The sequence below is a fragment of the Lactuca serriola genome, chromosome 6, assembly GCF_051521515.1.
Source record: "Lactuca serriola cultivar US96UC23 chromosome 6, Lser_US96UC23_V15, whole genome shotgun sequence".
Taxonomy (NCBI): domain Eukaryota; kingdom Viridiplantae; phylum Streptophyta; class Magnoliopsida; order Asterales; family Asteraceae; genus Lactuca; species Lactuca serriola.
The window spans coordinates 132,179,137-132,251,225 of record NC_136413.1 but is presented as its reverse complement, the minus strand read 5'-3'; the positions used below and the strand labels follow the sequence as shown (position 1 = coordinate 132,251,225).

At 39.0% G+C, this 72,089-nt stretch overlaps 1 protein-coding gene, 1 non-coding gene and 1 pseudogene across 2 annotated transcripts; 1 reads left to right on the top strand and 2 right to left on the bottom strand.

Moving 5' to 3' along the window:
• Positions 1–49,965: 49,965 nt before the first annotated feature.
• On the bottom strand, positions 49,966–50,072 carry LOC145060871 (small nucleolar RNA R71). Its single transcript, XR_013687053.1, has one exon. It is a non-coding gene; the product is annotated as a small nucleolar RNA R71 (small nucleolar RNA).
• Positions 50,073–51,054: 982 nt separating this feature from the next.
• On the top strand, positions 51,055–56,628 carry LOC145060168 (uncharacterized). Its single transcript, XM_079007881.1, has 2 exons — positions 51,055–51,738; positions 56,590–56,628. The coding sequence occupies exons 1-2, from the start codon at positions 51,055–51,057 to the stop codon at positions 56,626–56,628; spliced, it is 723 nt and encodes a 240-aa protein (XP_078864007.1).
• Positions 56,629–60,407: 3,779 nt separating this feature from the next.
• Positions 60,408–61,129, bottom strand: LOC145056849 (early light-induced protein 2, chloroplastic pseudogene; annotated as a pseudogene).
• Between the last annotated feature and the right edge of the window lie 10,960 nt (positions 61,130–72,089).

The following is a 72,089-nucleotide window of genomic DNA, read 5'->3' as shown; positions in this document are numbered from 1 at the left end:
ACCTGAAACCCTACAACTGGTGGCCGACGATGAAGCTTAATGTTGCAAAGTATGTTTCCGAGTGTGTGACTTGTGCGAGAGTCAAGACACAACATTAGAAACCATACGGGAGTTTAGAACCTTTGCCTGTGCCTATGGGTATTTGGGAAGACATTGCTATGGATTTTATCACTAAACTGCCCAAAACGAAAAGTGGTCACGACATGATTTGGGTGTCGTTGATCGATTCACTAAGAGTGCGTATTTCATAGCATCCAATGAGAAATGGTCTATGGAAAAGCGTGCGAATTCTTATGTGAAGGAAGTTGTGAGGCTTCACGGTGTTCCGTTAACGATTTTGTCAAATCGTGACAGCCGCTTCACCTCGCGATTTTGGAGAAGTCTACAAGAGGAATTGGGTACGAAGTTGTGTTTGAGTACAACTTACCATCCACAGACTGATGCTCAGAGCGAACGAACAATACAAACACTTGAAGATATGCTGAGAGCATGTACCCTGGAATTCTAAGGTAATTGGAATGAACATTTACCTTTTGTAGAATTTTCCTACAATAATAGTTTCCACTCGAGCATAAAGATGACACCTTATCAAGCTTTGTATGGAAAGAAGTGTCGTACGCCGTCATGTTGGCTTGAGGCTGGAGAAAAGCAGTTTATGGGACTAGAGATAGTCCATCAAACTGCTGAAAAGTTGAAAATAATTAGGGAGAGAATGTTAGCAGCTCAAGATCGTCAAAAGAGCTATGCTGACAACAAGCGAAGACCGATGACTTTTGAAGTTGGAGATTCGGTTTTGCTTAAAGTCTCACCGTCGAAGGGACTTATAAGATTTGGTAAAAGGGGAAGGTTGAGTCCAAGGTTTATTGGACCGTTTAAAGTTCTTTAGAGGATTGGGAACCAAGCTTACAAGCTCGAACTACCAGAAGAACTGAATGGAATTCATAAAAATTTCCATGTGTGTTATTTGATGAAGTTCACGAGAGAAGTTCCCGACATGATTCCACTTTTGGAGTTGAGAATCGATGAGAACAAAAGATTGATTGAAGAACCAGAGGCAATCTTTGACCGAAAGACTAAGAAGTTGCGACGCAATATGGTCGAGTTTGTGCTTGTCCGATGGAAACACACGAATGAGCCAAATCTCACTTGGGAGACGGAGAGTGACATGATGAGTCGCTACCCGCATTTGTTTGTTGATGTGTGATTCCGGGGACGGAATCATTCTAAGGTGGAGAGAATTGTAATGACGGTGTTTCTGGGGTTGTCATTAATGTTGATATAATAGTCTAGGTTAACCTTTGTAACCCGTTTTGAAATAATAGAAGTGTATTATTTGAGTATTATGTGTTTTTGTGCTTAATTGTATGTCTTAATTTAATTAAGAATAAAAATAAACGTCAAAATGAAATGTTAGATCAACCCAATATCTATGGATAATGTTGTAGTAGTTGAAACGAGGTTTCTGAATATATAAAGAATGCCGAAATCCGAGTTATAACGAAGAAGTTATGACCTGTCGAAGTTTCGCGACAGAACCGGTACGACACAGCGAGACGTAAATAGTGAGTTTACATTAGAAAAATATTTGGACTTAGCGATCTAAAGTAATGTTGTAGAGTTCGTTAAACCGAGAGCGTGCATAAAAAGAAGGCCCAAATCTGACTTCGTATGAGGAAGTTATGATTTTTCGAAGTTTTTGTTTAGCAGTGTACAGCCTGAAGTTCGAATACAAGATCGAGCGATATTTAGACGAAACAATCTAAACGAGAATCAAAGATCTCATCGATTGTACTCCAACGGTGAAAAGACAGTCGAAAATGGACGTCAGATGAAGGAGTTATGAATTTCTAACGGGGTTTTCCTGTCCCGGCCTACTAAAAATAGTATATTATTAATATATTAAAAATAAAGTCAAAATTAGCCTACAAAGTCTAAATGAAAGTTGTAGATCTTGTTTTTACCTACACGTCGATATAAAGAACGTCGAAAACGGAGTACGTATGCGAAAGTTATGGATTTCTGAAGTTCGGGGTGCGAAACACCAAAACCGTCAGAGACCACGACGTGGCATGGCTTCTGACGCCTTCTGGAGCCTGACAGAGCAAGTGGACGATGACGCATGCAATGACGACCAAGCTCACGACGTGGAAGAAGTGCCCACGACGTGGAAAATGAGAAAATAGCCCTATAAATAGATTTGAAGGGGCAGCCGTTTGTGGTTGCCAAATCTCTTCTCTCTCACTCATATTACCTCGATTTACGTGAAAAAAGTACCCCTGAAGCCCCGGTATCATCCCGACAACCGAAGCAAGTCCTGAAGCTCGAAGATCCCTCGAAGAAAAGAGTTTCCGAGCTGAAGCTCTGCCCGCAAGAAGCCTGGTGAGTGAAGTGAACCCAGTTTCACCGAAGAATACTACTCTTAGAGCTGTAGTGCTGTCCGATTATCTTCTGATCAAGTGAGTGTGTAGTTACTTTCTTCTAATGCATAATTATGAAGTATTTTATACAAAATACGTGTTATGTGTATATTTTTTGTTATATATGTGAATGTATATTCACTTTCTTCTATCTCAGAGATATAATTTATTCTCTAGGAAATACGTTCTATGTGTATGTGTCTCATCTGTTGATTGGAATATGTATTGAATGAGAATGCTATACATGTTTTAAACTATGTATAAAGATATATATTTTTATCTACTAATATGTTGGGTAGAACATGGGTAGATAGTTGATGTGTGATAAACAAATGAGAGGCCTCGATGTTGTTGTTGTTGATCTAGTTATTCAGCGGAGTATGGATAACAACCACAGACTCTTTCTAGACAGTCCTGTGGAACGCTAGCTAGGTGTTGTGAACGATGTGTTCACCGGTGTACTCTATCCCCCTCATGGTTGCCTTTAGGACATCTACTGTTGAGGTAACCCCTGTGCAGTGTCCGTCCCGATGAAAATCCTATATTAGATCCCTTGAGATAGATGTTGTTTTAGGGACGTAAAGTGAGGATAACGGGAATGGGTAATTGGGTTATTGTTGGTTGGTGAAATTAAATATAATTATTTATTTCGGGTTGAAAACCCTATATGCTCACCAGGCTCCCAAGCCTGACCCACTCAGTTTATTTGTATTATAGGTAGTGGCGCGAGAGCATAAGTTGGATGACTTATCAAGATCTTTTGATACTAGACCAATTGTTATATGTAACTGTTGTATGATCTATCTTTTGTTGTTTATATTTTTGGTCTGTTTATGGGAACATGACATCCCGAATATTGTTATATAATGAAGATGCATCTCTTGATGAAATGCTTTGAAAAACTTTATTTTATCATATTTTGTTTTGGGAACAAATTCTGCAACTCTTTTAAATCAAAGGATTTACTCTCAAATTATTTTAAAAGCATAAATTAAAACGGTCTTTTTTGGCCGTGATTTTGAGGATGTCACAGCGTTCCACATGACTGTCTCGAAAGATTCTGTGGTCATTATCCATAGTCCGCTGAATAACTAGATCAACAGCAACATCGAGGCCTCTCATCTGTTTATCACACATCAACCATCTACCCATGTTCTACCCAACATATTAGTAGATAAAAATATATATTTTTATACTTAGTTTAAAACCTGTATAACATTCTCATTCAATACATATTCCAAACAACAGATGAGACAGATACACATAACACATATTTCATAGAGAATTAGTCATATCTACGAGATAGAAGAAAGTGAATATACATTCACACATATAACAACAAATATACACATAACACGTATTTCGTATAAAATACTTCGTAATTATGCTTTAGATGAAAGTAACTACATACTCACTTGATCAGAAGATGATCGGACAACACTACGACTTGTAGAAGTAGTATTCTTCGGTAGATCTGGAAGATCTTCACAAAAATTGGCTTCTTGCAGGCAGAGCTTCGGCTCGGGAACACTACTCCTCGGGATCTTCGGGGCTTCAGGACATGCTTCGGGGCTCGGGAATGATATCGGGGTTTCGGGGTATAATTTGTATGCAAAACGATGCAAAACGGGAGAGAGAGAAAATAAATTGAGCAAAAGCATTGGCTGCCCTCGCAAGCCCTTTTATAGAGGCTGAAGCCTCACATTACGCTGGGCGTAATGCTCAGTACGCGGGGTGTACAGTTCGGATTCGTCACTGCATGCGTTATAGGAGCTCTCGAGTGTAAGGCGGGTCACACTTCGGTGTACGCTGGTCGTACTCAACTACGCTGGGCGTAGTGCGGACTAGATCGGTGTCTCCTTCGGATATACATCCGAATTAAAGATTAATTAATAAATGTTAATCATTTAAAAACTTCGGAAATTCATATCTTCTTCATATGAACTCCGTTTTCGACTTTCTTTATATCCACGCGTAGGTGAGACTACGCTCTACAACTTTCGTTTAGACTCCGTCGGCTGATTTTGATATTATTTTTTTATTATTTATTTTTAGTAGGCCGGGACAGAAAAACTTTGTTATAAATTCATAACTTCTTCATCCGACGTCCGTTTTCATCTGTCTTTTTACCATTGCACTACCATTAACGAGATCTTCAATTCTCGTTTAGATTGTTTCGGCTAAAAACCGCTTGATCTCAAATCGAGTATTCGGGCTGCACACTGATAAGTTGAAACTTCGGAAAATCATAACTTCCTCATACGAAGTCAGATTTGGGCGATTTTTTTATGCACGCTCTCAATTTAACGAAATCTACAACATTCGTTTAGATCACTAGGGCTAAGTATCACTCTAACGTAAATTCACTTTTTACGTCATTCAGCGTCGTGCCGGTTTCTGTCGCGAAACTTCGACATATCATAACTTCTTCGTTATAGCTCGGATTTCGGCATTCTATGTATATTCGGAAACCTCGTTTCAACTACTAGAGCATTATACATAAATATCGGCTTTATCTAACATTTAATTTTGACGCTTATTTTCATACTTAACTCAATTGAGACACACAATTAAGCACAAAACACATAATACTCAAATAATACACTTCTATTATTTCGAAACGGGTTACAATGGTTAACCTGGACTATTACATCAATATTAATGACAAGCCCAGAAACACAGGTGTTACATTTCTCTCCACCTTAGAATGATTCCGTCCTCGGAATCACACATCAACAAACAAATGCGGGTAGTGACTCATCATGTCACTCTCCGTCTCCCAGGTGAGATTTGGCCTATTCGTGTGTTTCCATCGGACAAGCACAAACTCGACCATCTTGCGTCCCAACTTCTTAGTCTTTCAGTGAACGATTGCCTCTGGTTCTTCAATCAACCTTTTGTTCTCATTGATTCTCAACTCCGAAAGTGGAATCATGTTGGGAAGTTCTCCAGTAAACTTCCTCAAATAACACACATGGAAAGTGTTATGAATACCATGCAGTTCTTCTGGCAATTCATGCTTGTAAGCTTGGTTCTCAATCCTCTCAAGAACTTTAAAAGGTCCAATAAACCTTGCACTAAACTTTGCCCATTTACAAAATCTTATAAGTCCCTTCCATGGCGAGACTTTAAGCAAAACCGAATTTCCAACTTCAAAAGTCATCGGTCTTCGCTATTTGTCAGCATAGCACTTTTGACGATCCTGAGCTACTAACACTCTTTCCTAAATTATTTTCAGGTTTTCAGCAGTTTGATGAACCATCTCGGGTCCCATAAACTTCTTTTCTCCAGCCTCAAGCCAATAAGACGGCGTACGAAACTTCTGTCCATACAAAGCTTGACAAGGTGCCATCTTTAGGCTCTAGTGGAAACTATTATTGTAGGAAAATTTCACCAAAGGTAAATGTTCATCCCAAGTACCTTGGAATTCTAGGGTAGATGCTCTCAGCATATCTTCAAGTGTTTGTATCGTCCGTTCGCTCTGACCATCAGTCTGTGGATGGTAAGCTGTACTCAAACACAACTTGCTACCCAATTCCTCTTGTAGACTTCTCCAAAATCGCGAGGTAAAACGGCTATCACGATCTGACACAATCGTTAACGGAACACCGTGAAGCCTCACAACTTCCTTCACAAAAGAATTCGCACGCTTTTCCATAGACCATTTCTCATTGGATGCTATGAAATGCGCACTCTTAGTGAATCGATCAACGATCACCCAAATCATGTTGTGACCACTTTTCGTTCTGGGCAGTTTAGTGATAAAATCCATAGCAATGTCTTCCCACTTACCCATAGGCATAGGCAAAGGTTCTAAACTCCCATACGGTTTCTGATGTTGTGTCTTGACTCTCACACAAGTCACACACACGGCTACATACTTTTCAACATCAAGCTTCATCGTCGGCCGCCAGTAGTAGGGTTTTAGGTCCCTATACATTTTAGTACTACCGGGATGAATTGAGTACATGGACTTATGAGCTTCTTCCATCATAAGATCTCTGACTCCTCTTGTCTTAGGTATCCAAATCCGATCTTGGAACACCTTCAGTCCATGACTGTTTATACCGAACACCAACATTTTTCCCTAAAGTTCTTCTTTTCGATCATTCTACACAAAAGCTTCCTCTTTAGCTTTCTTTATACTCTCCACAATTGTTGAGACAACTTCTATTCTCAACGCTCTTGGCCTTTTTCTTTCAAGATTGACTTTCCGACTGAGAACATCAGCAACAACATTAGCCTTACCAGGGTGGTAAAGTATCTCGCATTCGTACATCCTTAAGTAATTCAAGCCAACGTCATTGCCTCATATTTAATTATTTCTGACTAAAGAGATATTGGAGACTCTTATGATCAGTGAAAAGTTGCACTTCGTGCCATAGAGGTAATGCCTCCATATTTTCAGAGCGAAAACTACCGTTTCCAACTCCAAATCATGAGTCGGGTAGTTATTTTCATGCTCCTTCAACTGTCGAGATGCATATGCGATCACCTTTTCCCTTTGGGTTAAAACACAACCCAAGCCAACACCAGACGCATTGCTATAAACAGCGAAGTCTTCAACTCCATCGGGTAGAGAAAGAATCGCTGCCTCATATAGCTTCTTCTTTAGCCTCTCGAATTCTTCTTTATGCTTATCATTCCAAGCATAAGTAACTCCTTTGTGGGTGAACGCTGTTAATGGAGTAGCGATCGTAGAAAAGCCTTGGATAAACCTTCGGTAATATCTGGCTAATCCTAAAAAGCTTCGGATCTCCGTGGGACTTTTCGGTTGTTCCCACTTCATTACAGCTTCAATCTTTGCTGGATCAACCATTATCCCTTTTTAGTTGATCACGTGACCCAAGAATTGGACTTCTCGAATCCAGAAATCACATTTGGAGAAATTTGTATACAACTTCTCCTTCTTCAAGACTTCTAACACTTCTCGCAAGTGTATGCCATGCTCCTCTTCGCTTTTCAAATAAATCAGAATGTCATCTATGAACACTATCACAGATTTATCTAGGAACGGATTACAAACCATGATCATTAAATCCATGAATGATGCTGGAGCATTGGTTAGTCCAAATGATATAACCAAAAACTCGTAGTGTCCATATCGTGTTCTGAATGCAGTCTTCTCTATATCTGCTCTTTCACCTTCAGCCGATGATATCTTGACCTTTGGTCGATCTTTGAAAAATAACTTGAACCTTGTAGTTGATCGAACAAGTCATCAATCCTCAGCAACGGATATCTATTCTTTATTGTTGCCTTGTTCAGCTCTCTATAATCGATGCACATTCTCATACTTCCATCTTTCTTCTTCACGAATAACATCGGAGCTCCCCAGGGTGATAAACTAGGTCTAATTAAACCTTTGCCCAATAACTCCTGAAGTTGCATCATTAGCTCCTTCATCTCTGTTGGTGCTAATCGATAAGGTGCTTTTGCTATAGGCGTCGTCCCTGGTAACAAGTCTATTATGAACTCCAAATGTCTATCAGGCGGTAATCCGGGAAGATCTTTGGGAAATACTTCCCGATAATCACATACGACAGGAATGCTCTGCATCACCTTTTTCTCCTTCTTAGAATCTATCACAAATGCCAAATATGATGTACATCCTTTGGCCAAACACTTTCTGGCTTTCATTAGAGAAATGATTCTAGAATTTACTCTGCGTTTGTCCCCATACACCATAAATGACTCTTTCCCTGGCGGATTTACCTTTACAATCTTCTTCTTGCACAATATTTCGGCGTCATTGGCGCTAAGCCAATCCATTCCCAGCACGATGTCGAAATTGTTTAGTTCGATAGGCAATAATTCCTCATGGAACTTATTCCCATTCAAGTGAATTAAGATGTTTTTCATACGATGGCTAATAGGTAGAAATTTGCTACTAGCAACTTCGACTAATAAAGCATTATCTAGTCTATCGACAGGAGAAGCTAGTTTCTACCAAATTCATGCGAAATAAAGGAGTAGTTGGCTCCAGAATCAAATAAAATTTGGGCATGCAATTTGTTTACGAGAAAGGTACCTGAAGCGACATCAGCTTCATCTTTTGCAGCTTCCAGTGTCATCTAGAATGCTCTCGCCTTCGGCTTTGGGGGAATATTGGGTTTTGATGCCTCCTTCTTCTTTGAACAATCTCTCGAGATGTGCCCCTCCTCACCATAGCCATAACAAACTTTCTTGGTGAGAGTGCATTCATTGGCATAGTGCCCTGGCTTTCCACATTTAAAACATGTGGCCACTACTTCACATTTTCCATGATGCTTCTTCTTACATTTGTCGTACCATTTGGCTTCTCTTCCTCCTCCTCCTCTCGAACTAGACTTCAAGAACTTGATTTTCTTGTTGGACCCTAAAGGTCCATCCAACTTCCTTTTCTCACCAACCTCTATTCTTTCCAGACCCTTTTCCTTCTGCTGGGTCTCCACATTCTTAGCCGCACAAACAACTGTTTTTAGAGTAGTTGCCATCTTGACTATCGGGCAAAAGTCGGAAGGTAGTCCATTAGCGAACCTCTCAATCTTGGAGAGTTTCATTCGCACTAGGTATGGAAATAACCTCATTTTATCAGTGAATGCGGTAGCATAGTCATTTATGCTCATCCTCCCCTTCTTTAAGTTTTGGAACTCATTGTTCAGATCAATCAGATCTATCTCTGAACACTACTGCGCCCTTAGTTGTTCTAAGAACTCCTCTCATGACATTTTCAGGGCTTCTCCTCATGACATAATATCTGCCAACAACTTCCACCAGCTCAAGACTCCGGTCTTCAGTTGTCTAACTGCAAAGACAGTCTTCTGTTTGTTGATACAGTCGCAACTTTCAAATACCATCTTCATTTCGGAGATCTAATCCATAATCTCAACGGGCTTTAGGTTCCCAGAAAGACTTGGCGGCTTGGCGCCCAAGAAATTCTTATACATTCTCCCATCCTTTTTGTTTCCCCTTTCCGGGTCGTTCCTTCGTTCTCCTTGACTCCCAACTTGACTCACAACGCGACTATTGTTTCCTTCCTCCGATTGTTCGGGAATCAGTTTGGGTTCCTCAATGGGTATGATTGGTTCGTCCCTATTTTCATGCAACATCTGTCGCATTTCTTCCTTTTGTTCGGCTAACATAGCCCGAATCATGGCTTGCACCCTAGCCAGAGTGATTTGCTCTGGTGCAGCAGTTTCAACAATTACTTGTTCAATTAGAGGCGGTTGATTCCTGTTCTTGTTTGCATTTCCATCAACGCTTCTTGTTCTTGCCATTCTTGATCTATACACCGAATAAGGTGAAATTTAGATCTTTATTCGTGATAGATATTACGATCTTCCATATCACTCCGAAACGTTTACATGCTAGTTCTAATGTCGTAGACGTATGCTTAGAATCCTACACACATAAGGTTTCATGATCCGGTTGGCAACAGACCATAGATCCAAACAAATAATATCATATATGGCAACATATAACATTTAGCACCTAAGAGCATTTTAGGCAACTTCCTAAAATATACTAGTGCTCGTGTCCATAATATAACAGACACACTTCTCACAATCTCCACTTAGCATTCTAAGTTTAAGTCTAGAAATCTTACAAATTCCTAGTTCGCTTAAACTAATGCTCTGATACCCACTGTGACATCCCCAAAATCACGGCCATAAAAGACCAGTTTCATTTATGCTTTTTAAAATAATTTAAGAGTAAATCCTTTTGATTTAAAAGAGTTGCGAAATTTGTTCCCAAAAACAAAGTATGATAAAATAATATTTACCAAAGCATTTCATAAAGAAATGTATTTTCACTATAAAATCAAAACTCGAGATGTCATGTTCCGATACAGACACAAAAGCATAAACAACAAAAGATAGACCATACAATAGTTACATATAACAACTGGTCTAATAAACAAAATAACTTGATGATTCGTCCATCTTATGCCCTCGTGCCACTACCTGTAATACAAATAAACTGAGTGGGTCAGGCTTGGGAGCCTGGTGAGCATATAGTGTTTTCAACCCGCAATAAATAATTGTATTTACTTTTACCAACCAACAATAACCCGATTACTGTAACAGCCCGGAATTTCAGGTATTGTTATATTTATGATTTTGGGTGTTTTAAGAGGGGACTCGGCGAGTTGGAGCCTAGACTCGCTGAGTAGGATCGCGGATCTGGTCGCGGGTTCACGACTGGACTCGACGAGTCCGGATATGGACTCGGCGAGTCTGCGCTGTTTAGCGAAAACCCTAACCGTTCAGGTTTGGGACGTATATGAGGGACTTTATGGCCGTCATTGTTCACCCTAGTCCTCTGAGAGAAACCCTAATTCGATTGTGAGCGTCTGGAGCAAGGTTGAAGACCATTGTTGATTTTGGAAGTGTGGTTTTGCAAGGAAGAAGAGGCTTGGTTAAGGGAACAACAGGAAGAGCCACGTTCTGTGGATTGGGGACACAGAGAGCACGTTATTCAGGTAATATTTCGAGTTACATTCTTCTATGTTGATGTGTATATGGATTTAGGGTTTATTGAACCCTTTTGTGGCTAGATTGAGTGTTACTTTAGTCCCCCAAACGATTGGAACCCTGTATTGAGATCTTTGGAAGTCCAGAATGTCCCATGCCTGAGCATTTCAGGAATCAATGGAGGTTTTGGATTGGAATCCTTATGCCTTAGGTCAAAATGTAAATTATGAGTCATGGGGTGTATTATGAGCACCAAAATGAGGACCTTACGTGATGAATCAGTCTAGGAAGACCAGACCTATGAATGGTCGGAGCAGTTCTGACCTTAGAAAGCAGTTTGAGCGGTTGCATGGCATGGACTTGCCGAGTCTGATGAACAGACTCGACGAGTAGCTTGAAGATTAACTGGGACTCGTCGAGTTGTTCTTCAGACTCGGCGAGTTGAGTCGGGGTGGCCCCGCGATTCTTCCAGGAGAAACTCGTCGAGTCAAGGAGGATACTCGACGAGTAGAAAGGGAATCTTAGAGAATTGGTGAGGACGTCTAGACTCGCCGAGTCCGGTCAAGTTGACCGTTGACCAGAGTTGACCTATGTCTGACTTCTTAGGGATAGTCAAACTTAGAAGATAAAAGTGTTAATAAGAGATATATAATGTTATAGGGAGATTGTAGCTTGGCGGATCGAGCACGAGTGATTTCGAGATTTGCTAGCTTTCAATATTCACGAGGTGAGTCTTCTCACTATACTGTACCCGGAAGGGTTTGACTGTGTGACCGGAAGGTCAGATATGATATGTGATATGTGCGTTTTATGTGCTATGTATGATATATTTGATATGGGCCGGAAGGCATTATGTTATGGGCCGGAAGGCGAATATGTTATGGGCCGGAAGGCGTTGTGTTGTGGACCGGAAAGTCGGCGTGGGTAGGACCGGAAGGTTTACCCAGCAGGGACGGAAGTCCCCTGAGACACATGGACCGAAAGGTCAGGGCCTGGAAAGGCGTATGTGCGTAAGTTGTATATTGGGGAACTCACTAAGCATTTATGCTTACAGTTGTTATGTATGTGTTTCAGGTACTAGCGAGGACCGTGGGAAGGCGCCGGCGTGATCTGTACACACTGAAGGATGTTTTGTGATCTTGGGATTTAGATGACTTGTATTTTTGACATGACCCTTGAAATGTTTATGCCTTGTTTTGAATAAAAACACTATATTTTGAAATGAAAAATTTGTCTGAAAATTTACGTTGTTACAATTACCCATTCCCGTTATCCTCACTTTACGTCCCTAAAACAACATCTATCTCAAGTAAGCGGTGGGTGAGAGTGGACACCCATTAAGTTGCCATTTTATAGGCAACAACCTTATAGCCCCCTTATAGACCGGCTTCGTGAATGAGGCCTACTAACGGTAAAACGACTTGATCTTATATATATATATATATATATATATATATATATATATATATATATATATATATATATATATATATATATATATTATTAAACTTATAATATTATAAAGTATAAGTGTTGAATTTTAACATTTTAAATTCTAGGGGTTGGAACTAAAGTTAATTAGGTGACTTTACAAGTTCCAAAATTTGAGGGAAAGTTTTGTAACTTAACAAAACTCTTCAATCCATAACTTATGAGATTAATTGGTTCATTAAAATGAGTAAATCTTCATTTTATGTAACCTATGTGTTTCTTCAATGGACATTCAAAGATAAAACTTTTGGTAATTCATAACTTGAGGACAAATTATGGATTCCATTAAAACACATAATGATTAAGAATTAAAACTATCAAGAAGTTACACATAATTCCTATGATCATCTAAACTCATAAGAACATGAATATGAATATCAAAATTTCAAGAAAACATAAAATCATGGAATTTTGATATTAGTCATTATAAATGGATTAGAACAACCATTACACCATCTAAAACATGTTTAATAACACCCAAACAGTTTAGGGTAACGTTTCTAGTCCATTTCCAGCAGCAAAAGTCAAAAAACTGCATTCTGAGGCTCCTACTCGTCGAGTGCATGAACCTACTCGACGAGTAGGATGATTTTACACATGAACTCGGCAAGTCCCCCCATGGACTCGGCAATTTCAGCAGGCAGAAAACAAAAAATCGACTTTTTTCACTATTTTGCATCAAATATCAAACAAGCAAGCCTAGTCTCTGATACCATCGAAGGGTTTTGAGCAATTCTAACACTCCTAAGTGTACATGCAACCCTAGAAAACCTTGGATCTATGTTTGTATAAGATACATGCAAATTACTTTTTTCCAAGGTTCATAAACCTATCTAGCATACATGGGGAACTTTATAATATAAAAGATAGCTAGAAACACATACCTTGTTGTTGTTATGATTCCTTGAAACCTTGAGAGCCTAGCACCCTAAGTGTGATTCCTCAAATGCTTCATACAACACCAAATGCTTTGGAACAACTTTGAGAGAACGTGTAACACTCAAAAAATCGGGCAAGCCCTCTTGTCACTATGTGTAGCCGATTTTAGTGAGTATGATGTTCTTTATATAGTGTGTCACATCTAGGGTTACGGCATGTAAACCCTAATGTGACATGACTCTTCATTTCCATTACCCATGGGTTTGTAACTCCCATGGAGCCTCCATGGAGCATCCAATGGGTTTAACCCTGATGGGTTTTAGCTATAAGAACATCCTATGTGCTCATAAAAACCCTAATGCTTGGATCTAGGTTTCTCTATTGTACATGCAACTCATCCAAGACTATAAACCCTATATCTAGTATATGATAATCAATATAACATATGAATTAGGGTTTACATCATACCTTGATTGTTATGTAGCAATAACAATCTCAAATCCTCCTTTATAATGACTTTAGAAAGCTTAGAGTCACAAATGTCACTCCTCTAATGGTTCACAAACACCAAGAGCAAGAGGATGAATAGGAGAAGAGAAGAAACACCCAAAAATGTGTAGAAACCCCTAGGAGTCAGTTGCCCACGTTTTTGGTGCCCAAGGGGTCCTTAAATAGTGAGGCTATTAGGGTTATCTAACAAGGAAAACCTAATTTGGATGCTTAAGCCCTAAGCAACCCATGGGCTCCTTCCTTAAAGGCCTAGGACGATTTCTAATGGGTTTCCCCATAGAATTTGTCCACTCCTTTAATATGGAGTCCATTAGCCCAATATTCAACTATCATACAATTAACAGTTCTAGTCCCTTAAGTTTAATTAATCTCTTTTAGTCACAAAATTAATTATCAATTAATTCTTGACTAATATTAATTAAACAATATGATTTCTCCTTTAATATATTATTCTCATATTATATTAATAAATCATATTTAATCCTTTCTCTCTATAATTCATCCTATCAAGTTGCTTTGGTGAAGACAACCCAAAAGGACCATACACCATCGGGTCAAGTACATACCAAAATAGTTTATGGACTTAGACACTAATCCAACAGTCTCCCACTTGGATAAGTCTAATAACTATTATGCGTATGACTTCAGATCCTGATCTGCAATCGTAGCTTTCTAAAGCCGCTGTCAACTCTGATCTTATCATATTCGCGTGTCCTTTAGATAAGGGATCATATATTCCTCCATTCTAGATATCGTATAGACTGAGACATGGATCTAAAACATTCTCTCTGTCTATGTGTTGTTTCCCGAATTCAGATTTATGACGACTAACAATAGACTACAATTGAACACATCAATTTAGTCCCGGCTTGGCCAAGCGCTTAGGTGCCATCACTAAATAATCGAGGGGCCCACAGAAATCGTTTTTATCCTACTTTGGATAAAAGGAATGGATAAACTTTGACTCAATGTTCGCTTGCACTTACTCACCGAATCACACACAACAATATGTTTTATAACACCAAGTTACTGGTGCGTTTACATATTATCAATGTGCAACCAACTCGCAAGATACAACTCACACATCTCGGTTTCAAGAATATAAGATATTATCGTCTCACCAATCACTCGTGATAAAATCCATGAAGTGATCCAAGTGAGCGTGGGTTTAATGCAATGCTCAAATCATATTTATAAGCACTCATGAACGTTGCAGCAAACATTTGCTTATGTCTAATGCTCTTTAGACAATCCACACACCAATTCATGACAGTCTTCATTCATACCTACTTCCAACATATGAACAACTAGGGCCCGTTCGAATAATTTAACTGTTCTAAACCAATTTAAATTATTTAGGAAGTCAAAACATGCAAAGTGAAACACGAGAATAATACTAATCCCATATGGCCTCAAACCTTGAGTATAAATAAAACACCTTTTATTATCACCATATTGATTACTCATTATTTCTTGTTTCGGGTAATAAACTTCTTACTTAAATTATTTCAACACTTGTCCCATGCTCTTAGCATGCACACAATGTCTATCTATGGTTCTTACTTTGTGAAATAGATCAAATGAACACATTTCCAATCATAATCATTTCATAACTCCCAATCCTTTTCACAAGTGAAAGAATATCAAATTCTTGCCACTTATGGAATATGTTAGATTCTAATATTTTATGCAATGATCCTTTCATAATGTCACTGCACCAAAGTCACAATGACTATTGCCAATGAATTACAAAGCTGTCTATTGGAGATTGTTACAAGACAATTCCTTAGATGTGATGTCTCTCACTTAAAGTACATTCCTTTGAACATCCTTTTGCATAAAATTTCTAATCTAGACATAGATTCTCAATATCCGACTCCCAATATGGAAACGTTTCCATATTTTCCATATGACAACTCATTCTTAATAGAATCTTTTCTATTCATAATAATGTCGATATGGTCTATTCAATACTATACTTCCAACTACTCACAAGTGACCAATCCTTGGCGAACTTTGGATTGTCCTTTGATAGTTGTTTAATTATCTTAGTCAAAACCTATTCTTGTCCTTTTCCCTCTAAATGCGCTAGACATTTGGAAAATTTTAGAATGGTCAAATATTATAGCATTTGCAATCGATCCTATACCCGAAGCGCATGGGACACGATGCATAAAGATTTGATACTTTATCAGTCTTCTGCCATAATATTTTATGTACTACGTTCTCACAATTCGAACTATGAAGAGAAATGTCGTAATCATAATCGAAATTTAAGAATACTATGTATCCTTGACTAAAATAATTAACATTCCACAACCTAAGCCTTTAGTTTTGAAATGAAGCATAATATTCTCTCCCTTAATTATAGCAAAACAACCTTTTAACCATTGTGACTTTGCAAAGTATAACTCTTGTTTTCTATAATTAATATTGCTAACTTGCAATACTTGCCTTAATAATCACATAATCATAACATTTATGCTCCCACTATCATGATGATTATTATAAACATAACACTTATGCTCCCACTAGCTTTGACATGTATTCAGAAACAACTTAACTTTCAGAAGAACAATACCTATTGAATTTCTTAAGTTTATGTTTCTAATAACTAATGCTTTGATAATCCTTTATCTAAGCTTATACACCTTTCCCTTAGATAGCTCATATGTGTGTCTAAACAATTCAGACTAATTGCCAAATCTTACAATTCGAATCATGGAAAGGGATACTGTAACCATAATCGAATTCGAGAATCCAATTTTCACAATTACTATCTTCTTAAAATCTCTTTTAGTGAAAGCATTACCTCACAGTCATTTCCATGAAGGAGGGAATCTTATGACACTTAGATTTTAATGGTGTATGTGTTCCTATCCATGTGAATTTGTTAAAACCAAAGTTTATGACAAATTCAAACTTATATGGACCGAACTCTTAATCTTGATTTCTTGCCTTATGGTAACACGGCTGCCCACCATGTCTTCCAAGTAGTTAAGCAGCTCACCCTTTCCTATCAATGTACTTTCCATTGATCAAGGTCCTTGCCTTTTATGCGTTCAAATGAGAACTCATAGAACTCACATGCATAATTAACTCGATTGGAACGGCACAGAAACAAGATAATGTCAACACGATAGGTTGTAAACCTCAACTCGTGTGCTAGTGATGATTGATAAGGTTTATTTTGATTTGTTATTGAAACCTTTTCAAGACCATTAAGACTCCCACTGACTCCTTGACATATAAGATTCTCTTGTCAATAAACATTTCTCGACAACCAAATATTCAAGAGTTAGTGTAGCTTTTATCAAGACAAAACACTTCACAAATTGGTCCTCGTTGGTCTTTGTCTAATCCAAGACATCACAACTTACGAATTTCAAATGTGAAAGAATAAGAAAACCCTTTTCCAAATTCTACATTTGATGATTGTCATAAACCTTCCTAATACTTGTCACTTTATGTCACAATCTTAACTCTAAGACTTGTTTGGAACGAAATACGATTGACTTCTTGATTTTAACCATTTCATTAATTCTTGATTCCTCTTCTCAGACATACTATTGTACTAAGACTTACTTAGAGGATCAATTGAGATATGGTTCTTAATCATTAAGACATATCATAAAGCATAAAGATACTCTCCCTTCTTCTTAGAATAGAGAGACTTTTATCTTTCTATCTACTTGATTCTTCTTATTCGTTCTGCTATTGATTTAAACCTTTTTCAATCAATTCAGAATTACACTTAATCTTATAAGTATAATCATTTTTACTAAACCTTTAGTAAATCATGACGAATATCTTCGTTACTCTTGCGGTGGACTTGATCAACACACAACTTTGTGTACTCGATCTCCTAGTCCTTCACTTGACACTTTCTCAACGAATTAGTCTAATTTCCAAATATGAAATTTCTCATTCATCGTGCAAATAAGATGCATGATTCCAAGTTTCTGTCCAATTTAAACTTGGGCAATGAGAAACTCTCCCTATTTGGTAAATTCTTGACATTTCCACAATTATTATAATTAAGAATCACATCCATTCGTTGTAGAAATATGCAAACATCAATTTTTCATAACGATTTCATTGCAAGGAAATAAATAAATAAATGAGTCAAATCAAAATTTATTTTATTCATAAAAGCAGCGGAAAACATTTTTCCTTACAATGCAAAATTAACTGAAAATCTATGTAGTCTAATATTCCTAACAACTCTATCATAATTTTCTAAGCTCAAAATCTAATCTTCAAGTCCATGCGATCGAGATCCATTTCTTTGTGATTAGACTTATCTTGCTTTTCCATCAAGCTTCCTCTCTTTTCACTGATCCTGCAAAACATTCAAATGCAATCTTATCACATCATGTATTAAGAATCAACGAATAAGAACTTAATGGAGTTAGATAGTGGATTTTTACCTGAAGCACAACCATACTCTTTGACTCTCCCATCTTTTGGATTCTTCAGGCTCTTAGGGCAAACTTGTATCCAATGCCCTTTCTCTTGGCAGCAAACGCAGGTCGGTTCTCCTAGAACGTCCTCGAAAGCATGGTTGGTTGACTTTCCCAACAAAACCGCTCCATTGCTTTGCCAAATCATTTCTGATTCAGCAGCAATGAGCATGTAAGTTAGGTCAATGAGGTTATCGTCATGATCCATCATATAATACATTCTCTTGAACTCATTATATGATTCAGGGAGCGACTGCAGAACCCAGTTCACAGCCAACTTATCGGGGAATGACGCATCCAACATTATCAACCTATCGATGTGTGATTTCATTCCTAGAACGTGAGCACACACGGGTTTACCATCTTCATGTTTCATTTCCAATAGGGCTTTAGTGACATTGAACCTTTCAATTCTTCGATCTTGTGGGTTAGGGAGAACAACGGGAGGAGGAGGATGAAGTGAAGCATGATCTCTTGTTCCTCGATCGAATCGTGGAACATCATCTTCATGTGGAAGGCTTGTTCCACGGGATTTGGGAAGACCATAGTTGTCGTACTTTGACATCTACAAAACGGGAGAAAGTAAATTCAAGTTAGTTGATTGATTGAGTCCTTAATAAATCACCCAAATGAGATATTAAGGCTAGGACCCAACACAATACGCTACAACCTAGAAAGGGATGCCGTAATCTAGTTGCAGAATATTTGAAGGTAAGTGAATGATGATTCACTAATTTCCACCATGAAAAACGAAAAAGAAATTTAAGTTTTAAATCTATGAAAACTCCTAGATCCTTTGAGATTCATTGAACATTTCAATGGCATGTTTAAATCTCGATATGCCCCTCTAGTTTGTGACTGGGATGCCGAGGATCACAAAGCGGGTGTGAATAACCATGCAAATCAACATGGTACCCTCACATGTTACAGTCACCTATTCGATGTGCCGGTAAACCACACACGCTCCACCGAACTATGACAAACATTGAGTCACCCTTTGCTACCTTTGCTTAGAACCATTTAGTGTGCCGACAAACCACACACGCTCCACTAACGTCTTCGCAATGGCACAAAGTGTAATTTCATGGAATTGCATCAATTCACTTTTTCCTAAGTAACTAAGATTGGGAATTGTGTAAAACATTTAGTTACTTATGTATTTCATTATACTTATAATGGAAGGTTCTGTCCTATCCTACCCGTTCGGCTAACGACCCTCCACCAGTCAAGAGTGCGGTGGGTAAGAGTGGATACCCATTCAATTGCCATTTTATAGGCAATTTCCTTAAACACCCCTTATAGACTAGCTTCGTGAATGAGGCCTACTAACGGTAAGACTGAGTTTTACTCATACATATATATAATGTTAGACTTTTAATGTTATATATAGTATAGGGTGTATTTTACACTTTTAAAATATTAGGTGGTCAAATTTAACAATTATACTTTTAATTCAATTAAATTGTAAACCAAAACTTTATGGATTTATTAAACCTCTTTTAATTATACACCTTAATTAATTAATAAAACCATAAGGGTGTGATTTGAACTTTTCAAAACAATACTAGGGTTTTAGAATTTAACATTCCTAAATTAAACCTTTTAATCAACTTTTAAATTCCAAAACTTGAGGGCAAGTTTTGAAACATTTCAAAACATTAGGGTTTAGAATTTAAATGTACATCAAAATCAAACTTTTAATCAAAATTTAAATTCCAAAACTTGAGGGCAAGTTTTGAAACCTTTTCAAAACATTAGGGTTTCAACTATTTAAATTTCAAAACAAAACTTTTGAGTTCAAATTTGAACTATAAAACCTAAAGGGGAAAATTGAAACTTTTCATAACACAAGGATCAAATAACAAATAATATAAATTAAACAATTAATCTTATCATTTTCTATATTTGACCTAATTTCAATTTCTTGCAAAATAAGTTACCCAATTAATACAAATAATCAAACTTTATCATATAAGGAAGTTATTATCTAATCAATTGGTAATTATCTTTTGTTTAATCAAGGATATACTCATAAATATGTATAAAATCGGATTTTAATGATCTAAAACAGATAAGGCAAGTATCCATGAGTAAATCAGCAAGAAATCCCGAAGTCCCCTCTTTCTGACGCTCGAACTCGCCGAGTACCCCTATGGACCCGCCGAGTTCATTAGGCAGACTCACAAAATCGAATTTTTCAAGCATGAACAAATTAACAAGGCATCAATACAATAGAAACCAATCAAGGCTCTGATACCACTGATGGGTTTTAGCTATAAGAACATCCTATGTGCTCATACAAACCCTAATGCTTGGATCTAGTATATGATAATCAGTATAAGATATGAATTAGGGTTTAGATCATACCTTGATTGTTATGTAGCAATAACAATCTCAAATCCTCCTTTGTAATGACTTTAGAAAGCTTAGAGTCACAAATGTCACTCCTCTAATGGTTCACAAACACCAAGAGCAAGAGGATGAATAGGAGAAGAGAAGAAACACCCAAAAACGTGTAGAAACCCCTAGGATTCAGTTGCCCACGTTTTTGGTGCCCAAAGGGTCCTTAAATAGTGAGGCTATTAGGGTTATCTAACAAGGAAACCCTAATTTGGATGCTTAAGCCCTAAGTAACCCATGGGCTCCTTCCTTAAAGGCCTAGGACGATTTCTAATGGGTTTCCCCATAGAATTCATCCACTCCTTTAATATGGAGTCCATTAGCTCAATATTCAACTATCATACAATTGACAGTTCTAGTCCCTTAAGTTTAATTAATCTCTTTTAGTCACAAAATTAATTATCAATTAATTCTTGACTAATATTAATTAAACAATATGATTTCTCCTTTAATATAGTATTCTCATAATATATTAATAAATCATATTTAATCCTTTCTCTTTATAATTCATCCTATCAAGTTGCTTTGGTGAAGGCAACCCAAAAGGACCATACACCATCGGGTCAAGTACATACCAAAATAGTTTATGGACTTAGACACTAATCCAACAAACCCAACTTGATTATCAATGGAGCCCTTTAGTCCACTATATAAGTTATGGAGGATTTACATAATCAACTCATATATTTAATTAGTCACCATTTGATCACTTAATTAATTCTAGATTAATTCTTGATCAATACTAATTAAATAATACTATTAATATATTTGAACTTATAATATATTAATAAACCACAAGTGTTAATTCTCTCATATAGTCTATCCAAATGGATGATGCCATGCAACCCAAATGGACCATGCCGGGTCGGGTCAAGTACATACCAGAAATAGTTATGGACTTAGACACCTTATCCAACACAAAATATACACATAACACGTATTTCATATAAAATACTTCGTAATTATGCGTTAGAAGAAAGTAACAACACACTCACTTGATTAGAAGATCAACAGATAGCACTACGACTTGTAGAAGTAGTATTCTTTGATAGATCTGGAAGATCTTCACAAAAATTGGCTTCTCGCGGGTAGAGCTTCGGCTCGGGAACTCTACTCCTCGGGATCTTCGGGGCTTCGGGACTTGCTTCGGGGCTCGGGAATGATACTGGGGATTCGGGGTATAAGAAATTGAGCAAAAGGATTGGCTGCCCTCGCATGCCCTTTTATAGTGGCTGAAGCCTCGCATTACGCTAGGCGTAATGCTCAGTATGCGGGGCGTACGCTTCGGATTCATCACTGCATGTGTCATCGGAGCACTCGAGTGCGAGGTGGGTCACGCTTTGGTGTACGCTGGGCATAGTGTGGATCAGGTCGGTGACTCCTTCGGATATACATTCGAATTAAAGATTAATTAATAAATATTAATCATATAAATCCTTCAGAAATTCATATCTTCTTCATATGAATTCCGTTTTCGACGTTCTTTATATCCATGCGTAGGTGAGACTACGCTCTACAACTTTCGTTTAGACTCTGTCGGCTGATTTTGAATTTATTTTATTATTATTTATTTTTAGTAGGCCGGGATAGGAAAACTCTGTTATAAATTCATAACTTCTTCATCTGACGTCCGTTTTCATCTATCTTTTTACCGTTGCTCTACCATTGACGAGATCTTCGATTCTCGTTTAGATTGTTTCGACTAAAAACCGCTCGATCTCAAATCGAGTATTCGGGCTGCACACTGCTAAGTCGAAACTTCGGAAAATCATAACTTACTCATACGAAGTCAGATTTGGTCGATCTTTTTATGCACGCTCTCGGTTTAACGAACTCTACAACTTTCGTTTAGATCACTAGGACTAAATATAAATCTAACATAAATTCACTTTTTACGTCATTCATCGTCGTGCCGGTTTATGTCGCGAAACTTCGACAGATCATAACTTCTTCGTTATAACTCGGATTTCAGCATTCTATATATATTCAGAAACCTCTTTTCAACTACTACAAAATTATCCATAGATATCAGCTTTATGTAACATTTAATTTTGACGCTTATTTTCATACTTAATTTAATTAAGACACACAATTAAGTACAAAACACATAATACTCAAATAATACACTTCTATTATTTCGAAACAGGTTACAATGGTTAACCTACACTATTACATCAATATTAATGACAAGCCTAGAAACACATGCGTTACACGCAGCTGCCGATACTACCCTTTGAGCGCAGCTGCTATGATGTTTAGAGTACATCGTAGATCAAAACATCTACAGGTGGTGGCACGGCTGCCAATGCTCATCTATAGGGCACTAAGTCCATTGTTGTCAATGTTCACCTATAGGACACTATGTCTATAACTGCCAATGTTCCTCTATATCAACTTTCATCCCTTATCATTCATCTACCCATGTTTTACCCAATAGATTTTATAGATACAAAAAATATATATACAGTTTAAATCATTCAAAACATGTATAGGATCATTCATCTAGCATAGATATAAAGTAAACATATAATATGAACACATAGCACGTAATTTATATAATATACTTCATATCTATGTGTAAGATGAAAGTAACTATGCACTCACTTATCAAAGTGATAATTCCAAACTCGGGAAGCACTTTGCTTCTCATGATTCTATTTTCCTTCGATGAAACCTAGCATTATTATCGCTAAGTTTTAGTCTAATCTTTACGCACGACTAATTATTAGTCTAGATTCATCATTAACTCAAAGTCTACTTTCATGATCTATCAAGTAAGGAACAACCATGTAGGATCATATCGGAGGTAAGGTCCGTTTCGTATACGAAGTATACTGTTTTGAAATCCCACTTTAAACACCTCACTAAATCACAACCTATATATCATCCCCGTAAGTAGATCAATTAGTATAACGACTTGGAATCACTGATAAATCTTGTTTATAAGTTCATAATAACGATAATAAACTTAAACATAAGTATACTTAAAGTAGGGTAAGGATAACTCACTTCCTGGGGGTTTGGCTTGGAACCGGGCTCTGAGGGGGCGGAAATTTTGAGACGAAAACTCTTCTTCTCGGACCCTTTTGGCGCTCCGGGACTCGCCTCTAGCACTTAGAAGTTGCTAGGGATTAGGAGGGAGAGATTGGGAGTGTTGAGACAGAAAGAAGGGTGAAGGTGTGAAGGAAATGGATTATTTCCACCTCTATTTATAAGTTATCTGGGGAAATCAACATCATGGACTTATAATCCACGTCGTGGCCTTGTGTAGGCACTAAGGCTTCGCCTGGTGCTGACACATGGCGCTGGACGCAGGTAAAACAACAAATTTTAAAAAATTCATAACTTTCGCATACGAGCTCCGTTTTTTACGTTCTTTATATCCACACATAGGTATTGACAAGATCTACAACTTTCCTTTAGATTGAATCGGCTAATTCTCAACCAATTTTAAATATAACAGTATGAAAATATTATTTTGTTAACGACTGTGTAAAATTCATAACTTCTACATACAGACTCCGTTTTTAACTGTCTTTTTATCGTTGAACTCCTATTAATGAGATATTCAATTATAATTTAGGTTGTGTTGGCTAAAAATCACTCGATCTGACATTCGAATTCCAGGTTGTATACTCTGTGCGAAATCTTAGAAAATCATCACTTCCTCATACGAAGTCAGATTTTGACGTTCTTTTTATGCATGCTCTCAATTTAATGTATAAAACAACTTTCATTTAGATCCCTAAGGCTAAAAAGTAATTTATCAAGATTTCACTTTTTACGTTACATGGTGCCGTGTTGGTTTTGTCGTAGAACTTCGAAAGGTCGTAACTTCTTCGTTATAACTCGGACTTTGGCGTTCTTTATATATAAGGAACCTTTGTGACATATAATATAACTTGGTTAAGATTGTTTCTTCTAAACAATCTCCCATCAAAAAGTCATTTTTGACGCACATTGTCTCTAAATTGACTAGCCCGAGTTTACGGGCGTTACACGGGATGATTGCAATGCACACACCACGTCGTTCTGCATTTTTATATCTTACTGATGTACATGGATGTTATTGATACACTTTGATGCACTATGATTTCTAAGATGTTGTTTGGATAATGGTTTTAATTAATTTAAAATTAAAAACTTTTAGTCTTAATTTTTGGGACGTTACATAAACTTTCTGGCAAAGTTGTTGCATACTAAAGTGATAAATAAATGGACAAATATTTTGTTTAACCAACTTGTAGAGTTACTAAGAGTTTCATTCCCGAAGAGCAACTTCACACTATGAAGCTAAGAATAAGTTGAGAAAGATAGGGTTTGATATCAATCCATCCATACTTGTAAATATGATTGTGCTTCGTTTTGGAAGGAGAATGATTCCATGTAAAATTGCCCGAATTTGTAACGCAAGCAAATGGGTGGACACAACAACAAAATGGGAAGAGAGTACCACAAAAAGCATTGTGGTAGTTTCCTTTGACTCAAGGCTTCGACGAATGTATAGTTCCAGATTCACTGGTAAATATATTAGTTGTCATAATACTGGATGCTCAATGGATGGTATGATGCGTCATCCGGTTGACGAGAAGTCATGGAAATAATTTGATAAGAGATATCGAGAGTTTGCCAAAGAATATAGAAATATTCGTCTAGGTTCAGCTGCTGATGGCTTTAATCCGTTCAATAACTTTAATAATACTTATATTATTTGGATGGTTATATTTACTAACTACAATACACCACCATGGATATGTATGAAGGACTCTTCTTTCATGCTAACTTTGTTGATTCCTGGCCCTAGATCACCTACAAAGGACATTGATGTTTACTTGAGGCCTTTGGTGGCTGAGTTGAAAATGTTATGGGTTGAAGGAGTCCAAATGAGAGATGCATCAACCAAGGGACCATAGAATGGTGTACTGTCTTCTTCTTCTTGACTTTCTCTTTTGGCCATTGATCTGGTCGAATGACCGTATTTTTCAAGTCAATTCTTACTTCTTTTATGTATTTTCTTTTATCGTTCATCAGTGTAGTATTATACACACTCTCATTCATATTTTTCAAAACATGTAGAACATCAAAATTATGTTTTAGGTGGAGGGAAGACCAATACTCAAGCTCAAATAAGATACTTTGTTTCATCCGATTCAACTCTGCCTTTTTGCTTTCATTTTCATGCTTTCTTTTTTAGCCCCATGATTAGGATATTCCCCTGGAATATTATCAGAGAGACGAGCTACTTACTTTAATATAGTTACATTACTGAATTGTCTAAGACGCGGTCTTGTGTTAGGTGGACTATCAAACAATAGGCTATCCCTCCAGCTATGGTTCATATTCAAGAATCATCTATGACCAACATAATACATATTATCAGAGAGACGAGCTACTTACTTTAATATAGTTAAATTACTAAATCGTCTAGGATACGGTCTTGTATCGGGTGGACCATCAAACAATAGACTCTCCCTCCATCTATGGTTCATATTCAAGAATTGTCTATGACCAACATAATACATATTGTCGGTGTTCGTTTTGTTGTGAGTATCCGTGATCTCTGACACACTACTAAAAATAGTGGTGTTGTTAAATTTGGAGAAGTGAATGGTTTTGAGCATTCTAACACTCCTATGTGTACATGCAACCCTAAATATCTTGGATCTATGTTTTCTCTATTATACATGCAAATATAAATATTCCAAGGTATTATCCTAACTAGCATACAAAATATTGATTCATGAGGAATAATACAAGTTAGAAGACATTCCTTTTGGTGTAGCTTGATTCCACGGAGCTTAAGAGCCTAGTTCCCCAAGTGTGACACCTCAAATGGTTCACACAACACCAAATACACTTAGAATAACTTGAGAGAAATTAGACACTTCATGAAATCGGCTAGCCCTCACCATTCCTTTATAGCTCGTTTTTTTGGGAAGAATAAGATACTTATATAGTGTGTCACACTTAATTAGTTCCAAATTAATTCTTGATCAATACTAATTAAATAATCTTATTAATATATTAGAACTTATAATATATTAATAAACCTTAAGTGTTATTTCTCTAATTTTAGTCTATCCAAATGCATGATGTCATGCAACCCAAATGGACCATGCCAATCGGGTCAAGTACATACCAAATATAGTTATGGACTTAGACACTAATCCAACAAGAAGATGGTAGACCATTCTATGGACAATTAGAGGAGATCCTAGATTCGCATTATTTATATGGTAACTCAATTTTACTCTTTCGTGGTAAATGGTTCAATGTGTCATTACGTAATGGATGTTTAAAGACTATAAATAATATGGTTGTTATAGATACCAGTCATGGATGGTATGTCAATAAAAGAAGGTATGATGATCAATAATACATCTTATCCACACAAGATAAACAAGTGTTTTATCTCAAAGATCATACTCAAAACAATAAACGGAGATTTGTGGAAGAGGTTCATCATCAAAACTTTAGGATCATCCAAGTATCAATGTTGTTAATGAGATAGATGTCGTGAACAAAACTCGATCAACTGATTTTACCTTGTTTGTAAACTTAAGCACCTTGCCTATGCAGATGACTTTAGGTGAAGTTGGTAAATCAAGTGTGGTTGCTATGAGGAATGTTGCTCCTACTATAAATAATCACGATTTCATTAATGTCACAACTAGCATTTTTGCTAGGAAACTCTATTCTCGTGTAATCATTCAACTAGTGTAAAACATATACTCTAAGTAAATATCACGCAGTGCTCATTTAAATTCACCTATCATGTTCAACAAAGAGTTTGAAAACCCTAAGAATCCCGATTTAAGTCCATATTGGACTAGGATTTCCTTATTGGGCCTAATGGACCAATGAGGTTCCAATTTAACTATTTTGGGCTTAGGACCCTTAAATGGGCACTAATTGGACCCACTTCCGTGAAACTTAGCATTTTGGGCCATTTTGGGTCCAAAATAAATTGGTTTATCCTTAATGGGCCTTATTAGGCCATTAATGAATTAATTAGCCGTAATGGGCCATAAACACCCTTTCTTCTTTCGAAATGGGCCGTGAACACACCTAAAGGCCCAATGGGCCGAAAGCCTCTTTCTATGGGCCTCATAAACTCGAACCAAATCAAAAAGAGGCCAAAGCCCCTCCATTCTTTCCCTTTCTCGGCCCATTAGATATGTACATTCATATACATGTAAAAAAAGGAAAATAAGAGAATTACCATGCATTGACACATGATAATTACATGGTGGTTCTCCAAGCTAATTACCCATTAAGCAAATACAAAGCTTATACTCCTAAGTATCCATCACATCTTCTCTTTCCCCCTTCTTCTTCTACTCACGGCCGAGAGGCAAACCACACTCACACACACACACACACACTCTTTCAAATCCTCTCCAAACACTCTCAAAGATCATCCTCCTTTCTCCAAGGATCTCAAAATTTTGCTTGAGTTTTAAGGATCTTCATCAAGCATTTTCAATCTTAGGTAAGTTGTTATCAAACACAAACATCTCCTTTTATTTTAACATGAAAAAATTCCTTGTTACATAGCTTTATTCCATGGTCAGACTCTTGGAAACTTCTTAAGCTCGAAATCTACTCAAGGAGCTTGCTAGAGTCAAAAATCACATCAACTTCTTCCATTTCTTCTTCAAAACCGAAACATCGAAGCAAAGGTGAGTTCTTACCCCCTTGTTTTTGGTTTTCATATTAGTTTTGGGGGAGAATACAAGTAAAATGTGTAGATCTATGTGTTATATGCATGTCGTGTGTGATTTCTTAGTCTATTTTGTAAAAAATATGTTAGATCTTAGCATGTCTCAACATCTTAAGCAACATTAAGTAAAAAACCCATGAACTAAGACACCTTATACATCATATTATCAAGTTAAAAGTGTTTATATGTTTAAGATACAAAAATTTAAAGCAAAAACGTTGTTAAGGGTCAAAATTGTCAAGAAAACAAAAGATAAGGGCAAAAAGTGACATTTACGGTTTTTAAAGGACCAAACAGGTTCTACTTGCATATAAAGGGATTTTTATGATAAACATGCTTTCCAAAGGGCCAAAAACGTAAGTTTTAGCTTAATCGGCTGAATATTTGGGCCTCACGGTTTTGGGCCCAAATTTGCAAAAAAATGGAAGTTTTGGGATTAAAAATGTTATTTGACCAAAGTTTGAGTCATAAATGTAAATAAACCATATTTAGGGGAAAAATAACATATATTTCTAAATTGGACCAAAAATGTAACTTTTATAAAAATTGGGTCAAAAGTGTCATTTTTACAAACAAGAGTCTGAAAGTGTAATATTCTACGAAACTGGGCCATAAATATCAAAATATAATTTTTTGGACTAGATCCGTAAATTTCTAAACATTTGGGGCGAAATTACAAATTTTTATAAATTATGGACTAAAGTGTTAATTTTTACAAAACTTTGGGCCTTAATTCAAAATTTTAGGCTTCTTGGCCAAGAACGTCGTTTATACAAAAAGGGGACTTTTATATTTAATTCGGTAAACATCGAGCTAAAGCAAACCACACAATAATAACGAATTGACGAAATACATCGATAGCAATTTTATTGGACCTAATATTCACATTACATGGCCAATGGGCCTTAAGGGCCCATTCAAGTATATATTGAGCCCAATATTTTCCATGACCTGTTTATTGGGCCTTGCGACCCATTTACAAGTTAATTTGGGCCTGAGCTATAGGTTACATGTTTGTTGGGCCTTGGTGGTCCACTTACATGCCTATTGGGTCTAAATTACCTTCTTACATGTCATTGGACCTTTGTGGTCCATTTACATGCTAGTTGGGCTTGGACTGAAATTCACGTGCTTAGTAGATTGTAACTATACCTTTACATAATTCTTGAAGTTCGTATACTTATATATATATATATATATATATATATATATATATATATATACATTTGGATTTGAAAACATACAACATTCACGTAAACATTAAACATGGTATGAAAAGTTGAGAATCTAGTGAGACATGTCGGTTGACACCTCTGAGTGTACAATTGTAGTCTATAGTTATAACCAGAGTTTCCTGGAGGGAGAGCGGGAGTTTGTGTATAGATCTATATGGGGTGACCCCCCACGCCTTAGCTGTTGGCTACAACTAGACTAGGCCAGTCTAGGGTGACAAAACCTTCAGCAAATACAGGCGTTTGGAAAATGCCAAGACAGCCAACCTAGTCATTATCATGCATGGTTATAACAACTCATATAAAGATCCAATACCAATTTAACATTTCGAAGATTAACCCTTCGATTTTGTCAATACGAAACAACTTAATTAATGATACAAGAACCTTGACATTATTATAAATCAGGAAATATCGGATTTTCTGGGTAAAGACTATTATTCAATTATCACTTACTTACAATACAAAGAAATTTAAACTGAAATCATATATGTTACTGCTATGAAATTCACACATGAATTTATACTTGATTTTCACATCATTTTCAGACATTTTACAGAAAATATCGGATTTTCTGGGTTTTTACAAAAGATGCAAAGACTTTTATTCAAACATACTTATGAACTCACCAACATTATATATGTTGACCATTTTTCAAAATAACTTGTATTCTCAGGTAATCGTTAAGCAGGAAGATTTTCCAGTGTGTATGGATTTATTTTGTGTCACATCACCTATCTTACTATTAATACTTTGAATTTATGTAATCTTTAACAATGTACTTGATGTGAACAATGCTGGTTGTAATATGTAATGTTAGTGATGAATGTGTTATGTTTCATGTATATCCATTGTGATGATAATTCAATTGTTAGTCACAGGAGCCCCCAGACGTTTCCACCGTCTGGGTCGGGGGTGTGACAGGTTGGTATCAAAGCAATGTTTATAGTGAACTAGCATATCTAACCATACATGATATGCAACTATAAACACAATGGGACTAAATAACTGTGAACAAAACAAAAATTTCATACTTATATGCGCATATTAGGATAATAACCTAACAATATTTAATAAAAGCTTTTGGAGGATATTGAACATTATAATTAAACATGGGCAGTTATGTAGTCCTATTAGGGATAAATATAGCCTGATCAACTATATTTATTCAGAATATGACCAACTTGTGTTTGGGAGTAATCATAGCGGGAAATGAATCCAAAAGCCTACCTCACTCTCCAACAACTCTAGGGAAACCAAACCTAAATAATTAAAATATACTATAGGAATAATCAAAACATGACTTATTCATACGCCCTCATGCAGTCACCATGGACGACGCTCAGCAAGGAGTCCATTTTTATCAATCCCTAGTGGCACATGGGATGCTTGAGGAGAATCCCGAGGAGGAACAAGGAGGAGCCCCTACCATTGGGCCCGACGAGTACACTAATACAGACTATGAGTTTGATAGGACTGACGAAGACATGGAGGAGGATGGGGACAAAAATGAAGCCCCCGTCGAACCACCTACCAATGAGGCACACCAGGACCACCCTGGTCCACTAGGGAACCCCGTTGATGAGGATCGGTCTCTGGAAGCGGAGGTTGCCACACTTCGACAACAACTATTTGCTATGGAGGCACGAGCCATGCAAACTGAGTAGGAAAAAGATGAGGTCATCGGAGAGATGACCGAGATGGATCAGTTATTAGCATAACATTTTGGGATATGATTTCACCACCACCATTAGGCACTTCTCAGTATGATCAGGACCAGTAGTATCTCTTAATACTATTAGGTTTCCCTTATGTGTACTATGCTATGTACTATCGACTCTATGTTTAAGTGATCACACTGCTCATAGGGTTGTAATGCTGCCAGATTTTATATTTCCCTATGTACTGTATGCCTTCTGGCAAATGTTCATGTATCAAAACAATTAGTATTAATGAAAATGCTTTATGTTTTATCATGATGTTGTCATCTGCTATGTGTTTTACTTCCCTATTTTATGTTAATGTATGAAATTACTTAAATACACACTCGATACACCTAGCCTAGGGGATTCCAAACTCGCAAAACAATAGTCACTCAACATCTTTCCGTTCCATGACAGAAAGATGCCTCAAAGGCCCAACCGTGGAAACAACGCAACACCAAACCCGCCGAAAATAATCTCGGTTGCATTCCAGGCAACATTGTCTGTTGCGGTCACTACAACACTTGCGCAGATTCGCAATGGAAACAATAGAGAAGGCAACCGACAGGGAAACGGAAGCACAAATCAAGGAACAATCCATGGAGCCACACGAACATGCACCTACAAGGACTTCACCAATGCCAAACCTCGAACCTTTAATGGGACAGGAGGCGTAATAGCCCTGAAGCGATGGATCGAGAAAGTATAATCCGTTTTTGAAATCTGTGGGTGTCCAGATGAGTGTAAGGTCATGTTCGCAACCTGCAAATTCATTGATCAAGCCATCTCCTAGTGGAATGGGCATGTAGAGGCCATGACACTCCCGGTAGCGAACGCGATGCTCTGGGAAGAGCTTAAGGAAATGATGTTGGCAGAATACTGTCTTGGAGGTGAAATTCAGAAGATGGAACAAGAGTTGTGGAACCTCACAGTTCAAAACTCCAATATAACCGCATACATATCTAGGTTTAGTGAGCTATCTCTTTTGTGTCCCGGAATGATCACCTTAGAAGGGAAAAAGATTGATAGGTTTATCTAGGGATTGACTGCACCTATCTAAGGGAATGTTATTGCAGCAAAACCCTGAGATGTTTGATAGAGCCAAGAGACTGGACAAGAAATTGTATGATCATGGAAATAAGAAGCGTGCCAAAACAGTGGAAGCGGAGGTTAAGAAGGAAGACGAGAGCAAGAAAGGGATAAACAACAAGAGAAATGGAAAACATAACTCAGAATCATCTAAGAAGCAACAAACTGTGACTGTCCATGCTGTAACTCAAGCTACCACCACACCCCATGCTCCAGCCTCATCCACGCCAAATGCTCCAAAGCAGTATTCAGGAAATCTCGCCAAGTGTAACAAATGCAACTTCCACCATCATGGGGAATACAGAGAGATGATTTGCGCAAGGTTCAACCAGAAACGCCATACAACAAAGTATTGCAGGACTCAGCTTCAACAAAACCAGATGCCAAAAAACAACAACAACAACAACACCAACAACAACAACAATAACAACAACACCAATGTTGGGGCCAATTATACCTGTTACGTATGTGGGAAAACCGGGAATTTCAGGAGAAATTTCCCCAACGCAAACAATCAAGGGGCAGGAGCAGCAGGGAGAGTGTTGACAATGGGTTAGGGTGAAGCAGTGTAGGACCCAGCTGTTGTCATCGGTACGTTCCTACTTAACAACTCGTATGCATGCATCTTATTTGATAGTGGGGCGGAGCGAAGTTTCGTTAGTAATAAATTCAAATACTTTCTAAATCAACAACCCTAGAAGCTCAACGAATCCTTCACGGTGGAAATGGATAATGGGAACACTGAAACAACCAAAGATATCTATATAGGATGTACGTTAACACTAAACAACCACTTTTTCCAAATAAATTTGATGCCAGTAAATATTAGGAGTTTTGATGTCATCATCGGCATGGATTGGTTAAGCCCCCATCATGCCGATATTATGTGTCACGAGAAGGTCATTCACTTTCATCTTTCTAATCACGAAACCCTAATAATCTACGGAGATAAACCCGGTGCAAACCTTTACCTTATCTCGTGTATCAAGGAACAAAAGTGTCTACAAAAGAAGAACTACGCATTCCTTGCTCATGTGGTGGATAAAACCAAAGAGGAAGCGAACATTCAAAACATCCCAGTGGCATGTGACTTCCCGGATGTGTTTCCAGAAGAGCTTCCAGGAATACCCCCAGAACGACAAATCGAATTCTGAATCGACCTAGTGCCTAGAGCCACTTCAATAGCCAAATCACCCTATAGGTTGGCTCCCGCTGAAATGCATGAATTGTCAAGCCAACTAAGTGAACTCTTGAATAAAGGATTCATAAGACCAAGCTTCTCTCCATGGGGAGCTCCGATTCTTTTCGTTAAAAAGAAAGACGAATCCTTCAGGATGTGCATTGATTATAGGGAACTAAATAAGCTCACCATCAAAAACCGGTATCCACTTCCACGAATCGATGATCTATTTGACCAGCTTCAAGGGGCTAGTTACTTTTCAAAGATAGATCTAAGATCCAGTTATCATCAACTCAAGGTCCGAGATGAGGACATTCCTAAGTCTGCTTTCCAAACCCGTTACGGTTATTACGAATTCGTCGTGATGCCCTTCGGTCTAACAAATGCCCCCACTGCATTTATGGACCTCATGAATCGAGTCTTCCGCCCATTCCTTGACAAATTCCTGATCGTTTTCATCGATGATATCCTCATATACTCTCGAAGCAAAGAAGAGCATAGTCAACATCTCCAACAGATCTTGAAGACCCTTCGAGCTGAAAAGTTGTATACGAAACTCTCCAAGTGTGAGTTCTGGCTCCGCAGTGTAAACTTTCCAAGCCATGTAGTTAGTTAGGAAGGAATACACATGGATCTTTCAAAGATCAAAGCAATCAAAAACTGGGAAATTCCAACAACGCCAACATAAATTCGCCAATTTTTGGGTCTTGTGGGCTACTACCGAAGATTCATTCAGAACTTTTCTAAGATAGCCAAACCCCTCACCACATTGACACAGAAAGGCGTACCTTTCAACTGGACTGAGAAGCAAGAGATCGCCTTCCAAACCTTGAAGCAAGCCCTCTGTAGTGCTCCATTGTTATCCTTGCCGAAGGGAATTAAAGACTTCATAATTTACTATGATGCTTCGAATCATGGTTTAGGTTGTGTCCTTATGCAACGCGGGAAGGTAATTGCATATGCATCTAGAAAATTGAAAACACATGAAGTAAATTATACTACTCAACATCTCGAATTGGGGGAGGTGGTCTTCTCCTTGAAAATTTGGAGGCACTACCTATATGGTACCAAGTGCACCATCTTTACAGACCACAAGAGCCTCCGGCACATTCTAAATCAAAAGGAACTAAACATGAGGCAGTGGAGATGGGTTGAGCTGTTAAATGATTATGAGTGTGAGATCAAATATCATCCAGGCAAGGCTAATGTGGTAGTTGATGCCCTGATCCAAAAGGAGTATTCAAGTTGTCGTGTGAAAACTCTATCAATCACCATCCAATCTCATCTAGCCTCACAGATCAAGGAAGACCAATTGGAACCATTGAAGCCAGAGAATGTCGCTAGTGACTCACTACGTGGAATGGAGAAGGTGCTCGAAGTTAAAGACGATGGAACTCACTACTTCATGAATAGAATCTGGGTTCCCAAATTTAAGGGATTCAAAGAAGTAGTCATGCATGAAGCCCACAAGATGCAATATTCTATTCATCCGGCGTCAGATAAGGTGTATTTGGATATCAAGCAACAATATTGGTGGCCTAATATGAAGGCAGAGATAGCCACTTTCGTGGGCAAGTGTTTTACTTGTGCCAAAGTGAAAGTGGAATACCAAAAGCCCTCGGGACTACTGCAACAACCAGTGATACCCAAGTGGAAATAGGAGAGGATTACCATGGACTTTGTGACAAAATTGCCAAAGATAGCAGACGGATTGGATGCTATTTGGGTAATCGTGGATAGATTAACAAAATCCGCTCATTTCCTACCAATAAAAGAATCTTACAAGATGGAAAAGCTGACCCAAATCTACATCAAGGAGGTTGTGAGACTCCATGGAGTGCCAGTATCTATTATCTCAGATCGATATAGCAGATTCACTTCAAGTTTCTGGCAATATCTTCAGAAGGCAATGGGAACACAGCTAGATATGAGCACTGCCTACCACCCACAGACGGATGGTCAGAGTGAGCGCACCATCCAGACACTCGAGGATATGCTCCGATTCTTAAAACATCACCATGTGACCCAGTTACATCATGTATCAGGAATCTCAGTATAGAAACTTAACAGAGTTAGATAGTGGACTTTACCTGAAGTAGAGTCAAACTTATTGACTTTAACATCCTTAGGTAAATTTGGCAACTTCGCAACCAATGCCCCTTTCTTTGGCAATATAAACATATGGACCCTTTGATAATGGTACACGGGACTATCACAGACTTAGCTTTTCTCTTTACCATTTTGGTCAACCCAGTTGACTATGGTCGATCCCTTTCCACTGGGAAGAGAGAGCTTTACTAGATATCCAATGTTATCATTGTCAATGTCCATAAAGTTTTAGGAAGTTGATCTTATCAAATAGATAAGATCATTAAGGGTCTTGTCATAGTCTGTTTCATAGGTGTCCCAAAGGAACTCACTATGTGACTTAGAAAGTGATTGAACCACCAACTTTCTCAAGACTTTGACACCCAACTCTCCCGGCTTGTCAATATGTGACTACATCTCCAAGATGTGATCACACCTAGACCTTGCCTTGCCAATAGGGCCTGAGTGACCTTAAACTTTTCAAGAACTTGTGGGTTAGGAAGAATAATTTGAAAAGGTGAAAGAAGTATGATTTCCGAGGAACATCATCTTCATTTAGGAAAGCTTGTTTCAAGAGATTTGGGAAGATCATAACTGTCTAAACCAGACATCTCTTGGGAGATATTCAAGATAGTTGATCTTAAGTCCTTAATATGACACCCAATATGAAATATTAAGGCTAGGACCCAACAAACTATTTTATAACTTAGAAGAGGCATGCCGTAATCCAAGCTATAAAATATTTGAAGGTAGGTGAATGACGATTCACCAATTTCCACCAAGATAAACGAAATGTATTATTAGGTTTTAATTGGTTTTGAAACTCCTAGATCTTTTTGAGATTCATTGAACTGTTCAATGGCATGTTTCAATCTCGAGTGTGCCCTTCAGGTTTTGTGACTGGGATGCCGAGGATCACAAAACAAGGTGTGAAGTAACCATGCAAATTACTTGGTACCCTTAATTTTTTACCCCTCAATCGATGTGCCGGTTAACCACACACGCTCCATCGATACTATAATAAACATTAAGTTACCCTTTGCCTACCTTGTTAAATACGAGTTAGTGTGTCGGTTAACCATACACGCTCCACTAACCGACTTAAACAAAGTGCAAAGTGTAATTTTATGGATTAGCACCTTATTCACATTTTCCTAAGTAACTAAGATTGGGTATTTATAAAAGGTTTAGTTACTTAGTATTTATCATTAATAATTTTAATGAAGGGATAATTATAGTCTTGTCAAACTCGTTCGGCTAACGACCCTCCACCAGTCAAGCAAGCGGTGGGTGAGAGTGGACACCCATTAAGTTGCCATTTTATAGGCAACAACCTTATACCCACCTTATAGACCGGCTTCGTGAATGAGGCGTACTAGCGGTAAGACTGACTTTACTCTTATATATATATATATATATATATATATATATATATATATTATTAACTTATAATATTATAAAGTATAAGGGTTGAATTTTAACTTTTAAAATTCTAAGGGCTAACTTGGAATTAAAGTATTCATAAGAGAAAACTTTACAAATTCCAAAACTTGAGGGCAAGTTTTGAAACTATTCAAAACTAATTAATTTCATAACTTATGTGTTTAAAGTAGTTTTAATCCAAAAACTCTTCAAGTTCCATAACTTGAGGACAAGTTATGGAAGACTTTAAACTAATAAAAGAATTAACTTTTCTTTATCTTATAACTTATGGAATTAATTAAGGTTACACTTTTTTTTTTATTTAATGAAGAGACTCTTGGTCCTCCATAACTTGAGGACAAATTATGGAGTCATAACACCATTTAATTAGAACTAGAGTCTTCATTTTGTAACCATTGCCAACTTTTATGAGTTTTATGAAACTTAAATGTGACTTTTCATATAACTTGAGGACAAGTTACAAAAACACATTTTAGAATCAACTCTTAGATTAATTTGGATTGAAAACAACTATTTCACTCAACTTTCTATTAATCTAAGCAACTCATAAGAACAAGATAATTCAAATCAAACTTTTTCATGTAATTAGTCTAAACCTTAAACTAATACAAAACATGAATCTATTGAGAATTATCTTTGGAATTGGATTAGCATGAACATTACCACATCAAAAACAAGTTTATAAGTCCAAAAACATCTTAGGGTAATGTTCCTAGTCCAATTCCAGCCAAAAAAGTCGAATTTATGCTGTCTGGGGGTCCAACTCGTCGAGTGCACGAACCAAATCGGCGAGTTGGATGCTTTTTGCCTTGGACTCGGCGAGTCTTCTGGGCAGACATCGTCAAAACTCGATTTTCCAGCTTCTTTTGCAAGTATAACAAGAAAACAAGCCTAGTCTCTGATACCACTGTTGGGTTATGAGCATTCTAACACTCCTAAGTGTACATGCAACCCTAAATACCTTGGATCTATGTTTTCTCTATTATACATGCAAATAAAAACTTCCAAGGTATTATCCTAATCTAGCATACAAAACAATGAATGTAACAAGATAGAATACATACCTCTTTGATGTAGAAAGTCTTCATGAAGCTTGAGTGCCTAGTGCCCCAAGTGTGACACCTCAAATGGTTCACACAACACCAAATACACTTGGAATAACTTGAGAGAAATCTACACTACATGAAATCGGCTAGCCCTTCTCTAGAATGATTCTAGTGGCCGATTTTGGTCAATAATAAGATCTTTATATAGTGTTACAATTAGGGTAAACCCTAATTGTCATGACTTTCCATTTCCTTGGATCCATGGGTTCAAATACACCATGGAGCATCCATGGACCATCCTATGGGTTTTAGCCCAACTTGATTATCCATGGAGCATTAGCCCACTATATAAGTATGGATGATTTACACAATCAACCCATATATTTAATTAGTCTTCTTTTGATCACTTAATTAATCCTAGATTAATTCTTGATCAATACTAATTAAATAATCTTATTATTCTTATTATTAATATACTAGAACTTATAATATATTAATAACCATAAGTGTCTTATTTCTCTCATTATAGTCTATCCAAGTGCATGATGCCATGCAACCCAAATGGACCATGCCGGATCGGGTCAAGTCTTACCAATTATAGTTATGGACTTAGACATTAATCCAACACTAAAACACCTTATACATCATATTATCAAGTTAAAAGTGTTTATATGTTTAAGATACAAAAATTTAAAGCAAAAACCTTGTTAAGGGTCAAAATTGTCAAGAAAACAAAAGATAAGGGAAAAAAGTGACATTTACGGTTTTTAAAGGACCAAACAGGTCCTGTTTGTATAAAAAGGGATTTTTATGATAAAAATGCTTTCCAAAGGGCCAAAAACATAAATTTTAGCCTAATGGGCTGAATATTTGGGCCTCCCGGTTTTGGGGCCAAATTTGCGAAAAAATGGAAGTTTTGGGATTAAAAATGTTATTTGACCAAAGTTTTAGTCATAAATGTAAATAAACCAAATTTAGGGGTAAAAATAACATATATTTCTAAATTGGACCAAAAATGTAACTTTTATAAAAATTGGGTCAAAAGTGTCATTTTTACAAACAAGGGTCTGAAAATGTAATATTCTGCGAAACTGGGCCATAAATGTCAAAATATAATTTTTTGGACTAGATCCGTAAATTTCTAAACATTTGGGGCAAAATTACAAATTTTTATACATTATGGACTAAAGTGTTAATTTTTACAAAACTTTGGGCCTTAATTCAAAATTTTAGTCTTATTGGCCAAGAACGTCGTTTATACAAAAAGGGGACTTTTATATTTAATTCGGTAAACATCGAGCTAAAGCAAACCATGAAATAATAACGAATTGACGAAATACATCGATAACAATTTTATTGGACCTAATATTCACATTACATGGCCAATGTGCCTTAAGGGCCCATTCAAGTATATATTGAGCCCAATATTTTCAATGACCTGTTTATTGGGCCTTGCGACCCATTTACATGTTAATTTGGGCCTGAGCTATAGGTTACATGTTTGTTGGGCCTTGGTGGTCCACTTACATGCCTATTGGGTCTAAATTACCTTCTTACATGTCATTGGACCTTTGTGGTCCATTTACATGCTAGTTGGGCTTGGACTGAAATTCACATGCTTAGTAGATTGTAACTATACCTTTACATAATTCTTGAAGTTCGTTAGGCGTGGCAATCGTGTTGTGTTCGAGTTGGCGTGTCGCGGGTTGGCGGGTTGGCGAGTCAAAATATGCCAACCCAAAGACGACCCATTTAAATATACAGGTCACGGGTTGGCGGGTTTGGAACTTAAACCTATATATGACCCACCAACCCATTTATTTATACGGGTTGACAAGTTGGCGGATTCGTGGGTCAGATTTGGGTTCGTGGGTCTAAATTTTAGATATTTAAGTCTTAAACATCCAAATGAAAATTAAAAACATTCATAGAAACATGTTACAGACTTAGTCTTATAGGTTACGACTTATGACCTTAGACCATCCACCACAAGTAATAATGTCAAAACAATCAAATGGTCTATGAATAAATGGTATATATTATATAATACATATTAAATATTAATACTTGATACATAAATACATTTAAAAATATAATAATTTTTTTATTAAGAATATAAACGGGTTGGCAGGTCAACCCGTTTATTTTTTGAGAAACCCATATATGACCCGTTTAATAAACGGGTTGGTGGGTTGACGGGTTAGCGGGTTGGCGGGTTGAAAAACTCAACCCAAACCCATTTATTTCATGTCGTGTCGCGTATCGTGTCAAGAATTGCCAGCCCTAAAGTTTGTATACTTATATATATATATATATATACCTTTGGATTTGAAAACATACAACATTCACGTAAACATTAAACATGGTATGAAAAGTTGAGAATCTAGTGAGACATGTCGGTTGACACCTCTGAGTGTACAATCGTAGTCTGTAGTTATAACCTGAGTTTCCTGGAGGGAGAGCGGGAGTTTGTGTATAGATCTCTATGGGGTGACCCCCCACGCCTTAGTTGTTCGCTACAACTAGACTAGGCCAGTCTTGGGCGACAAAACCTTGAGCAAATACCGACGTTTGGAAAATGCCAAGAAAGACAACCTAGTCATTATCATACATGGTTATAACTGCTCATATAGAGATCCAATACCAATTTGACATTTCGAAGATTAACCCTTCGATTGTGTCAATACGAAACAACTTAATTAATGATACAAGAACCTCGACATTATTATAAATCAGGAAATACTCAGATTTTCTAGGGAAATACTATTATTCATTTATCACTTACTTAAAATACAAAGAAATTTAAACTGAAATCATATATGTTACTGCTATGAAATTCACACATGCATTTATACTTGATTTTCACATCATTTTAAGACATTTTACAGAAAATATCGGATTTTCTAGGTTTTTACAAAAGATGCAAAGACTTTTATTCACACATACTTATGAACTCACCAACATTATATATGTTGACCGTTTTTCAAAATAACTGGTATTCTCAGGTAATCGTTAAGCAGGAAGATTTTCATGTGTATCGATTTATTTTGTGTAACATCACCTATCTTACTATTAATACTTTGAATTTATGTAATCTTTAACAATGTACTTGCTGTGAACAATGCTGGTTGTAATATGTAATGTTGGTGATGAATGTGTAATGTTTCATGTATATTCATTGTGATGATAATTCAATTGTTAGTCACACGAGCCCCCAGACGTTTCCGTCGTCTGGTTCGGGGGTGTGACAATTAACGATGACGATGACGGTGGTGATACGTACTCTTTAGAAGAAGAAATAAATAACAAAGACTATGATAACGATGATGATGTTATATTGTTCTAGTGATGATTCTCATTGATGGTATGTTACGGTTATTATATATCCTGATTGTTTATAATATGTGTTAAGTTTTTAAATTTTGCCTATTTATAAGTAGCTTTATTATAGATTTTGAATGTTTATAATATTTGTTAAATAAATGGCAGAAGTCATGAGGTAACATGGTGGAGACAGTGGTGATAGACCCCCACACATGGTCACACATGGTTTACCATCGGGTTGCCAATCATGTAAGTTACATGAAAATATTAAGTATTGGATTTAAATTTCTAAATTTCCAATTCTATGTGTAAATGTAACAAAAGTGAAGAATGTGAATGTACATGGCAGATGGAGAAACTTAAAATTGTACGATGAGTATGAAGATAAAGGTAGTAATCCTTTGGTTGTGAGCCTTGATACCTCCAGGAGGACGTATCGATTCGTGCGGGACAACAGAGACTTGTTTTTCAGATTGATCTCAAATCTGGTGGGATCAGAGGTACTGTTGCATTATCATTCTTGGCGCCATGTTTCTACCAAGTACGAAGATAATTTATATCTCGAGCTAGAAGTAAGTATACAAAATATTTTATATGTATCGAATTTTACACTTATTAAATATTTCTTATTACTAATCAAATATGTATTTTTTGCAGACTTATTTTGATCCCGATATGCACTAGGGCACAGAGTTGTGGGAACCCGTTCGAGCGGGTACCTAAGATAGTATGCAAAAAGCTTATCGAGATTGCAAGCATGACATGGAAAATCATTTTGAAAAAGCTGGTGGATATGCGGATGTGGAAAGGACAAAAAAAACATCCACAGATTGATTGGTCTGCCAAAGCTTAGAATAAGACGATTGGCATGTTGTTTTTTACTGATGAATATATACACACATCGGCCAAAAATAAAGTTACTAGGTCGAATTAAACTTCCGGACACAAGTTCTCATGGATGTAGGTCGTATGCTCAACGACGTCATTTAAAAGTAATAAAGTATATTAGTATTATTTAAAAATGTTACTATCACTCGTATAAATATATTTATTGTTTTTTACATATTACAGGAAAAACTAGGACTGAAGCCGCAACATATTAAGGGTTGGAGACAAATGTGCTACAAAGAAGGCTAGGGTTGGTGTACAAGTCGAGCACAACAAGATTAGGTAAGTGATAAGCAAAATTAATACGTTAGTTAAATATGTTATTATTATTAATTATAGTTTATGTCTAAGGTATATTATTATTATTTTAATGTTTAAGTTTAGTTGTTTGTTTTAATTATCGTATGTTTATTATCTTCTTTATTTTAGAAGAAGATTCAAGATAAATACGAGAAAATGCAAAGCGGGGTCGGGTAAGGTGAAGAAGTAGATGAGGAAGAATGGCTCGCACGTGCCCTCAGGACGAGACAAGGGCAGGCTCGCGTAGTGGGTAGGAGACCAGTCACCAACTTCGGTCTAATTCCAAATAAATGTGCTTCAACTTCCACATCTTTCCAATCTCAATCCCAATCTAATGCACAACAAATGCAAGAATACTTGCAACAATATAATGCATCATTGGCGACATGTATTCCGAACTCCCAACCTGTAATGCCCCAGTTTTCAGGCATTTTCAAATTCATCTCTTGGCTTTAGAGTATACCATTTTGGTCCTTGTTTTGGAAGGAAGTGGTCGCAAGAAGCCCTATTGGAAAAATCGTAATTTTGGGAGAAGGAGTGGTACGCTAAGCGTACATGTGCATACGCTAAGCATACTAGGGTGTACCCTAGTATGTTGGGCGTACTCATATGTACGATGGGTGTACTCTTGTTAGAAAAAACCCTAAGTTTTAGGGTTTGTGGGGTATTTAATCACCTTTATAGATCATTTAGCCTCATCTTTTCAGCCTCCACACCCTTGAGTCATTTTTGGCAACCCTAACCCAATAAGAGAGTGTTTTGAGCTAAAAGTGTGTTCTTTGTGTTCTTAAGGAAGAAGGAGTTGCATCAAGGAGATTAGTAGTTGAAGCAAGCTTGTGGATCTTGGATCATCATCTTCTTGGGAAGCTCCAGAAGGTAAAAAGTTTCTACCTTTATGCTTTGTTTGCTTGGATCTCATTTTGGTAGCATTATGATGTTCTTTTTGTCCCAAAAGTCCCATTGTTATGCATGTTTGGTTTTGGTCATTTTGGGCTGTCCTTTCAGACCCTAAGAGGGGTTCTAAGCCATAAAAGTGAGATCATCTTAGCTAGTTTTTCTCCATACTTCTTGTAGAAAGTATTAATCGATTAAGACCTTTCATTAAGGACTTTTTGGACGTGGAAATTCATAAAGTTGGGAATTTTATGGCCATAGTATGGCTCTGGACCTTGGATCTGAAGTATGAGCTCAAATGCTAAGCCATTAAGCAGTTATGAAGAAATTGAGTTTTAAGAGGGTACGCCCCGCGTAGGGAGGTGTACGCCCCGCATACCCAATCTGCCACCCTAATGGTGGATTCTACGCAACCTCGTGTACGCTAAGTGTGCCTTTGGAGTACTCCCCGCATATGCGGCACTATTGGGCCTTCATTTTCGGCTCCGGTTTTGGGCTCGGATTGTCTTGGGCCATGTTAGGCCATCTAGATTTTATGGTTTGGGCTTTTGTTTTGATGGACTTTCTTAGCTGAAGGCCCAAGAAAGGAATTGGGCCCAATTTGGAAAATTGGGCCATATTTGGGCCTTAGAAGTCTATTTTGGATTTTGGGCCATTAACCATTTAGTTGGGCCTTGGCTTCGGGCCAAGCTTAAGAAGGATAAAAAGGTCTTTTACCCTAATTTTCACTCATAACGTGAGTCAGGGGCTAAAGGTTGATGGGTAGACCTGGCAATGAAGTGGGTTTTGACCCTAATCCGATCCAAACTCGTAAGAATTATATGGGTTTGGAGTGTAGTTTTTGATTCGTTTACCCGTTAACGATCCATTCCCACTAGCCCTTTTATTAAATGCGTCAGGTATGGATCATCACCGATCCGCTCCATTTATAACCCGCCCCATATAAATTTAGAATTATATATTTATATTTTATACTTCTTAACGTTTAATTTTAATACCAATCAAAAGTCCAAAATGCAAAGGCCAAAGAAAAAAAATGCTTTTACATAGGAATCGATAATTCGGATTCTAAACTTATAGATTTCTATCAAGAATCATAATGTCATTTAATTTATTTGCATCAAGAAATCATCATATCCATTTCTAATTCAATAAATCAATTTTTAACATGAAAAAAGATGGCAATTGCAATTCGCTATCACTACAACCGACAGTCATAAATCAATTCAAAGTTGTTGCAATAGTGATTTTTAATTCCGATTGAAATTCTTCGAGTATGTAATGTCCTTTTCTAAATCAATTTTTTTTATTTAAAAAAATGTTATTTTAAGTATTAAGATATAGTATACAGTTTCTTATTTAAGAAATTTTATTTTAGGAGTTTATTAAAATGTGTTTGATTATTTAAAAAAAACTTTGGGTTACGGGGCGGGCTTGAATATTCGTTGATTCGGCGGATAAAGGTATGGGTCTGATTATTTAAAACCCTGTGGGTTACGGAGCGGGTTTGGATCGGATTTTGAAATTTGTTAAAAGGGTTTGGATCAAGGCTGATTCGCTCCAAACCCGCTCCATTGCCAGGTCTATTGATGGGTTGTCATTGTAGTATTTGATAGCACGTGGATCATAGCGGTTCTGTAGTCAGAAATTATTCATGGGATCAGCTGTGATGGGGTGTTGTCTTGATATTGGCGGTTCGGGGATCTGGCAGCCATCAACCATGGATCGTCTTTATGTTCAGCAGTGCGATGTGATTTTTCCTCACTATATTTACGAGTCGAAGGCACCAATGCCGGTGTATTGGTTTGTTATCCTACAATTCACTAATATTCTGAGTATGGAATAGATCTGCATGAGTATGCTAGTTGCCGATATGTTAGTATGGTAGATCTATAGGAGTACCTATGATTATGTGTGCATGATTATCTGTATATGTTGGTTATTTGTCGACATATTGTGTTGGGTTGAGGTTGTACTGCTTCGTTCAGTAGCCAACAAACCCTGGAGCATTCCATATATGAGCTAAGAGCTGATTAGGGCATGCCATACGCATACTAAGAGCTCAGGTGCATTCAAGATACGAGTTGAGGACCCGATTGGTATGCCAGACTCGTACTAAGGGGTTGAGGGTATCGGAGAAATCCAGATATGAGTTGAGTCTCGGATGGGGCATGCCAGACTCATACTGGGGGATTAGTAGCATTCCAGATATGATCTGAGGACCAGTTGGTATGCTAGACTCTTACTGAGGGCTTGTCACACCCCAAAACCAAGAACCGCGGAAACGTTCTGGGGCGGAGGACGTCATGTACAATATCACAACAATGAAAAGTAGTAAACAAGCAGCAACATCATCCATTGCATTAATAATATAATTATTATACAACTGTGTTCTGTCAAATTTTGATAAACACTAAGGCATAAATCAAAATGAAAGATGAGTCTTGAACGAGCTCCATCTTCTCTAAACCTTGCATCGGTACCTGTCTATGTTTGACCTGAGGATACAAGTAATTTTGAAAGCGAGTATCAACTTTGAAGCTGGTGAGATCATAAGTATTTTAGTGTCTTAATTTGTATGTAAGAATTTGTATGTAAGAATTTGTAAGTATTGAAAATGTATGTAAATCGTAAGTATTGAAAATGTATGTAAAACAACTGTAAACGTTTGAAAAACTCTAGAAATCCCTATGATTCCTACTATTATAACAGGGAGTCTTCTACCAAGACTTAACTGATCTATATGTAGTCTTCTACCAAGACCTAACTGCTCTGAATGTTCGTTTCTTGTAAAAGTATGAAATTTTCCAAGTGTAACTATCATTAACAAAATATAGTTTTTACATTTAATGTTTAAGTGAAAAGATCACCAAATATATGTAAAAGGAAAATTAATGTAGTACTGTAGTGTAGTGCTATAAGAACTACTGCTGTACTAACTACCTTAAACCGGATTTATATTAAGGCATCATGTGATTAATTGTACCATACTATCGCCTGGATAACAACGACAAAGGTATGGTCGTAAAAAGAAATGACGTCCGGCTGTAGCAAGCAGCAAGGTGTAGGATAGTCAATAGCTTACTAGTAATTTAACTGGTACGTATGAACATGGCTGTATACTGTAACATCCCCCTCTGGCACATATCACAATATTTTCCGCCTTGGGCGGCTCGGCACGAGGACTTCCCAGGGGGTCACCCATCCTGGTACTACTCCCGCCCGAGCACGCTTAACTGCAGAGTTCTTATGGGATCTACTGCCCTCACTTTTTCAAACACGTTGTGATAGGGAAGGTATCCACACCCCTTATAAGGAATGCTTAGTTCTCCTTCCCAGCCGATGTGGGATCAGATCTAACCCACTTTCACCCCCCATTATAGGGTTCGACGTCCTCGTCGAACACATCGAACTGTGCGCTGGCTCTGATACCATTTGTAACATTCCCCTCTGGCACATATCACAATATTGTTCGTCTTGGGCCACTCGGCACGAGGACTTCCCAGGGGGTCACCCATCCTGGTACTACTCGCGCCCGAGCACGCTTAACTGCAGAGTTCCTATGGGATCTGCTTCCCTCATGGTTTTCAAACGCGTTGTGATAGGGAAGGTATCCACACCCCTTATAAGGAATGCTTAGTTCTCCTTCCCAGCCGATCAACGACAGTCCGACCAAGGAGTTCTCTATGTCAAAAGGTGTCAGACAAGGAGATCCACTCTCCCCATTTCTTTTTATCATTGTGACTGAAGGATTAAATCAGGTGATGAAGACAGTTGTGGAAAAAGGAATCTTCGAAGGCATCAAATTTTCACAATCTAATCAATGTTTGTCTCATTTATTCTATGCAGATGACACACTGTTTATAGGCTAATGGTCAAGGCGAAATATTGCAAACTTGGCCCGGATATTAAGGTGCTTCTGTGTATCATCGGGGCTAAAGGTGAACTTTAGGAAATCGAAGGTGTATGGGATAGGAGCTACCCACATGGAAGTAATAAATTGGGCAGCTCCTCTTGGATGTGAACCTTCATCCATCCCATTCAATTATCTAGGAATTTTGGTTGGAGAGACTATGAATCTAAGGAAAGTGATATGTGCATATTTAGTTCATATTAAGTGTAGATTTTTATTCATTTATTAGCTAAATTATTGCATTTCATGGACAAAAGGTACTTAAAAGTGTTTGAATTATGTTTTCAGTCCAAAAGTGAAGCTCGGAAGCAAAAGGAAGCAGGAGAAGCGGTTGAGAGCTCGGGAATTGAACAAAGAAGAAAAACACTAAAAACAACACATACTCGGTGAGTAGGGTCAACTACTCGGCGAGTCCAAGCGAATATTCGAGAAGATAAAGACTCGGAGACCTAGAGACTTATCGCATACGGGGACTTAGAGATGGGCTCAACGAGTCGGCATCTGACTCGACGAGTCGTTTTGCATATATAAAGATAACTTCTCAGAACGATGGGGAGGAATTCTGGAACGATTCTGGAGAGGTTAGCTGCGATTGAAGAGTCAGAAAAAACCTAGAGGACGAAGATACAAGCTAGAATCCAATTCCGAAGGAGATTTGAGGCAAATTTCATCATTCTACTTAATTTTTTATTTTTCATAATGGTTAAACAATTAGAATCTGTTTGTTTGCTGTAATTTACTTCAATCATGAGCTAAAACTCTTAAACTTCTGTTTGGGGATACAAAATTGATACTATGGTTTGATTATTGGTAGGATTAATTTAAAGTTAGTGATTTTTGTTATTTTAGCTTGCTAAAGAACCTTGTGTGTGAATGATAATTAATTTTCTATTAATAGGAAGGTAATTGAATAGCATGAACATCTATTGATTATCAACCTCATATGCTATGTGACCACTTTGTCATATGTCTAGGATTAATGAACATGAAACTAGAATTAATAAGAAAATTGAGTAAATTCATGTGTGACCTTGTGATGACCATCAACAAAAAGTTAATTAAAGGACCAAATTAGTTAACTATTGCAAGTCTAAATTAACCCGAATAAATAACCTAGTGAATTGAATTAAATTAGACAATTGGCCACTGTTTAAGTTATTTTATTTGCTAAGGATTAGTGTAGTGAACGCGAATCTAATCACTTGAATCGGTAACCAACAAAAGAGTTAATCCATTGCACCATTACCTTGATATCAACCATAGGATCAATTGAGTTGAACTAAACAGAAGTTCCTTCCCATTATTGAATCTAGTTAATTCTTTGTTTTTCTAAGTTTTAGAATAAGTAATAGTTAGTAAGTTTCTAGTCTTGAAAAACTAGAGAAAACCTCCTACTTATTAATTAATTTAGATAGAATTAGTTTTTAGTTTTAATTTGCCGTTCCCTGTGTTCGATACCCTACTTATTTAATTATACCACAATTGATAGGTCCACTGCCTTTGTGTGTTTATTTTAAAATTAAAATTAGGTTTAAAACTAAGTGAGTTTGCACACATCAAGTTTTTGGTGCCGTTGCTGGGGAACGGTTCTAAAATTAACGTTAAATTCTAATTTAATCGATCATTTGTGAGGGATTTATCTTACACAAAGTTATTTAAAAGGTAATTTAGTAAGTAGTATAAGTTTTAATAAAAATCCGTTTTTAAAGTAACTAGAAAATTTTTTCTATGTTTTGACCAGACTCGCCGAGTGCACTCGTGCCGACTCGGCGAGTACATCGCTGATTCACAGTTTTAATTTTTATTTATTTTTTGTTCTTTTTACGCGTTTTTTGTTTTGTTTACAGTTGTTTCATGACCTGAGGATCTGATACACCTCTGGTCCCTCCTCTTGAAGACCCGGAATCCGCACTAAGGAGGAGCAAAGGCAAAACCGTTGGAGAATCCGCTTCTTCAAAGAACTTACCACTCAAAAACCTCAAGTCCGTTTTCAGCAAGAAGAGGAGCAGCAAATCAGGAGCATCCAGTGCCTCTTTGACAATCAGAGACCCAATTCAAGAAGACATTGAGTACGAGACCGAGGAAGAAGAAGAACCCACATACGAGCAAGAATCCGAGTTTGAAGACGATTTAGCTATCGCTATGGCTAATATCGATGAAGTCCCCATGGGGTAATGGAAGAAAAGGATGCACGATGACACCGGCTCGGGACTTGTGCAGCCCGCAATTCCCGCAACCACTACGTTCGAACTAAAAGGCCATATTCTCGCTCAACTCAAGGAGATTCCTTTTTATGGGAAGGACCACGAAGACGCCTACAAGCACTTGGATGAAGTAAATGATGTGGCTGACTACTTCAATGTACCAAATATGCCTCGCGAGACCCAACTACTTCGCATGCTTCCAGTCACGTTCAAGGGTGATGCAAAGGATTGGCTCAAGTCACTTCCTCCCGGATCGGTCACCACATGGGCCAAGATGAAAGAAGAGTTCATAGACCACTTTTGCCCGCCCTCCAAAATAGCCAAACTAAAGAAAGCCATTGCCAACTTCGAGCAACAACCTGGAGAATCTCTTTATGAAGCTTGGGAAAGGTACAAGAGCTTGCTTAGAAATTGCCCACACCATGACCTCAATATCCAACAAGAGGTCTCCATTTTCTATGATGGAGTCAATGTCACCACAAGGCAATTGCTCGATTCACAAGGCCCGCTCACGAAGAAGGCGCCCCCGGTAATCAAGGAGTTAATTGAAGAATTCTCTAAGCATTCTAGAGAATACCACAATCCAAGAAATGAAGTAAGTCGGGGGGTAGTGAACTCGGCAAATGATAGCATGGCGGCGATGATAGCTAAGCTCGATAGTCTAGATAGAAGGATGACAAAAATGGATCAAACAATCCATGCTATTCATGTTGGATGTGAGAATTGTAGAGGGCCCCATCTCACAAAGGATTGTGATTTGGATGAAAATGGAAACAAGAAGGCTCAAGTGTTCTACTCAAGTGGCGATAGATACGACGAGAATTGGGGGAAACCGAAGAAGGAATGGCTCCCATACGAAGAATACAAGAAGGCTAAGGAGGAGAAATACAAGCAGAAGGAGAGGGTATTTTATCAAAAGGAAGAACCGGTAATGGAAAAGAAAGCCGATTTAGAAGAATTGTTCACTAGATTCATAGCCGTGTCCGAAAAGAGACACAATGATCACGATGCTGCAATACACGAGACCAGAAATATGCTAAGGAATGAGCAGGCATCCATTCTCAACATTGAGAAACAGCTGGGACAACTTTCACATCAAGTGAACGAAAGAAGACCGGGTCAACTTCCAAGTAACACCGAAAACAATCCGAGAATGGAGAATGTGAGTGCAGTGACTTCCAGCAATGAAGAAATTTTCACACATGCACAGAGGATCTCCAATAGGAAGACAGAAAAGGCAGAAGACTCGGCTCCAGCTAAGCCCGACAAGACTCGCCGAGTCCCTCTAATGGACTCGACGAGTCCATGCGTTAATGACAAAACTGTCATTCCCTTAAAGCCATATAATCCCCCTTTGCCATTCCCAATCAAAGCCATGCCAGTTGAAAAAGTTGAAGCTTATTGAGCTTTTATGGAGCATGTTAAATCCCTACAAGTCAATGTGCCATTTGTAGAAACGATGCTTAAAACACCCAAGTACTTCAACTTACTAAAGGGTCTCTTTGCTGCTAGGAAATATTTGGCTGAAGTCACGGAAATAATATTGAGTGAGTTACTCGAAAAGAAGGGCGATTCGGGGAGTATCATAATTCCGTGCCAATTTGGAAATGCATTTGTGACTCAAGCGTTGACCGACTCAGGTGCAAGCATTAACCTAATGCCTTTCTCTTTCTTCAAGAAACTGAATTTATCGGAGCCAAGGCCGATAAACATGAAGATCCATTTGGCAGACAAGACAACAATTCATCCAAGAGGCGTTTGTGAGGATCTTCTTATTAAAATCGACAAGTTCATATTTCCAGTAGACTTTGTGGTGCTTGATATGGAAGAAGACCCCGAAATTCCGATTATTTTGGGGAGGTCATTTTTAAACACCGCATGTGCTTTAATTGATGTATGCGAGTCTACACTAACATTAAGGGTAGGAGACGAGTCAGCAATATTTAGAGCTTTACCAGAAGCCAAGCAAGAAGAGGAAGGAAAAGAAGATATCTCATTTATCGATTTGGATGATGAGATACTACAAAAAGAACTTGCACTTTTGCAAGAAGAAGATCCAAGCAAGCTTTTTCTACCTTCTGGAGAGGATGGAGATGTTAACAAGGACTTGGAGGAGATAGAAAAGCTACTGGAAGGAGCCGACTCGGAAAACACAGTGGAAATGGTGAAATATGATCTGACTCACCGAGTCACTTTCCTAGACCCGACGAGTCCAGTCGAAATTGCCAACAACTTGGACGACTTAGATCTACTTGTTGCTAGTTCTCTGCATATGCTAGACTTGGATATCTTTCCTCATTCTTTAGAAGAACAAACAGTAGAAGGAGAAATGGACACGGAAGTTCAACACGTCCATATAACATGTCTTGATACAATTTGTAACACTCATGTTTCTAGCCTAGGCATTTATATTGAGTTGATAGTCTAGGTTAACCTTTGTAACTCATTTTGAAGAAATGAAAAGGAATTATGTGAATATTATATGAATTATGTGTTTTATGCTTAATTATTAGGGCTTAATTAGTTAAGAATAAAAATAAGCGTCAAAATTAAAGTGGGAGATAAGCCTGATATCTTTACATAAATTTGTAGTGGTCGAAACAAGGATTCCGGGGATATAAAGAATACCAAAATCCGAGTTATAACGAAGAAGTTATGACCTGTCGAAGTTTCGCGACAAAACCGGCACGGTGCTGAATGTTGTAAAAAGTGAGTTTTCGATAAACTACTTTTTAGCCTTAGTAATCTAAATGAAAGTCGTAGTAGTCGTTAAACCGAGAAGTTCGATAAAAAGAACGCCCAAATCTGACTTCGTATGAGGAAGTTATGATTTTTCGAAGTTTCAGCTTAGCAGTAGACAGCTAAAAAACTCGAATTTTAGATCGAGCGATTTTTAGCCGACACAACCTAAACGAGAATTGAAGGTCTCGTCATTAGGAGCACAACGGTAAAAATTCTGATGAAAACGGACGTCGGATGAAGAAGTTATGAATTTTTAACGGATTTCCTGTCCCGGTCTGTTAAAAATAATAATATAAAATTTAAATTCAAAATTAGCCGATGAAGTCTAAACGGAAGTTGTAGAGCGTAATTTTAGCTACGCGTGCATATAAAGAACGTCAAAAACGGAGCTCATATGCGAAAGTTATGGATTTTAGAAGTTTTGGCGCGAAAATCGAGAAAATTCGCATAGTCACGAGTTGCCACGTCACCCTCGCTGAAAAAGTGCCACGTGTCCTGCTGAGTCATCCGAGCTGCTGAGTCATCCGAGCACATGGCCTTATCCGAAGTGGTCCACTGAGAAGGTGACACGTACCCTCTTGCACGAGACCGAGCCCTCGCAGCATGCCACGAACCCTGTACTTCGGACCCTAGACCTCGGTCCAATCACAAGCTGCCAGTGAGCCCCTCACAGGTGCGAGCCATGCGCAGCCACGTGCGAGGCTTCCCTGCGAGCCTTCGGATCTGCGACGCGTGTCCTCTTTCTATCCGTTGGATCAGAAGCCTCGCCCCTATAAATAGAAGGGTGCGAGACCTCCTAGGTAACTTTGAAATTTTGCCATATTTAACCCCTAAACCCATATTTTCTTCATCTTAACATCCCGCAAAGCCCCGGTATCGATTGTAAAGCCCGGAATACTCCACGAAGTGCCCGTGAAGCCCGGAAAATTTATCTTTTCGGTTTCAAACCCCGACTTTTGCAGAGCCCAGTTTCTCAATAAAACTCCCGGTTTTATTAGAAACGATCGTTTTAGGAAACGAATTGTTGCCCGATGTTCATCAAAATATGTGAGTGTGTAGTTACTTTCAATTTACACATAGATATGAAGTATTTACCTTGAAATACGTGTTATGTGTAAATATAGTAATTGTTTAATTAAGGTGACTATTGATTTGATGTTTTATACAAGTTTTAAACTGTATATGCTTTTTATCTACAAAATATGTTGGGTAGAACATGGGTAGATGAAATAGTTGATGTGTGTTAAAAAGGTGAGAGGCCTCGATGTTGTTGTTGTTGTTGTTGTAGTCATCTAGCGGAGTATAGATGACGACCACAGACTTTCTAGACAGTCCAGTGGAACACTAGCAGGTTCGCAACTTGTAGGTGTTGATGAATTAAATGTTCATTGTCGTACTCCATCCCCCTCATGGTTGCCTTAAGGACATGTATGGCTGAGGAAACCCCTTAGCAGTAGTGTCCATCCCGATGATAATCCTTAGGCTAGGTCCCTTGTGATAGGTGTTTAGGGACGTAAAGTGAGGACAACGGGAATGGGTAATAAGGGTTATTGTTGATTGGTGAACTTAATAAGTATATTATTATTGTGGGTTGAAACCCCTATATGCTCACCAGACTCCCAAGCCTGACCCACTCAGTTTTTATGATTACAGGTAGTGGACCCTGAGCATAGTCGGAGGACGACGAGAGATTTTTTGGATTATAGGCCAGTAGTTGTAAATAACTGTTGAAAGGCTTATAATGTCTTGTTTATGCTTTTGATCTGTATCGGAACATGAAATCCCGAGGTTTTGATATATATGGAAAATATATACCTTCTTAATGAAGGATTTTGATAAACTTTTATCATATGTTGTTTGGGGACCAATTCCGCAACATCTTTTAAAAAGATTTCTCTGATTTTATTTTAAAAAGCATAAATTAAATCGGTATTTTCTGGCCGAGAAATTAGGGGATGTCACAATTGGTATCAGAGCCAGGGCACGGGTCGATGTGTTCGACGGGGACGTCGAACCCTATAATGGGGGGTGAAAGTGGGTTAGATCTGATCCCACATCGGCTGGGAAGGAGAACTAAGCATTCCTTATAAGGGGTGTGGATACATTCCCTAGCACAACGCGTTTTAAAGCCGTGAGGGCAGCAAATCCCATAAGAACTCTGTAGTTAAGCGTGCTCGGGCGGGAGTAGTACCAGGACGGGTGACCCCCTGGGAAGTCCTCGTGCCGAGTGGCCTAAAGCGGACAATATTGTGATACGTGCAAGAGGGGGATGTTAAATATACCCTTGCTACCCAAGGGCATTGGCTGAGCTGGAAGGACTTTTATGACTATATACGTACACATGATATATAATTAATATTTAAACGACCTTCGGACGGGTACCCGATATCCCACCAGACCACATCCAAATCGAGGAAAAGGAAATAGGGTGGATAGCCTTCCTAAGTCCTTTCAACATTTATTATATAACTATACATATATAGGCATCCAATTTATAATATAAAAACATAAAATAAGTTTTGTAAAACCTTTGAACATAATTATTATCTAAGAAAAGATCGACTTGATGTCAATCTATAAAACGGTTTTGAAGGCATGGGTTTGATAAAATAGTTTAGTATAAAGAAACATTTGTTTGAAACACAATTGTAAATAAGTTTGAATTGAAACATACAGAATAAAAGGTACAGTGTAATAAGGAGTTTTAAACACATAAGGTGTTTATGAAAAACATTTGAAGGAAACGGTTTGGTAAAACGGCTAATGAGTAGCCAATCATTTGAATGCTGCTTATTAATCACATGTGATTGATATAATAATTAGCATAATTCTACTTGTATCCCCCCCATAAAACATTTAAAAATAGTTAAAACATTGATTAAGAGGTATGAACTCACATGTTGTGGGTGATACGGATGAACTGAAGAGGTAGGACTGCTAGGTGTCAAGTGAAGACTTTAGACACACACAATGGTCCTAATTACATATGAAGACATATGTATATAAACAATTAGTGATTATAACACTAATTAAACATGTATAAACATCCTAATGTGAGGAAAACACTTTGGTCAAGTGCTAGGAGGCTAATGGGTTGCAACAAAGGAGTGCAAGACCTCTTATGGGAGTTTATGGTCAAAAGACCATATGTGTTGGAGTTTACGGCCCAGGGGAGTAAACTCTTGGCCGTAAACTCTCTATAGGGTCACTAAATGAAGCCTAACATTATTACAACTTAAGTGGTGAAGTGCTTCTAGGCTTAAACAAGTGTTTGGGCTTCCTTTTAACTCCTTTGAGGAGTTCACGCCCCATGGACCATATCCCATGGAGATTACGGCCGTAATCTCCCTTAGGAGGGTGTTTGTGGTGTTTTCAAGTCCCTAATTTATCTAAGAATGAAGCAAGGAAATTGTCCAAGGCTTTAGGAGAGTTTATAGCACCATTTGGCACCATTGTTTGGAGTTCATGGCCCTAGAACTTCTTGGGCCGTGAACACCTTACTCTTGGTGTTCTAAAGGTGTTTGCTAGTCCTAAACTCATCTAGGTACATGTCTAAATTAGTCTCTTGGCTTAAGGAAGGCTTTTAGGGCATTTTGGCACATAAAAATGGAGTTCACGGACGAAGAACTTCCTTGGCCGTGAACTCACTTCTAGCCATGATTCTTAATTGTTTTGTGGTCTTAAACATGTAATGGTAGCTTCTAGGTTCATTCCCAAGGCTTTGAGGGACATTGGGCACACTTTTGGCCCTTAAAAAGGAGTTTACTCTCCAAGTGTTCTTGGGCGGTAAACTCCCAAATCTTGGGGTTTTGATCCGATTTTGATGTTATAAAAAACAATCTAAGCTATATAATACAACTAGATAGAAGTACTCACGATTTGGGATAAAAACCTGAAGATCCGTGAGAGAGAATTTGGCTTTTCTCTAGTTGGAAATGTAACTAATGAATGAATATGGCTCAGATTTCTATATATAGTCCTGAGATTTTTGGCAGAAAATATTTTTATTCCGGAATTGAACCCTAATATCCTAGAGTTTTGGAATAACAGTGTTGCACAAAACCCTAGTGCATCCACTCTCCTGATATCTCCTTAAGTGTAAATCCTGAAAAACTGTCAAACTTATGCCCAAAGTCTGGAATTTCATTGTAACTGTTCTAACTTCTATTGGATTGATATGGTTTGTTCAAAATGGAAATTTCAGGTTGTCACAGGGCTGAACATTGGTATTCTAGTCCGATGACTGATTGAGTTGGGAGCAAGCCTGACATAAGTTGTGAGCCCCAGGGGCAAGTCTGACTTATGTTGTGGGCTCAAGAGCAAACCAGATATGAGTTGTGGGCCCAATAGGCAAGCCAGATTCATATTATAGGCTCAGGGGTAATCCAGTCTTTTAGTTGTGGACCTAGTACATGTTGTCGTTATTTATGTGCTATCTGTTTGTGCGGTGGTATTTTGGAGGAACTCACTAAGATTCTTGCTTATGATTTGTTTATGGTTTCAGTTTCTTCAAATGATTCATGGCAAGGCAAAGGCGTGACCGTACGCATCCTCGGTTTTAGAACAAAGTGGATCTTGGGAGACTCTAATTTTAAATCATGTTTTTGTAAACACTTTTGTTAATAAATGGGTTGTTTTGAAAAGTTCAAATTTGTTAAAATTTTTGGGATGTTACACAACCACCACCGTTTGCTAGTTTTCTATTCAATTCCAACACAGAAGGAAGTACATCACAAGGAAATACCTCTCAACAAAATGTGAACCCGAGAGGATGGAAGAAGAAGAAGAAGAAAAAAAAAGAATATAATGATGTTTATGTTTTGTGTTATTTTGAACAATGTTAACTACTTATTTTATCTAATTTGGTATGTAATATTAAACTTGAATTTGATGTTTTGAATTTAAACAATGGTACCCAGTTATTGTATCTTATTTGATATATGCTGCAAAATGTTTGGATTTGTTAAAAATGCATGAATGGTAAATGTACAAAATCTGTAAAAACTAAAAAAAAAAAAAAAAAAAAGAACACCCAATGGCTATCCTAACGACTAGTCGCCACTATAGGTATTTGATTGATATTTGTGGAAAACATGTGGCGACAAAATGGCGTCGCTATAGGTGGCACCTGTCCCGACGACATGTCGTCACCACAAGTAATTAATAAAACTTTATTTTTTTCTCGAAAATCATTCCAGACGGTACTTGTACCAACGTCATGTCGTCGGTATATGGGGTACCTATCCCGACGACACCTATGCCGACGACTTTTTTGACCTATCCTGACTTGTCTGTGACGACTTGTCGTCGGTACACGGTTAGAAAATGTCGTCGCTTAATGAACCATCATCCCCATCTAAAGAGATTCCAGAAAATGTCGTCGGTATAGGAGCTTGGATTGATTAATTTAAAAAGTTGTCTAAAAAGGATGACCAATATAACCCCCTTTAATCCAAAGTCACATATATCTCCACAAATTCCTTGGTCATCAGATGAGGAAAATGATGATATGTCTAAGGGGGGAGATATTTTACTTTATGAGTACAACCCCAAAGTATTTAATGAAGATTAAGTGATGTTCTTAGTTCATGTGGAGCATCAGGATGTTCTAATGCTAAGGTTGTGGGGAGTGGTTATATCCAAAACACCTTCTAACTCAGCGCCACATAGGTAGTTTACCATTCCACAATCAACCCATTAGGTTGTGGAAATGGTGTTTACCGGTGGGTTGGTAGTGAAGGGACAAAAAGGAGGAGAGAAAATATGAGGGACCAGATTCTAAACCAATTGAATGCATCGTCTTCATGGAGACTCCATAGCCAAGCCATCGGGCAGTGTTCACGCATGACTTGGATGTCCATTCAGCATCATGCGTCTTCTTCTACCTCCACTTTGGATAGCCTAAGGAACAACCTATAAATTTCACCAAGTCATCCACCATTATCGAGGTGTCTTCTCATTTAGCCAATGAAGTACGTGCACTAGCAATAGCCAAAACTAACAAGGGTAGGGGAAGAAAATGACTTCAGGCTCGTGATAAATAGACTCAAACTAAAAAGGAAATCTGCAAGGCAATGAAAAATATGAATCTAATTGAGGGTGAAAATAAAGAAGCCTTAAAATCCCGATACCTAATAGTTTTTGAATTTGTGTTAAAAAATAAAGAAGTTTTGAGAGGATATGCAAAATACTTGAAATCGGAAAGATGACCAATGGTTTGTTGTCGAATCAAGAAGACACTTAGTTTTACTTGAAACAATTGAGCTGAGAAAAAAGGTCTGGTGTTAGACAAAAAATATGAAAAATGATATCCTTCTAAATAAATCCCTAAATGTTAATAAACATGCTTATAGTACAAGGTAGGTAGCCATACAATCTAACGATGCTTCTGAGTGTAAAATCTTGAGAGACTTATGAGAGTATGACTATACTGAGTAGAAATAAGCTCTTGATAGTCACGTACTATCATATCCAAAAAGCATGCCATAAGGACTGAGTTTCATTAACACATAAAAGTATCACCAGGGGACCTTTCAAAAGGAGAAACGAAAAGATGATCCATAAAGAAGGAACCACTTAGTTTATTGAAAAAAGTCTCCTATTTCATGTAAGTGGTGGGCTCAACAAAAGTTTTTCAACTACACTATTGAGCTCCAAGAGTTTCAGTTTATGGAATCCCCAATTAATATTGACATAAAGATGCATATGGTAGAATGTGCTTTTAAAGAACTACTCAACTAGACATTGTTGAATCCAAACATTTAAATAGAATGAAGAATCAATACAGAGGTGAATCCAAACATTTAAATAGAATGAAGAATCAATACAGAGGTGAATCCCTCACCAAGAACTACCATTACCTTATTAGTCAAGAATTGACAAAGGGCAAAAAAGGATAAATGCAAACACATTTGTTCATATCTAGCTAGGAATAGATACTTCAAGAGAATAAGTCTTGAATAACCTCATAAACGATCATATCTTCAAGTAAGCTTGTATATACATTATTTTGTATACTTTTCTCAGAAAATAAAAAGTTCCAAAAATATCAAAAAAAAAATGTTAATATATTAGGAAAAGAAAAACTACAAAAAGACCCTTATAAAATATCACTTGGGACCGTAACATATACAAGGCCTTTGAGTGGGGTGGATGCACCCCACTTGACATTAATCCTTAACTAAATTCCATATAGTAAATTTGGAAGTGTGCTTAGTTATCAATTAATGGATCCCAAGATAATAGTAATCTTATACTCATGCACAGTACTGCTTGGGACATAATTCATTTTGTATATATATTCTTTTGAATACATTATTTTGCTTTTAGAGATTATTACTCTGATATCAATCTCAATCTTGTATACATTTGATGATAAAATTAGATTTCAAACCAATAAGAATTAGACTGGCTTTTAGTAAATGCTTTGAATGATTCGGTGATCGTTTTGTGAGCATTAGTCATTTGTCACTTTTGTTTGAAATTGAGCTCTATAATGTTTTTGAATTTTGGATACTTGTCATCTTAAATTAGTTAATTGACTAGGCTGGACTAAGTCACTTATTCAGTCTGAATTAATGAAGATCACCTCAGCAGGGCCGTTCCAAACATATTTTGGGCCCAGGGCGAGAGAAAAAAATAGGCCCTTAAAAAATACAAATGTCATCAAGTTTTTTATAATAAATCAATAATTAAAAGAAAATTATTTGCATTATCTTCTAAATATAACAATTTCCATAAAAAAATTTGGCCCCTTTAAAAGATGGGCCCTGGACGGTCGCCCCTATCGCCCACCCTCTGGGACGGGCCTGCACCTCAGTTCAACATTCAAGGAGGAAGTTGTGAAACTAGGATTTCAATACCTTAATTTGTAGACTTTGACTCTTATATTGCTAATCTAAGTTCATTCCTCTAAAATTTATCTTAGTACGTTGTTTGTTTATTTTTATAAAGAGAATTTTATATTGAAAGATACCACAACATCGTTCAATTTGATTGATATTATATTTGTTTTATACTATATTATCAAAAAAACATGCTTTTTATGATTTGAACTATGTATGGTAAATCGATAAACATAAATATTCAAAACAATATACATTTGTCTATCTTAGATGTAATTCTGTAATAGAAAGGTTTATGATACATTATCTAGACAAGGGCACTGCCTTTAACATATTCAGTAAAAGCCAAAGCCACCAGACCCAACATCGCAACCCGCCCATTCCAAAGCTCTGCATCTGATGTCATCAGTCCACTCGACTTCGACTGCACGCTCACTCCTTTAAACAACGGCACCAACGACGCCAACGTCAACACCACACTTGTCCCGACAAACACCGCAACACCGCCGTTGCCGATCTGGGTGAACACGTCTTGACCGCTGCTCAGTTCCACAGCCATCGCCGACACAAACCCTATCATGGCTAACCTTCCGTTGATCCTCTCCGGTGCAGGTCCACTAAACGCCAACACGTCAGAGAACTTCGTGCTGACCTTTGGAGCAGGTGGCGGAGGAGGAGGAATGTTGATCTGTGGTGGTGTTGGGGTGGTTGCTGGTTTTGAAACCCCCGGTTCACCGCTTTGAGGTGTTTGTGACATACATTTGACGGAGAAGGTGGGAGTTTTCTTGAGGAGTGTGATGGGAGTTGCCATGAAGATTGAAGAAGCAGCCATGTCGGAAAAGATGGGGATACTTTTGATGGAGGAGAGAAGGTAGTTGGTGATGGTGGTTAAGGAGGAGGATGGAGGGTTTTATATGAGAGGGGGGAAAGGTTAAAGACAAAGTAGTGGATATTTATAGGGCCACGTTAGTGACATTTCACGTGGCCTTCGAAATGGCCGATGAAGGGTGATTGTGGTGAAAAAGGCCTCTACATCTACATTTGTTTCTTTGATTATTTGTGCCTTTGTGGTGGGGTATGTTGACGATTGAAAATTGTGCGCTCTTTTAGGGTTTAAGTTTTAACTTGTTTCTGAACTTTCAATATGTAAATCATTTAGAGAAAATATCGGCTATAGAAAAAAAAAAAGGGGAAATTTAAAAATTTAGACACAAAAAAAAAAAATTTAGCTATAGACATGCATTTCCGCGGAGGACCCTCTGCGGACCTCCGCGGAATGACGTCATCTCTACGAAGTGGTCGAAAAATAGGTTGTTAGCCTTTTTAATCATGCTCCGCGGAATGGGTCTCTGCGGAGAGAGTAATGCCTCCGTGGAATGGGTGGTTGAAGCGGATTTTGAAGAGTTTTTTGATACAAAAGTTTCTTTTTCATATGTTTGTTTTATTTTGGTCGATAGATCAGTTCGTTTTCATTTGATTTTCAAAACCAAATATGAGTTTTGTTATTTTATGTACTGGAGGTTTTTGGCAGATAAGTAATGAGATTAACACCTACGTTAGACCAAAGTTAAACAACTTGGGTTTACTGCCTCCGCCTAATTTTGATTTTCGAATATTGTTGGATTTGGTCAAAAGTAAGGCTAAGGTGTTCAATAGTAATATATCATTGTCATTTCAACATCCGGTTCATGGGTATGTGATGAATATTTTAGATGAAACAGATGTTCATCAACTCAGAAATGTAATTTTTGAAACGAAGGAGATTGTGCATTTGTATTTAGAGGTGTTTCAGGGATTGGTCGAACAGACAGAAGCAGCTGAGAAAGTTGTACCATACAATGTTGATAACATTGTATCTGATAATGTTGAAGATTGTCCAGAAGAAGAAACGGTGGCACTGAATACGATTGAAGAAAAAAATTTATATGAGTTTAGAAAACTGACTGACAAAACTTTCTCAGACAGTGAAGAGTCAAATGAAGGATGGTCAGAAGATGAGTTCACATACGGGAAAAAAGCTTCAGACATTTTTTACGGTATGTCTCCCATACCTGATTGTCCTGATCCTATTGTTGAACCCCGACCATTTCACAGTTTAGGTCCAAATGATGATATGTTTGTTCGTCAAACATATGACAACAAACAACAACTAATTTTTGCATTGATTCTTAAAGCAAAAAGAGAAAAGTTTCAGTTTAAGACCAAACATTCTAACAAAAATCGTTATGAGGTATATTGTGAAATTGAGAACTGTAGTTGGCGTTTGTATGCAAAACGCCTTGATCTCACTGATGAATTTGAAATCAGGACTTTCAACAACGTGCACACATGTTCGTCATTACAGATACACCCTAATCATAAGCATGCTAATAAAAAAGTCATGGGTACTATATTGGATGAGATTATGGGAAAAACTCGTTCCAAGGTTTGGAGGCCTAATGAAATATCAAGGGATTTGAATGCTTTGCTGGAAATCAACGTAGATTACAAACAAGCTTGGCGTGCAAAACAATATGCTATGGAACTTTTTTTGGGATCCTCTGAAGAATGTTTTGCCAAACTTCCTATTTATTTTCACAATTTGAAGAGGCATAATCCCGATACAGTTGCGTATATTCAAACAGATTCTGAAGATTGTTTCGAGTGTTGTTTTTATGCCATTGGGAGCACGGTAAATACAAAAAACTTCTTGTTATTTAATATATATAATTTTTGTAAACAAATTATAGAGTGTTTATGTGTTCCATTTTTATATATTGCAGATACGAGCGTTCAAAAGTTTGTGTCGTAAAGTTATAATTATGGATGGTGCCCATTTGAAGGGTGCTTTTAAGGGAACCATATTGCATGCAGTAGTTATGGATGGGAACAACCAGATACTGCCCCTTGCGCACAGAATATGCAAAAAAAAAAAAAAGTGGTCTTACGTGGACATGGTTTCTTGAAAAGTTGTATGAATGTGTTAGTGATTGTCAAGAATTGACTTTTGTAACTGATAGGGCCGATACAATTCGCGTTAGTATTGAAAATGTTTTTCCACATGCTCATCATGGCTTGTGTGTAACGACCCAAAAATACGACCCAAAAATTTCGTTTTTCAACATAACCAAAAACCATAATCTGAGTGTCATATCATAAACCATACATGATGTATCTCAAAATCATAATAAAAACACTATGCGGAAAATTGTATCATATCCATGTTATATAAAAATCAAGACCCAATCAACTCCCAGGATAAAAGCTGAAGTTGTGGTGTGTGCGATGCCATCATCCCGAGCTCCTCTCTCTACAAGCGGAAGTACCTGAAACAAAACTGAAACTGTAAGCACGAAGCTTAGTGAGCTCCCCCAAACTACCACATACCATACAATACAAATAAATCACATACTGGGCCTTGCCCACTGCATCAGACCGAGGTCTGGAACTAGCTGCATCGGACTGAAGTCCGAAACTGACCGGGACCTTGTCCCCTGCATCGGACCAAAGTCCGGAACTAACTGCATCGGACCGGAGTCCGGAACTAACTGCATCGGACCGAAGTCCGGAACTGACTGCATCGGACCGAAGTCCGGAACTGACTGCATCGGACCGAAGTCCGGAACTAACTGCATCGGACCGAAGTCCGGAACACATAACACAAATATGCTTGAATCACAAAGACGTCAAGCCAGCTAGCTACTACATCAAACTAAAGACCGGACTACTGATAATTACACGGGCCGGCATTGTGGCCGTAGACCCGATCCTACTGAAGGGAGACTCACCTCGTGAACTGGCTGCTGAGTGAATAGCTCTGAGGGCTAACTGCTGCTGCTCCGGTATCTCCCCGGCTCAAATAACTCAGATTTGCCCTTGGATCTTTGCACTACACCTCTTCTCCTTGCTCCTTGCTTCTTCTCCTTCTTCAAACCTTCACAAAATGGCACAAAACACTTAGCTCACACAATGGAGGATTAGGGTTCTATCTCACAGTGTTCTCAGGGTGAGGGAGGCGAGAATGGGGCTATAATGTGACTTAAATAGTGGGCAACCCAGGGATTTAGGGTTTCACCCAGACGGATGGACTCGCCGAGTCAGGGATATGGACTCGCCGAGTCCCCGGCTCACACGTGCTCGAGATCGCGACCCTACTCGGCGAGTCAGGCTATGAACTCGCCGAGTCCCTCTTGCAAAACTTCAAAATAAAAACCAAGGAATTACCATACCGGACACTGGTCGCTACAATTCTCCCCCACTTATCTCAGACTTCGTCCTCGAAGTCTGATACGGCTGAATCTGCAAATAACTCTGGGTAGTGCTCCCTCATCTCCTCCTCAGTCTCCCACGTCCACTCAGACCCCTTCCGGTGCTGCCACTGCACCTTTACTAACTGAATTTCCTTGTTCCTCAAGGTCTTGGTCTTCCGGTCCAGAATTGCGACCGGTCTCTCAATATAATTCAGGCTGCTATCGACCTGAATATCCTCTAGGGGAACGACTGCTGACTCATCCACTAGACACTTTCTCAACTGAGACACATGGAAAGTGTTGTGGATCTGACTAAGCTCCTCAGGAAGATCTAACCGATAAGCAACCCGACCCACCCGGGCCAAAACCATGAAAGGACCAATAAATCTGGGGCCCAACTTGCCCCTCTTCCGGAACCTGATGACACCCTTCCAAGGTGAGACTTTCAGAAGGACCATATCCCCCACCTGGAACTCCAAGTCCGAACGCCTCTTATCGGCGTAGCTCTTCTGCCGACTCTGAGCAGTCTGCAGTCTACTACGGACCTGCTGGATCAACTCGGTCGTCTTGAGCACCACCTCGGTGCTCCCAATGACTCGCTGACCGACCTCGCCCCAACAAATCGGGGTCCTACACTTCCTCCCATACAGCATCTCAAAGGGAGGTCGATCAATGCTCGCATGATAACTGTTGTTATACGAGAATTCCGCTAATGGAAGATACGTATCCCAACTGCCACCGAAATCTAGGACACATGCCCTAAGCATGTCCTCGAGAGTCTGAATCGTCCTCTCGCTCTGCCCGTCTGTCTGAGGGTGGAAAGCGGTGCTGAAATGGAGACGAGTACCCATCTCGTCGTGGAACCGCTTCCAAAATCTGGATGTGAAACGGACATCTCGGTCTGACACCACCGATACCGGCACTCCATGACGTGCCACAATCTCACACACATAGATATCGGCTAACTTCTCCGCCGATATACTCTCCTGGATCGGGATAAAATGGGCACTCTTCGTCAACCGATCCACTACTACCCATATCGAATCCACTCCACGTGCGGTCCGGGGAAGCTTGGTGACAAAATCCATGGTAATGTCCTCCCATTTCCACACGGGAATGTCTAATGGCTGCATCCTGCCGTGAGGTCTCTGGTGCTCCGCCTTGACCTTCCGGCAGGTCAGGCATCTCTCGACGTACCAGGCGACGTCCCGCTTCATGCAGGGCCACCAATAATCGGGTCGAAGATCTCGGTACATCTTCGTCGCCCCTGGGTGGATAGAAAACCGAGACTTATGAGCCTCATCCATCAACACTTGCCGTACTCCACCCCAGTACGGTACCCACACTCTCCCGTGAAGCGTCAGCAAACCACGACTATCATAATCAAATGAAGCTACTCGGCCCACGATTCTCTCACACTTCTGTCTCTCCTCCTTGAGACCCTCTACCTGAGCCTCCTTGATCCGCTCCAACAACGGAGTGATCACTGTCATCCTCAAACATAGACCCCTGATAGGGGCCGCCGACGCCTTGCGGCTCAGGGCATCGGCCACCACATTGGCCTTCCCTGGATGGTATAGGATCTCACGGTCGTAATCCTTTAGCACATCCAACCACCTCCTCTGCCTCATATTCAGACTCGGCTGATCCATAAGATACCTCAAACTCTTGTGATCCGTGTATATAGTACAACGGACCCCATAAAGGTAATGCCTCCAAATCTTGAGGGCAAACACAACTACCCCCAGCTCCAAATCATGGGTAGGATAATTAGCCTCGTGAGGCTTCAACTGTCTCGAGGCATAAGCTATCACATGGCCTCGCTGCATCAGAACTGCTCCCAAGCCCGTGATCGAGGCATCACAATAGACTACAAAGTCCTCTACTCCCTCTGGCAAGGTAAGGATCGGAGCCTCGCACAATCTCTGCCTGAGGGTCTCGAATGCTGTCTGCTGCTCCGGACCCCAACGAAATACCACTGACTTCTTGGTCAGTCGGGTGAGCGGCACTGCTATCTTGGAGAAATCCTGAATAAATCTCCGATAATACCCTGCCAACCCTAGGAAGCTCCGAATCTCAGATGGAGACTTCGGGACCTCCCACTGCATCACGGCCTCTATCTTGGCCGGATCTACCAGAATACCCTTCTGGTTGACGAGGTGACCAAGGAACTGCACCTCGCGCAACCAGAACTCACATTTGGAGAACTTTGCGAAAAGTCTCTCCCTCCTCAAAACTTCCAGCACCTCCCGCAGGTGCTCCTCGTGCTGCTCCTGCGTCTTGGAATATACCAAGATGTCATCTATGAACACTATCACCGACCGATCCAGCATCGGCCTACACACGCGGTTCATGAGATCCATGAACGCGGCTGGAGCATTGGTGAGCCCAAATGGCATCACCACAAACTCGTAATGACCATACCTGGTCCTGAAAGCAGTCTTCTACACATCCTCATCTCTAACCCGCATCTGATGATATCCGGAGCGTAGATCGATCTTGGAGAACCAAGACGCTCCCCGAAGCTGATCAAACAAATCATCTATCCTCGGGAGTGGGTAACGGTTCTTCACCGTTACCTTATTCAACTCCCGATAATCGATACACATACGATGCGACCCATCCTTCTTTCTCACAAACAGGATCGGCGCTCCCCAAGGCGAACTGCTCGGCCGAATGAAACCCTTGTCTAACAGCTCCTGCAGCTGTGTAGACAACTCCTGCATCTCAGGGGGAGCTAGTCGATACGGTGCCTTGGCTATCGGAGCCGCACCAGGGACGAGGTCGATCCTGAACTCAACCTGTCTCTCAGGAGGTATCCCCGGCAAATCCTCAGGAAACACGTCCGGGTAGTCTCGAACAATAGGAACATCATCCACTGTCGACTTGCCCTTCTCCCGGGCATCCAAAACGTAAGCTACAAAACCGGCGCAACCCTGCTGAACATAGCGCCTCGCCCTTGCGGCGGAACAAAAGGTCGGTCCTCGCTGTGTCCTCTCGCCCTGAATCACCAACTCTCCCCCACTGGGAGTGCGAACCCTCACTAGCTGAAGCTCACAATCAATCACCGCCCCATTGGGGCTTAGCCAATCCATACCCACAATAACCTTATTCCCTCGCAGGGGAATAGGTACCAGATCCACTGAAAACTGCTCATCAAATAACTGAAGACAACACCCTCTGTGCACTCTGCCGACCCTCACGGTCCTATCATCCGCTATCTCAACCTCTAATGGACAATCCAGCACCCCTGGAGCTCTACTGAACCTCTTACTAAGCGCAAGAGATACGAATGATCGGGTAGCTCCCGAATCGAATAATACCAAAGCAGAAATGCCGTTCACAGAGAACGACCCCGTCACCACAGCAGGAGTCGCTCGCGCCTCCTCTGCTGTCATCTGAAACGCCCTACTCTTCGCCACTAGCGCATCAGCTCGGCCCTACCGGCCATCTGTAATCCTCAAGGTAGCAGGGGCAGGTGCAGCCACCTTCCCCGCTGAAGCTAAACTCGGACACTGGGACTTTTTATGTCCCCTCTGATTGCACTGAAAGCAAATCAGATCTGATGCTGCGACGGCAGTAGCAGGGGCCGTACAATCCCTACTCAAATGCCCAATCCGACCGCACTTGTAGCAGCCGGAACTCCCTGCCTTGCACGCTCCCTCGTGCAATCTCCCACACTTGCCACATCGACCGTGGCTCTACTGACTCCTAGATCTGTGATCCGAAACCTTGGGCTTTTTGCCCGAACCGCCTGAACCCGAAACCGCCTCCGGTTTCCTCTTCTTCTCCATCTCAAGATCAATCTCCCTCTCCCGAGCTCTAGCAATCATATCTTCCAGCGTTTTACAGCTGGACCGGCTCACAAATTGGCGGATATCGCTCCGCAACATCTCATGATAACGGGCCTTCTTCATTTCCTTATCAGCTACATACTGAGGAACGAGAAGAGCCCTCTCCCTGAACTTAGCGGTGATCTCCGCCACTATCTCTGTAGTCTGGGTGAGGTCCTGAAACTCCCTAGCTAGCTGTTGCACCTCAATGACCGGTGCAAACTCCGCCCTGAACCTGGTAGAGAAATCAGCCCAGGTCATGGCGTCTAATGCTGCATCATCCCCAATGGCATGCCTGACCTCCCCCCACCAATCTCGTGCCCTGTCCTTCAGAAGACAGGACGCCAATCTGACCTTGTCCCCCTCGGGACATCTGCTAGTGCGGAAGGCGTTGGCCACATCCGCCAACCATCTGCTGCTCGCTATGGGGTCTCGCGCCCCATGATAGTCCGGAGCTCCACATGCCCTGAACTCCCTGAAAGTAAGGGTGCGCGACCCCATCATGGCCGCCACCTCGGCACGGAAGGTGCCCAATCTCTCATCCATCAGCTCTAGAATCCCCTCCTTGATCGAACCGAAGATCACAGGAGTCTGCTCTATAATGATGCGCGTAATCTCCGAAGAAAGAAACTCTCGGGTCTGCTCATCCATGCGCTCATCCCCCGAACCTGAACCTGATCCCTCCCCGGCACCTCCGCTGCCGGCTGCTGGTCTCGAACGCAAAACCACCATTCTCAAACACATCACAACTACATCAGAAAACAGAAATATCTTGAGGGATCATTGATACTACAACTAGCTTCCTGGTCTTGTCTCAGCCTTTCTTGATTTGAGTACGGATCCTCTGCTTCCAGTAGTACGGGCCCATACTACCTTCCACATCTATCCGTACTTTCTTCAAGAATTGCCCTGACTCCACCAAGTCACTTCTACTACTACTGATCTCTGCTACTCTCATCCTAGGCTTGCCCCAGGGAAACCTCAGACTCAACTCAACTAGTCCTCAGCTGCTGCAGGTCTCCTTATAATGCTAATTAACCATCACCTGAACACCATCACATGTGACGAAGATCAGATAATCCTTCAAGTAAAAGACTCGTCCCTATAACGGTTGGACTCAAACAAGAGCTGCGCAATAGGGCCAGTTCCAGCACTCTGGGATTATTTAACCCTGATCACATGTGGTGTAACGTGTTCACCTAATGGCTAACTTCCATCATTCAGAACGCCCACAAAGCACGAAGCAAGCAGCATTCGGAATAAGGGAACATACTCAGGCAAAACTATTCTCAAAACGAGAAAATGATCTAGCATGCAGTTCTAAGCTCATACTATCAGGCATAACCTAAACAGGCTATCCTACTGCTGTCTACTCAATACTAGCATGCAATACTCATAAAGATGTAACACATAAAGCAGGCACATAAGGCATTCTCCTAGATCCTTAGTCTTACACTAGCATGCTGTTCTACTGAAACTGAAACTGAACAAATAACTTGTATGGGTAATTTGGGAGTACTTACTTGAGCTCGGCTGATCGCATGCACCACACCCTTATCTTGTTTAAAAAAATTTCTTTCTTTCTAAGTGCTTTCAAAATTCTTTTAGAAAACATTTTCCTTTTAAAAATCTTTTTATTTCCCCTTAGTTTGAGTTCAGATACACCCGGAAGTGTATCTGAATCCCTCAAACCAGGGCTCTGATACCAACTTGTAACGACCCAAAAATACGACCCAAAAATTTCGTTTTTCAACATAACCAAAAACCATAATCTGAGTGTCATATCATAAACCATACATGATGTATCTCAAAATCATAATAAAAACACTATGCGGAAAATTGTATCATATCCATGTTATATAAAAATCAAGACCCAATCAACTCCCAGGATAAAAGCTGAAGCTGTGGTGTGTGCGATGCCATCATCCCAAGCTCCTCTCTCTACAAGCGGAAGTACCTGAAACAAAACTGAAACTGTAAGCACGAAGCTTAGTGAGCTCCCCCAAACTACCACATACCATACAATACAAATAAATCACATATTGGGCCTTGCCCACTGCATCAGACCGAGGTCTGGAACTAGCTGCATCAGACCGAAGTCCGGAACTGACCGGGACCTTGTCCCCTGCATCGGACCAAAGTCCGGAACTAACTGCATCGGACCGGAGTCCGGAACTAACTGCATCGGACCGAAGTCCGGAACTGACTGCATCGGACCGAAGTCCGGAACTAACTGCATCGGACCGAAGTCCGGAACACATAACACAAATATGCTTGAATCACAAAGACGTCAAGCCAGCTAGCTACTACATCAAACTAAAGACCGGACTACTGATAATTACACGGGCCGGCATTGTGGCCGTAGACCCGATCCTACTGAAGGGAGACTCACCTCGTGAACTGGCTGCTGAGTGAATAGCTCTGAGGGCTAACTGCTGCTGCTCCGGTATCTCCCCGGCTCAAATAACTCAGATTTGCCCTTGGATCTTTGCACTACACCTCTTCTCCTTGCTCCTTGCTTCTTCTCCTTCTTCAAACCTTCACAAAATGGCACAAAACACTTAGCTCACACAATGGAGGATTAGGGTTCTATCTCACAGTGTTCTCAGGGTGAGGGAGGCGAGAATGGGGCTATAATGTGACTTAAATAGTGGGCAACCCGGGGATTTAGGGTTTCACCCAGACGGATGGACTCGCCGAGTCAGGGATATGGACTCGCCGAGTCCCCGGCTCACACGTGCTCGAGATCGCGACCCTACTCGGCGAGTCAGGCTATGAACTCGCCGAGTCCCTCTTGCAAAACTTCAAAATAAAAACCAAGGAATTACCATACCGGACACGGGTCGCTACATTGTGTGCTTTTCATATACTAGGTGTAACGTCTGTGTTTCTGGGCTTGCCATTTTTAGCAATGTAATAGTCTAGGTTAACCTTTGTAACGCAATCTGAAATAATAAAAATGTATTATTTGTGAATTATGTGAATTATGTGTGTGTTTTCTTAATTATAATTTAATTGAATTAAGAATAAAAATAAGCATCAAAATGAAGTGTAAAATAAACTCGGTATCTTTGCATAATGTTGTAGTAGTTGAAACGAGATTTCCGAATATATATAGAACGCCCAAATCTGACTTCGTATGAGGAAGTTATGATTTTCTAAAGTTTCGACTTGGCAGTATGCAGCCCGAATACTCGATTTGAGATCGAGTGGTTTTTAGCCGAAGTAATCTAAACGAGAATCGAAGATCTCGTTGTTAGTAGCGAAACGATGAAAAGTTAAGCGAGAACGTACGTCGGACAAAGAAGTTATGAATTTATAACGAAGTTTTCCTGTCCCGGCCTACTAAAAATAAATAATAAAAATAAAAGTAAAAATTAGCCGATGGAGTCTAAATGAAAGTTGTAGAGTATGGTCTGACCTACGCGTGGATATAAAGAACGTCGAAAACGGAGCTCGTATGCGAAAGTTACGCAATTTAGAAGTTTGACAAGTCAAATTACGTCCAGCATACTCAGAGGGGTGCAACTTGTCTGACCAATACTCGAGTGCCATCAATTGACGCACGCAGTGACGTCAAAGTACGCCCAGCGTAACCTAATTACGCCCAGTGTACTGAGTACGCCCAGCGTACCTGGAAATTACGCCCAACGTAATCCCAGACCCAGCAGCCTATAAATAGAATGTGAGATCATCCATTTTCTCTTGTTCAAACTCTTTCTTCTCTCTAGTTTTTGCCTCTATTTGCGTGCCAATCATACCCCCGAAGTCCCGATATTATTCCCGAGCCCCGAAGCA

Coding starts and splice junctions, on each gene's coding strand:
- LOC145060168 (XM_079007881.1), top strand. CDS start 51,055: ATGGAGCATGTTAAATCCCTACAAGTCAATGTGCCATTTGTAGAAACG. Junction 51,739..56,589: donor CTTCTGGAGAGGATGGAGAT/GTTAACAAGGAC, acceptor TGGAAATTTCAG/GTTGTCACAGGGCTGAACAT.